Genomic DNA, 61297 nt, shown 5'->3' with positions numbered 1-61297 from the left:
ATCAGATAATCTTTCATTTTTCATACTTCATCACTAACATCACTAAAAGAACACAGCCTAACTTGATGTCTTATAGTAATACTATGAGCAACAGCACCCCTACACCAGTGATTCTAGAGCATTTGACTAGAGAACTCAGGGGCTGTTTGCTTGTTGCCCTCAGATTTGCGTCTGGCTCAGGCGTCGTTCTCAGGCGTTCGATTTCGGTCGCCTGCAGCCAGATCGACCTGCCTGAGCAACCGTTTCCAGGCGAGGGCAGCAACCAAACAGCCCCTCAATACCTTAAGAATCTTCCCACAGTGGGTGACCCTCATGCCATTGTGGCATTTCAAATCCAGCACAATCTCAATCCCTTGTGAGCACACTGATAAGATGGATATGTCCAAACCTGAGCTCTCAGCTACTGCTTACAGAGTTACAGTGTTACCGTATATGGAAACAAAAATACTGGCATACTATTGAATCGGACAAGTAGGCCTTAATTATCCCTATTGTTTGAACACGTTTCCTTGAAAATTTGTATTCACCTACAGAACGCAGCCTTAGGTACTGACAAGGAACAACAGAACTATTTTTGGTCAGCGAAAGGCACCATAAAATTTAAAAAAATGATTAAAAAGGGTCGCTAGAAGGACGACAGGAACAGCTTTTATACCTTTTAAGTCTGTATAAGTCCATCGGACACCAGCAGCTTTCTTAAGAGGCAACCGATAAGGCAGCGTTCATTTTGCAAATTTTTTTTTGCAAAAACATCACATCAAATTTTTAACACACATTTGAAGTATTAAATGTAGTCTAATTACAAAATAAATTTCAGATTCCGCCTGGAAACCGCGAGACAAATCTTTTGAGTCTAATTAATCCGTCATTAGCACATGTTGGTAACTGTAGCACTAATAGCTAATTACGTTCTCATTAGGCTCAAAAGATTCGTCTCGCGATTTTCCTGTAACTGTGTAATTAGTTTTAATGTTCATGTATATATAATGCTTCATTTAGGTGTTTAAAAATTCGATGTGATGTTTTTGGGAAAAAAATTAGGAACTAAACATGGCCTAACATAGAAAATGGACATTATGCTAAGAAAGTACCATCTAGTCAAACAAAAATCTGAAAGTTGCAAGTATCATTGTGAACTTTACTGGTGTTCACACCTTTTAGCAAACTCCTCTCGGATGAGGTAGAGCGATACATTTATACATGTTTTAACAATCATGAAGCAACTAAGATGGTCAAATTTGATTCTGCTGGTCTTTCTTGTGCAATAGGGGATGTTATTACTTGGGCCTTGGACAGAGTAAAATTTTGGTCAACCCTTAAAAAAAAATAAACCCAATTTTGTTTAATTGAATAATCGAAGGTGCTCTGTAGAGTTGACAGAAAGACACACCACCCTTAAATCAAAAACAGATCAAACAAGATCCATAAAGACCCATGTTAATTTGATTTAAGAGCTAACCCAGTAAATTTTGTATTACAAGAAAAGCTAGCATAATATACTTTTCCAGGGTGAATTAAGTAAGGTAATCATCATTTTCATCTTTCTGAGTTCCACTGAAAAAAAATTTGATAACATACTATCTTTTAAGATTTGCAAGTACCAAATAACTAGGGAACGCCATTTGGATCCCATTTCCCTTGGAATCATGCCAATGCAATATGCAGATAAAAGGAATATAAATTATATGCCCGTTAGCATTGCACAAGAAAAGCCTTCCGATCTGAACTGATGCTGACTGGACACACAACTGACAGGTGATCCCCTGCATTGAGTGGAATATTACATCACATGTTAAGAAGTCATTTAGTGAGTGCATCCTTTAATGCATTACAGGTTAAGGATTAGCATTTAGTTGTTGTAAGTCATTATCCTAATGAATGGGCGAAATATGTTACTCCTATACAGCATGTAATCTCTACAATTAGCATGAGAACGACAATATTCCTTTGAAAATTTGTCCAGTAAGCATGACCCACTAAAGGAAAAAAAAACACTAGCCTACTCCATAGTAGTATAGTACTACTATATCCAAAGTTCAAAACCAACATCTTCTAGGCATAATTGTATTCCCTTGCCAGTCAAGGATATACGCATAACAAATAGAAGAAAGCAACTTCTCTTCTAAGCATGTCAATCGGCATGAAAATTGCAAGGACAGACATAAATATGGACAGGGCACAAGTACCATTAACCGTTTTCACTTCTCATGCTTAACAAGCCGAAACGTGCAGAAACAAGAACATCAAAGCCCCAAGAGGCAAGTGATACCCAATCAAACACAAGGTGGGTGCATGCATCAAACTGTGACACTGCCCAGCAGCATGGGTCAGTAAAACTACTCTCAACCCAGGAAAAGTCGCTGGCAATTGCATATGGAGGTCAAGTCGGCCAATCCAGTTCCAACCAGCAAACCTCCATTCCAGTAACCTATCATTATCACCCCCCAACACGCTATTTATTCACCAACATCACCCAGCTAACCAGCCAATCTTCACAAAGAATGGAGCACAATTGCATTGCACCTGTCAAAACAAGCTATTCATCCCCTTTTCCCTCATTTTTTTTTATCTCCAAATTTGGATGGGGGCATCAACACCAAACACATCCCCCTAGTTTCAGAACAGTGCCAAGAATAAGAACCCGAATCCGACACCGTCCTTGGGCCACAAATCTTAGATTCATGCAGTTCCAAGAACTGCAATCTGATATACTGGGCATCCATAGAATAACATTCCTAGTTCCTAGTTCCTACACAAAAAGATGGTACGCAGGAGCCAGGATGAGATGATGCATGGGCATTTGCTGATGATTAAGAATGTGAAGAAGGAGGCGACAGCCAGCAGGATGCAGGAAACATCCAAGCCACCTTTCTTGATTCACCAAATTGGACAAAAAGGAAATATCTTTTCTTTTACACACATATAAATATAGAATAGGAAGTAGGTGTCCCGGCAACTTGGTGATGGCCGAAGACTAGTGATGCCGGTCAAGTCGCCTCACACACGCGCATCCACCCAAAAGAGTGGCCCAGGATGATGAGGCTGATACGGATTTGGAGAGGAGATCATCACCAAAACACACACACACAACCAAATCGCCGGCCGTCGCCATCATCAGACTAGCAGGGGCAAGCCGCCTGGAGCGCGAAACCCCATAAAAAAGACGCCATCTTTGCTATCGTCACATCACTAGCAAGGAGCAAGGGAGCGCCTAGCTAGGAAGAAGACGACGCACGCTGGGATGGGACGCTGGACACCGGAAGAGAGCGACACGAAGCTGAGGGAAGGGTCAGGGAAATTGGGGGGGAGAGGCGCGACGCGAGCTGACCTCGACGTCCTGATCCGTTTGCTGCCCGGCGCCGCCGCGCGCGCCACCAAGAAGAAGGGGGAAACCGCAGAAGAAGAGAAGAGGCGCTCGTCGCGCGGGCGTTGGGTCGATGTGGCGGGCACGGGACAAGAGGATCCCTCGGATCGAAGGAAAAGCAGCAGCAGCAGCAGCAGCCGCCACAAGGTGCACAGTGGAACTGGAAAGTGGAAACTGCAGAGGAGCAAGGCAACAGTGCAGTGCGAATCTCTGCAGCTGACACTCCTGTCCTGTGGAGTGTTGACTACTAACCCACCCAGACCTGATTAGAGCAAGTTGAATGGTATAACTAACTGGTACCTCTGATTTATCCGTAGTTAATTTAATAGCTAATTTATATAATAGTAACCTATAAAGCATTAATATATAGTCCCACATATCATACATATTGCGTCTTAGCATCCGTGCTGCAGTTAGCTATAAATTAGTAGCTCACTACACTTCTCTTCTATGCCATACTCAATAGCCATCTAAAAAGTTTAAAACTAAGATAAAACATTTCTTTCTTAATACATAGTTTCATCTATTATTGTTTACTAGTTACATGCAAGACATAAGCTTTCTAGGTAACAGTGCATAGAAAGTTTCATCTCCATAAAACTCATTTCATCTATCTCTTCATTAATACTTTACCACATTATTAAAAATATCTAAATGACATACTATTTATTACCTATAAAACTTGTTTACAGCTGACCTATAGTCTGCTATTATATATATGCTCTTAGCCGCCCCAAAGTTAGACTACTCGTACTTTGTGTGTGTGTGTTACAAATCAAATGGCTTCCAACTTTGTGGATGGTTAGTTTGGGCGGCTTAATTTACACAAACAGAAATTTTGACAATCTTCAAGGTCTCCTTGGGAGTACTGAATTGATAAAACACAAGAAGAGAAAAAAAACACATGATTTTTGGTATAAATGCGTATGCAAAAAAAATGTTACAAAGGAAAATTTCGTGAATAATTTTTTAAATATGATTTAGGAATAACAAAGAAATTATGAGAGAGAGACAGAGGAAAGTTGCCGAGATGGTTAGTTTGGGCATAAAAAAAAGGCTTAATTTACATCAACAGAAAATTTGTCAATATCCAAGGTCTCCTTTGGATCACTGAATTGATAAAAACACAAGAAGAGAAAAAACACATGATTTTGGTATAAATGCATATGCAAAAAAATGTAACAAAGGATAATTTCATGAATAAAATTTTAAATATGATTTAGGAATAACAACTAAATTAGATGAGAGAGAGAGAGAGATTTAAGGAAAGTTGCCGAGATGTTGAACCGGCATTATGCTCACTCCGAGATGTTGAACCGGCATTATGCTAACTTTATTGTAGAAATTTTATACTTAACAGTTGAATGCCCATGTTTTGCTACTTATAAAATGTTATATATATAATGTCATGGGCGAATCCACCTTTCGGGCATCAGGGGTCGCTGCCCGGGCTTTCTGGCGCCAAATCATTGGAGGATTAGTAATTATATGATGCAAAATAATGTTGCTCAAGTAATTAAGAGTATAAATTATATATTTGATTAAATGTATGAGGTGTTCGTCGTCCAGGATTTAAATAATTTCTGGCTCCACCACTGTATAATGTTATTTTGCTATAGGGAATATCTAATTTAATTTGATTTTATATGTGGTTATCATTTTAATGTGATTGTTTCTGGACACTACTAAACTCAAGGGGTAATTTATAAACTTTACAATAAAAGTAGATAAGGTGCTGAATTGATGGTCACCATCGTTACTTCCATTTAAAGGGGTAACATAGCATTCCGATGGAATTTAATTGTTTTACTTCATTTTCCAAGAACTACATATTTGTCTAAATAGGAGTATTCAATTAAGACTATTAATTACAAGGCTCCTTTCACTATGTGTAAACCGAACCATTAATTAATTCCATTTAGACTATTCCATGGCTCCTGTTCACTATGCGTAAACTAAACGAACTAGGATAAACACGAAGAATGAGAGTTGACAGCCCCAATCTTTGTTCCAAACAACAAAACAAGAAAATTTCCAATAGGATTCATCCTGTTGAGTAAGAGGACGTAACAAAGCAACAAGACAAGATTTCTACAAAACAATCATGAGTTGCTTCATATAATCTTATGCCAAATTCCTCTGCTTTGCTAGCTCTCTCATTGCCTCTATGCACAAAGAAAACATGAGGATGAACAAATACAAATGCATACCATCATATCTACATATTCAAACTGTGAAAATTTCCCAACTTTTTCCCAGGGGAGTAGGGCTACAAGGCTACCATAACATCATATAGACCATAATGGCTGTGTTAAAAAAAATAAAAACATGGTCAATTTCAACAATAGAAAAACAACAAAACAATCATTGTGTATTATTGGACTGCAAATTAATTAAGGACAACAAAAAAAAACTGCATGCCCAAATCAAGACCTGACCTGTATGCTTGCTTAGAGCGGGTACAATAGCAGACTATAAGTCAGCTATAAGTATATTTTAAGGTGATAAGAGAGAAGAGAAACAAACTACAGATTTGTAGCCAGCTACAATACGAACTCCAAGACAAATATGTGTATAACAAGTGAGATCGGATATTAATTATATAGTATATGACTATTATATGAATTGACTATTAAGTTAGCTATAAATAATTTATCGTCAGCAATTGGTTAAGTATTGAACTTGCTCTTATATGCTCCTGGTGGAACCGGCTACACTACAGGAACAGGGCAGCTGCCACACCACACTGCATCATATATAATAATTGTACTTGAATATAATTTGCTTAGCTTTTAATTCTCGGTTTCTCATCATGAAAGGTATAATGATAAAGGGGAGAAAGTGATGGCTCACTTGAAACGTCCTGCTCCTGCCCCTCTCATTCGGCTCCTCTTCTTCCTCCTCCTCCTCCTCTTGCTGTTGCACAAGCAGCATCACCCAAGACGACATAGACCACCAACCCCAACCCCCCTTTGCTATCTCATCGTCGTCTTCTTCTTCTTCTTCCTCTGAACCATAGCTTGTTCAGACTGTCCTCCTGTCCTCTTCTTGCTCAGAGTTAGTTCAGACTTCAGACTGTCCTCTTCTTTCTCAGCTTCTAATCCAGGGCATAGACAGAGATATCACCCTTTTTGTTGCTGTGTTGCTGGTGTAAACTGAGAGAGAAGAACAAACAGGTCTTGCTTTGCAGAGGTTGCATCTGCTGCCTTCTTCTTGGTGTTCTTGGAGGGAGAGAAGATTAAGGGTGTGTTTGATGGGTAATTGCTGGTTTAGAGGGAGCTTAAGTATTAACAGGGTCTCTTCCAATGCAAAGCCAGGTAAGTCTACAGTTCTTTCAGCCTTATCATGTATTCTATTCATTTGGACAGATGGATTCTCTCTTCGACCTCGAAGTGTGAAACGCTGATGCCAAGTTTGTTCAATCCAAATCAACAAAACATCCAAATTGCATATTTATTCCATATTTGGCCTCTCCAGAAGCAAGCAACCACCATGTCCTGAAATTTGATTTTCCAAATCAAATTTTGTCAAAAAAAAAACCATTATTCACCTCACCATATTCAAACTGATACGCCATTTTTATTTTACAGAATTGTTTACACCTCATCGTGCTCTGAAACTAATTTCCCAAATTTCGTCAAAAATCTGTTTATTCATCCCATCATGCTATGAAACTAATTTGCCAAATCTTGTGAAAATCTTGCCGAAACGGATTTCCCAAATTTTGTAAAAAAGAAAAAAAGACAACTGTTTTATTCACCTCGTGGTGTTCATTGACACGAAGCCTCTGTTTGATGGCAGAGACTCCCAAGATCCAGAGCCCGTCGGAGAGAGACCGGAGCGACGAGAGCAAGCTGCCCAAGAACGCCAAGGAGGTGGAGGAGCTGCGGCTGGACTCGTCGGCGCGCAACCCGCTGGTCGCCTTCCCCTTCGAGAAGCTCAGGAGCGTGACCAGCAACTTCGCGCAGGACTCGCTCATCGGCGGCGGCGGCTTCGGCCGCGTGTACAAGGGCTCCGTCGCCGCCGCCGAGGGCGCCGAGCTCCAGCGGGTCGCCGTCAAGGTCCACGACGGCGACAACAGCTTCCAGGGCCACCGCGAGTGGCTGGTACGTACGCACGCCTGCCTGCCTCGCCGCCGCTTGCTTGCTCGCTCGCTGTTTCGTCGGCCGGCGGCGAGTGGCTGACCGAGTCCGCCATTGTTTTTGCGCGTGCGTGCACTTGCAGGCGGAGGTGATCTTCCTCGGGCAGCTGTCCCACCCCAACCTGGTGCGGCTCGTCGGCTACTGCTGCGAGGGCGACCACCGGCTGCTCGTCTACGAGTACATGCCCCGCGGCAGCGTCGAGTCCCACCTCTTCTCCCGTAAGTCCGGCGTGTCTAGCTACCTCTTCTTCACCCACCCATGCGCCCCTGGACCACCGGTGATCGCCGTGCCCCGGAGCTAGTGTAACAGGGTTCGCCGGTGCAACGCTCTTTGCTTGCAGGGGTGATGGCGCCGCTGTCGTGGGCGACGAGGATGAAGATCGCGCTCGGCGCCGCGAGGGGCCTCGCCTTCCTCCACGAGGCCGAGAAGCCCGTCATCTACCGCGACTTCAAGACCTCCAACATCCTCCTCGACGAGGTGCACGACGCCTCCAAAATTTTAAAATTCACTCGACAGTTCGAAATCTTGTCGAATTTCGTCTGAACTTTTTTCTCACTTTTTGGCGGGAATTGGACGATCGAACTGAAGGAGTTCAACGCGAAGCTGTCGGACTTTGGGCTGGCGAAGGACGGGCCGGTGGGGGACAAGTCGCACGTGTCGACGAGGATCATGGGGACGTACGGCTACGCGGCGCCGGAGTACGTGATGACGGGCCACCTGACGGCGATGAGCGACGTGTACAGCTACGGCGTGGTGCTGCTGGAGCTCGTCACCGGCCGCAAGTCGCTCGACAAGTCCCGGCCGCCGCGGGAGCAGACGCTGGCGGACTGGGCGCTGCCGCTGCTCACGCACAAGAAGAAGGTGATGGCCATCGTCGACCCAAGGCTCGCCGCCGCCGCCGGCGGCGCCGACCTGCCGGCGAGGGCCGTGCACAAGGCGGCCATGCTGGCCTACCACTGCCTCAACCGCAACCCCAAGGCGCGGCCGCTGATGCGCGACATCGTCGCCTCCCTCGAGCCTCTCCAGGCCGACGACGACGACCCGCACGCCGCCGGCGCCTGAGAAGAAGAAACAAAAACCAAGCAGGCTGGTGGCCATCATCTGCTTGCTTGGGCATGGCATGCCGGGATTAAAAATGTATCATAATCAATCAAGATTTGGTAGCGCAGATTAGGTAGTGATTAGTAGTTTCGATCGAGCGCTGAGTGTACTACGTACGAACGGTGTTAATGTGCAGGGAAGATGATTAATAACTTTAATTTCGATCTCTTATTTGATTAAGCTCTACTCTCTCTCTCTCGCTAGACCTGTCACCGGTTATTCATTACCGCCCACCACCCCTGTACCTATACCTATCTCATTTGGATAAGTTATGGGTTAAAGGATAATTACACATTAAAATTTTGGGTATGGGGATGGTATTGCTAATTTTACCTGTTTTATTCGTACGGATATAGTATGTATAAAGTTGGCCTAAAATTTTCAAATTCACATTCACGCTATAAAAATTATCAAATTTGATTAAAATTTGGTGAGATGATTTATTACTATAGGAGCAACTATGTACAAATTTCGATCAAATTTTTGCATGTGTGACTCACACATGTCATTTTTTTACCCATTGGTTACCTATATACATTGGATAACACCCATTTAATTTAATTATATGTAATTTTATTAAAAACAGATACGGATAAATTTGGATATGGGTACAGGTTACCCAGTACACCCCCGAGTGGCATGTCTATCTCTGACGGTATCTTGAGCTAGCCTAGCAGGTAATCTTCAAGCCGTCCGCGCTGCAGATGGGCCGCGGGGAATTTAATTGGGCTGGACGAGAGCATGAGCTGATGAGGTTGGTAGGCGCTCGCGTTGGAGATGAGACGCGTGGACGGGCAGGTCATTTACTGCATTTGGCATTTCTGGTTATAGAAAAAAGCTATTGTTTTCACACTCATAATTTTTTTAAACTGCTAAATATTTTTACAACAAATTGATCGTTCATTTTTCCAACTTAATTTCTAGGGGCGGATCCAACGCAGTAAAGCAGGATGGTAATTGTCTTCTTTCTCCTCCAGCTCCCTACTCTTTTTATATTTTTATCTTTTTCTTTCATAATTTCATCTTATCTTCCATGGGATCCAGCGGGTAGGGGGACTTAAGCCTCTCAGCACGCCTGCTGGATCCGCATCTGCTAATTTCACCATATTAACTTCTACTATAGTTTACGGGCTATTTTTTCTCCCTATAAACCATCTTATTGTTATCTTACCTTTAACAAATCAGATTTAAAAGCATAACCAACACTCCCACTAAACTCATATAAATTCCAAAAGTAGGGGATTTTAGATAAAAATAACTTTCTAACAGATCTCTTAGCCATTCTTCTAAGAATTAGAGATTCCTTCTTCGATAAAGTCGGTCTCACTCCCAATTTCATGTCGCCACTCCTTTTCATGTGTAGAAAATGTTTCCGACTTATAAATAAACTAATTTCGGTTGGTAGATTCGAGTAGGGCCATTTTTTAATGTTTAGTGAATCAATTTTAGCCAACTTTTTAGATGGATAGTTTTTTTTCACACGTTAAATTTTGTTTATGATTCCAAAGAAATAAAATTTCAACAATAAAATTTAGGCACTCTATTGACGATGCTATAAGACGCCAGTATTAAAATCTTTTTCGAATATAATATGATTCGCCTCAGATATTATAGCTAGTGCCTTGAGGCCACCCGCTTGAGCGAAGGCGGCGATGTAAATGCTCCCAACCGATCCCAAACTTTGCGCCCATTTTTGCACTGTGGCACCGGACGTATGCATGGCGCCTACATAACGCCGACCTCACGCTGCATATATATCGATCGACCCGTGCGTTTGTTGGCTGCAACAGTGTTCCTTTGACCCTCGCGTTGAGGAAACGGTGACGCACGTACTGGCGTTTAGCTTTGGCCCCTCCCATGCAAGCTAGCTTTAGAGTAAGTAGTATAATAGCATGCTATAAACTGGTTATCTGTTTATGTGGAGGAGAGAGGGGACGAGAGAGTGTAGGCAGCCTGTAAGCTTGTAGCCAGCTTTGGCACAAGAACCAAAAAACTCTACGAGAGTAACATGTAGGTCTTGCATTAATAATGAAAAAATAACTAGTATATGGATGGGCCAAAAGAAGACTATAAAAAGTCTTATAACTAGCTTGTTGACTATATTTTTTAGCAGCTCGCTCGCTGTGCTCATCATCGTAGAAGCGGAGCAGTCTAACTTAGGTAGCCACATAACTTGCAGTGTAACCATCCAAATCCGCATGATATCGATATGCACGGCTCGCCTGCTTCTCTGAGCTAGCTAGCTCGCTCGCTGCATTGAGCTCGCTTTGGTTTGGTAATATTTCCTTCGCAGGCACCGGTAAAACCATAATAAAAATTATCGGAGGTTTAATACATATTAATTATTTAATTTTTTTTACTTATACACTAATTAATATGATAGAATTTAGTAAGAATTAGATAATTTATTCGGGGTCCGAGTAGCAACACATAGGTTCGCCACTCTTCGTTGCTGTTGCTGTTAGATTCATGCATATATTAAAGGATATTGTTTATATATGTCTAAATTCGTTGTCACCCGTATAAATCTAGGTAATGTGTTAGAAAGTTTATGACACCATAGTTTTTATATATGTTCTATTCTCTTTTTTTACAAAAATAGAGAAAATTGTATTTTGGGCCACCTTTTAATTTCACTTTGGACCGTCCTTAGATCGACATCTAATTATTTTGGACTGCAAAAATTACTATTTTTATGATTTGGACTATATAACTCTATTTTTAAAAACTTATCTAGCCTCTCCTATGGCAAATATACAAACTGAATATAGATATGGAGTTTGTTGGTGTATTGGGACAGATACATTTGAGTTCGTTGGTTTGTACCTAAAAAATATTTAGGAGGGTCAAAATCACAAAAATGGTAAACTTACCCGGTCCATAGTGAAAAAATAGGTTTACGAGTGATCCAAAATAAAACTTAGTTGATAAAAGATATATCAAATTACATTCAAAAAATTTAATGTAACTACCATTTATTTTACTATGTTTTGTTTTATCATTACATGTAATTTAACCATGACTTATATTTCTACATATATATATAATTTTTTAACTAAATAAATGGTCAAACGTATAATTAAAAGTTAACAATATTAAACATTAAGAACTATATATCTACCACTCCCTTTGTCTCAGAATATCATGCTAAACCATGTGTTCCAAAAACTCCGCTACTATCTCATGAGCACAGTTTCTATACTGGTAATTGTGGCATTTTAAAAACATTTAAAAATTGCTTCAAAACTTATATTGACAGTTTTTTAAGTTTACAACGGCTAATACTTAAATTATCATTCACTACTGAGATATCTTGTTTTGCAGATCTTCTTCCCCTCGTTCACTCACTCGCAAACCCACCCTAATAAGGTTTAGAGATGAGCATGACCATTAAAGGCTGGTAAATTTTAAGGGAATATTTTGATTGATTGAATAGATTAAAAAAACTTTAATGCTGAAAGTTTATCTTTGCTTAATAGGAGAGTGTATGTGTTAAATTTGTTATATATATGTTGGAACAAATTTTAAATACTAGAAGTTGATATATTTTTGAATGGAAAGAGTACATAAGATAGAACTAATATTAGCACGCACATGTAATTTGAAGTCATCTACTCCCTCCATCCTAAAATAAAACTATTTTTATCACCCATCTTTTGTCCAGAAATGAAGCTATTGCTCCACCTATCTTATATCATTTCAACTAATCACAACTATTCTTTATTTTCCTCACCTATATATTTTTTCAACCAATCACATTCTTTCTCTAATCATTCTCACATACCTTCTTAATTTCCATGATCAACTTTAGAAATGGTTACTAGTTTGGAACGAAGGGAATATATGATAAACATTAAGTGATCTGTACCTACCATCAATATATAGGTAAGCCTAGAATATTGTAGGATGCATTCCGAACTTTTTTTTACTAATGATATATAAATTGTGTACTGCAGTAATGCACTGGTTAATTTAATTTTCTAAGCATCCTTCGGGCCTTGTGGTGTTAAGCCAACTTGAATTAATTTGCAGTTGAACTGTTAATTTTGCTCATTAAATTATGTGCAAATGACCCCGAAAAAGATCCCAGCGCCTCTGCTGCCCATCTCCAAAGAGGAATTAATGGAGCCAGGACCAAATTGTGCACCTGTTACAATGGGATTTGGATCCCATGAAGTTTATAGGCACACTATAGCTGTTTGGTCCTAATCTAACGCCCAAAAAATTTTTATGGCACTGTTCATACGAAAAACAATGTAGATGATACTGTGGCACAGATATTGTAGTATCAGATTGCAGCCTTTAATTGACAAAATGGACGGTTAAGATCCGGTGCAGTCCTTAACATGCAGTTGGCATTCGGACTGCATCGGATCTCAATCCTTAGGCCCTATTTAGTTTCTAAAAATTTCCCCCCCAAAACATCACATCGAATCTTTAAATATTTAAATAGAGCATTAAACATAGAAGAAACGAAAAACTAATTGCGCAGTTATGTGAGAAATAGTGAGACAAATCTTTTAAGCTTAATTAGTCTATGATTAGCTATAAGTGCTACAATAACCTACATGCGCTAATGACGGATTAATTAGGCTCAAAAGATTCATCTCGCAGTTTCTAGGCAAGTCGTGAAATTCGTTTTTTCATTCGTGTCCGAAAACCCCTTCCGACATCCGGTTAAACGTTCGATGTGACTAGCAAAATTTTTTCTTTGCTATCTAGAAACGCAGCCTTACAATATGAGTCACAGTACTACAGTAGTCCATCCATATCTCGCTCTAGCCTCTAGGTATGGCATAGTAGCATGTCGCTCTCTGCCAGGCTGCAAACTGTTCACTCAATCTGCACCAGCTAGCTCAACACTGTTCAGTTTAAATTTCTCCTTTTTTTGTGTGTGTTTGTAGTGCAGCTCGATCTCAGGGTATATGTCGAACTGCTATAACGATTGTGAACTGATCTGCATGGTTTAGTTTTTTTATAGAAGCTAATCTGCAGATTAATCTGAAGTTTCAATGCTAGCTTCAACTGTTGCTGTGAGAAAATGTCAATATCAGGCTCTCCAATCTCCATGATAGATATAGCTGAATTATAGGCAAGTATGGCAATGAGACAATGAGTTGTGTGATGACTGATGAGCGTAGCTGAAGCCTCGACGTCCAGCGGAAATGATTCTGTCGTTGCTGGGCTGCAGGAAAGGAGAAGGGCCACTGCTCACTAAAGCTCCTTGTCAATGGCACATCGAAGCATACACACGTCTAGGATGCAAGATTACCGTTATACCCTTATCCAGATCTGTAGGTAATGTCCCATGGAATGAGATTCTCTTACGTCGGCACCGCTTCTTATATCGTGGCTGACATGTAAACCTTATAACCATAAGACACATATGTTAGCCATTAAGTTAGATGAAAGTTACGTAAGAGAAAAGTCTTCTAATGTCCCATACACATAGAAATGAAGATAGTTAAAAGCGAGCTTATATGCTTTTGCCTTAAAACGTATATGCTATCGTCCAATTTTGAATTTTAAACATAATTTTGAAATCATTTTTAGATTATATTCATCATAGTTTGTTTTTCACCATTAACGGTCAAGTTGTTGAGAACATAAATACAAAAGTTTTAACCATAATTTATTCATTTTTGGCCCAATAAGCTAATTAAACTACTTATATTTGACATCAAGTGTAGCATTTGCGATCATTTTGTGCAGGCACATAATCCTAGACACAATAGACATCCGGGGTGTTTGTTTGAATTTTTCATGAAAAAATCCAAATGATATATTTGTTAAAAAAATAATTTATAAATAAAATTTTTATACAAGTGTTCTTAGCGATATGAAAATCAAGATTGAAAAAATTTTATACCATGATAAAAAAACTCAAAATTAAGTCTAAATTTAAATTTTGACTTATAAACGTGAGCAGAAGGGAAAAAACGAGGGTGGTCATGGGCATGCTGCCACGTGTACAGGGGAAAAATCTCTCACAAGTGACAGCCCGCCTTCCAGATTTGTTCGCACCAACGCTCAGCACCCTTGATCTGACTCTGCAGGCTTGCCGATCGATAGCCTGTAAGCAGTATATTTTCAATTCGATTTGATCGATCGAATTCAGCAACGAACAATAAAACTGAACAAATTCAGAGGCCATGCATGAATTCACCAGTAGACACACCAACTGTCGAAGCTTTTGCAGCAGCATCCGATCGCCTCTTGCGGTTGCCATGTCGCCGTCCTCCTCCTAACCCCGGTGTAATTGCTCACAGCCTCGCCGTCTCCATGCATCATTTTGCTCTCTCTCTCTCTCTCTCACTCACTCACTCATGTTGCTTGCATGCACTGATTGGCGATTAGATCATTGTTCATGTTACAAATTAAAGGGCAGTTGAATATTAGTTTGTTTGGTGTTTTTGTTGTGGGTTTGATTGTCAATTAAGGGTATATATATCTATGCAAGGTTACTGGCCATTATAATGCTGGTTACGATGTACACTACATCATAATCATAAAAGCGCACGTAGCATATCGGTTGCAGTGACCTAAGTAGCACCCAAGACTGCATATATCCAACCGGATATAGATGTCGGGTAAAATACCCTTCTCTAAAAAAAAGATTTTTTAAGGTAGCATTAGATGATTGTGAGCCGTCTATTGTTTTGGATCCAACGGATCTAATTTTGTTATAGTGCACCGCTAATATGGGTAGTAGAAAATTCTATAAGTATAAAATTGAAACTAAAATATACTCCCTCCCATTTGTTATATAATGTTTCATGTATCATTTTAAAATAGATAAATATATCTTACCAAAGTTTGAAATAAAATATTTAATAGACTTGTAAGAATACATAGTTAGATATAAATTTTACTATACTACTACTTATAAAATGTACCATAACATTAGCCAAAAAAAGATGGGTGCATAATTCTATCTCAATTCTGGACTGCACTCCTAACTGTGTTCTGTTCAAAGAAAATTCTGTGAAATTTTTAGCTATATGGGAGGTACGTTGTCATCTTGCTGAAAACAAACTGATGGAGATGGAAAAGAGGACGTTGTTGTCCGACATAATTATTGTGCTTAATTTCCATTCCATAGTAAGGCCAAACACATAGGAATCTTAGAGGAAAATAATCATTAATTATCTCAATTCCTTGTATTTTATTGTTTCTACGACCAGGGACAGATCCAGCGTGGGGATTGTGGGAGATCCAACCCCTCTATATGCTGGATGTCCCATAGAAAATGAGGGGGAGGGGAGGGGAAGAAGAGGGGAGGAAGAACAAGAGGGTGTTGGAGGAACAAGAACGTAACCAGCCCCTAAATCTCAGATTTTGGATTCGCCCCTGTCTTCGACTTTGAACTTCTTTGGGAATTGGGATGTATGATTTTAAAAACACAAGCCACGGGAATTTCGGAGGATTCATGTCCTAGAGATTTCTTTTTCTGAAGTAGGTTTAGTTGGAACACATGTAGCAACGGGCAAGGGACACTTCATGGGTATATATTGACCTACTCTAAATCAACCAAATAAAATAGATGCAATATATAGTACAAAATATGCATTTCAATTCTTTTTGTTAAGAAACATTGTACCGTCTTTGAAAAATACAAAGAAACATTGTTCCATCTCCTTAAGGATCATCAAACCACTCTTTTGTCCAACTAGATTAGGATAGCAGAAAGACATGTAGTGTCTATTGCCAACAATACCATTGCTAAATCACATCGCAAGAGAAGACTTAGTTCTTCAAATGGAATAAGCACAATAACCATCAGACCAGAAGTATGATCATCTAGATTTATCAAATTACCAATACCAAAACAAAAGAAAGCCCCAAACCTAGCTAGTTGAAAGATTCATCATTCCTACTGAAAGAAATCACATGAAAGTTATACTTTTGTCACTTTTTCTCCAACATCTTTTGAAATTAATTTCAAGTTGGGACTTTGATTTTCTTTCTTGCTGGATCAATTAACCACTTTTAAACAGTAAAAGGAAAGTCCGGGAAAACCGATAGTGTAAAACTGATGCCAAGGAAGAGAGAAATATGAGGATGAGTTGACAAGGAGTCCCATCTTCAAAGAGTACCATAAAATTTTCTTCCCAACAATTTTGGATTGGATATCTTTTCTTTTGTAAACTTTTTTATTTTAAATTTTAAAGGTAAACTTTACCGAACTTTATTGTCACACCTAAACTTTTGTTGTCTGGCATGACCAAATAGCATTGCCACATCATGAGGAGTTGGCCTCACCGTATTGACTGTTGAGCCATGGGTGGCCAAAATTTTGATTTAAAAATAACTTTTGGTGAAGTTTAGTTTTAAAATTTAAAACATAAAAAGGTTCAAAAAATTTTAGGTTGGAACCATAAAATAATTTTGTATTGGAGCCATAGAAAAGATTAGGCCCAAAAATCATCCCCTTCAACATTACGCATGTTTTTGGGTTCACAAAGATTCGGAAGCATGTCACATCATCGGGTTCTATTTTTCCTAGGAGGTGATTGTTTGTTTTCTTAAAGAAAAAACCAAACGGCATTGTTACAAATAAAAAATAACTTCTGAATAAAAATATTATATATGTGTTTTTCACGATCTAAAAATCCTGGCTGAAAAATAAACTATGATAAATATACCCCAAAATCACTTTAAATTTAAAGTTGAAAATTTAAATTTGGTTATAACACGAAAAGATGAGTGCGTTAGATGTTTGACATTTATCCATGGGTTCATTGGATTGGTGTCGCGCGTCGGATAAAATTAGGGGCAGATTTGATACCTATTGGAGACCTTATTTTCGTTTTAGTCTTCCGAAATTAAAATTTAGGGAACATGTTTAGAGTACTCTTGCGGAGGCAAAGCTAATACTAGTGCTAGCAGCAATGTCGAACTTACACTTTCAAATGGAGAGCGACGTTGAAGAGATGTAGGGACAAAAGTTAATGATCAGATATAACCCACCATCATATACACTGTATTAGCACTCCTGCTCATCAAACTCTTGTGATCAAATTAAAAAAAACTCTTCAATCATTAATGATACCCTAAGTAAACTATCATGCGTATATTACAGTGAAGACATCCTATATCACCAAGCTAATTAATCTATGCACACAAATATATTTTTTAATTTAAAAAAAACAAAGTTATTAAAAAAAGGAAAAAAAACAAAAAGACGGCACAAGAGCGACACAAAGAACAACTGTTGGTTACACTTGAGACTTAACGCCCTTGATCCTTCTCTAATCCTTCTAGAAACTCGTTTCGCGCGCGCTCACGACGGCGGCCGCCGGCGTTCGATCGACGGCTACGCCTCCCTCTCCTTCGCGCCGCCGGCTTCTGGCACGATGGTGTCGGTGGCCGGGGCGGCCGGGCCGGTGGCGTTGAGGGCGAAGAGGAGGTCGGTGAAGGCGCCGAGGATGTCCGGGAGCGCGTCGCGGTCGTTGAGCGCGATGTAGGAGAGGAGCAGCTCGTGGAGGCGGGCGCGGTCGCCGCCGCGGCGGGCGGCGTCGAGGCCCATGGCGTCCACCATCTCCACCATCGACTTGAGGAACTCCTCGCGCGGGGCGGCCGTCGACACCGGGACCGGCCGCGCCGGCTCGTCCCCGCACACGCGCACGTGCGCGCCCTTGGCTGCCGCAGCCGCGCCTGCCTGCCTCCCGGCCGCAGGACGCCCCGACGACGACGAGCTGGCGCCGCCGTTGCCGCGCGGGACGACGACGGGGTGCTCGGCGGAATCCACGATGGAGTTAGACCGGCCGGGGGACTCAAAGAACAGCCGGCGCGAGGCGATGGCCGTGGACAGCCCACCGGCATCCGCCTCCGCCTCGCCGTCGTCGAGGTACAGAGGCGGATCAAGATCGTCCAGGAAAGCCGGCGACGAGGTCGACGCCGACGACGACGACGGCGGCGATCCCGTCCCCACGGACGTCGACGCCGCCGACGTCGACCCCTCCTCATACGCCCCCACCCCCGTCGACGCCGCCGGCAGCGTTAACGCCCGCCGCCTCCCGGCGGCCGGGAAGCACCCGGCCATTGCCGCGTTCCTTGGCATCCCCGCCTCCTGTAATTAGACCGCGAGCGAGCGAGCGAGACACGAGCTCGAAGAGAAGCAATGGCGATGGTGCAGGCTTCCCTAATTAGAGCGAGAGACACGAGAGAGACGGAGATGGACGGAGACAGCTGCGTCCGCGCCTTCTATATAGGAGGGCACATGAGCCGCCCTCTAATTACTAATTAGAGGCTAAGCACAATCTGTTAATGATGCATTAGTAATTACAATCACTTTTTTTGAAAGATAGTTACAATCACCTTGAAAACAATCTGGACCGTGCATGCCATCTGCCACGTTAAATGGTACAGGCGTACAGCTCTTGTGTAAATCGCAACCGTCCATACCACAAATTAACCAAGATTTATATTAACTGTGCAACCAGAAACAGACAGGAAGTCAATTAAATCATGCTCTACAGTTTCTTCCATCAAAATTATATATTTTTTCTCCTTTTATAAAAAAAAAGTCACAGAGATGATAACTATGTTTCTTTGTGCAGAAGTACATTTGCAGTATTCCACGAGCATTAAGTTTCTTCTGTATAATATGTCAAAAAAAAGTTTCTTCTATATAAGACAATCAACCTTTAATATGACCATTAAAAGAGCACCATAGAAATTTAAAGATTCAAGATATATTGTTCAAGATATAGATTTCACGATGATTTTAAATCTGAAAGATTTAGGTGGATTTATATTCAAAGATTCAAGATATGATGTTACTAGTATGAGTTAATTCACAAAATCCATCAGATTTCAAATAAAGACATAAATATGACTTAAGATCTAAAATATTCACATCATTAATATTTTAGATCATGTTTCATGAATAATTTTGGAAAATAAGTCAAACATATATGGTTATAGATCTGGCATTATCAAATGCAAGATCCATTTGAAAACTTGATGGTGATTACTAGTACTATTGTATTTGATGGAGATAATCATACAGAAGAAAAGCAGGAACAAATGATCCTGGAATTACTATATGTATCCATTATGTCTTTGCTGGAGAAAACATGATTTCACATCAACAAAAAAAGGGGAAGGAAACATATTGTTTTGAAAAAGATTGTTTTATTTCAAAACAAATAACAAAGACCTGATTCTTAGTTCGATCCACATCTTAGTAGAGATAGCCGGCAAGTCGATCCTTACTGCAATCAAAGAATCAAGGAAAGAAAACCAGTGGAAAAATAGGAGAGGAAGGAAATTTTGGCCCATTTAGTACCACCTCTTATATGTATATATAGTTGATAATGGCACTGTCTATAAAGGTTACCGTGAATATAGGTGTATCCTTATGATGAAAATGATTGGAACGAATCACTAATACTTTCTTAAACTCCCTTAAAAAAATATCAAACTATTAAAATTTTTCCCTCTACTTAAAAGTTACATCATAGCATATCCATTAGGCCATATCTCTTTATGGACACCACATTGGTAAAGAATAATTCTCATTGTTTTTACTATGAGCATTTTTCTCATTCTTAAGTAAGTATTATGAGATACTACTGTCTTTCATATAAAATTTAGTACATTCTAATATTTAAGGTATCAAGAGATACTAAATTTTATATAGAAAATATGGGGAATTTAACTATTTGCCATCATTAGAAATGTCACCTCTTCAAATGTCATCTTTATGATAGCTTTTACATGTTTACTATCGGAGAAATAAACTTTCTTAATAATTTGCTATTATTGCACACGTGGCGTGCCAACTCGTATTGCCAGCGTAGACGAGGGTGTGAACTGTCCGTTTTACCCTTTGTGGGCCCGACGAGGCAGTGGCTCCCTCGTCTCATTTTCTCTTTCTCCGTCTCCGCCTCCACGAACGCGACGCAATTGCGACCGCCGCCCTCCCCGTCGGTGGACACCACCATGGACACCGACCGCTCCTCCGACGAGTAAACAAGCCGGAGACGCGGTGGTGCAGCCCAGAACGACGCGCCGTCAGGGGTACAGACACGGCCACGGTGGAGCCATGGAAGCTACGGGTCGGTGACGACTTCATCGTCCCGGAGCGCTTCCACCGCAATCCCCCCTTCCTCTCCAGGATCTTCCCCGCCGGCCCCACGGTGGCCTCAACTCTCCTTCCTCTCCTGCTGTTTACTTTCCCATCAATTCCTCTTTCGTGTTGTCTTGCTAGATGATTTCGCACTTGATTTACTCTCCAGATGAATTCTAGTAGTGCTAGATTTCACACGCATGTACTCATCCAGTGGTTCTATGTCTCATCAATCCGTAACAATTACTACTAGTCTTCTGTTTTTTTTGTAAAAGAAAAGAAAAAGGGAAAGTCGCTACTGCTCTGATCATGTTTCTTCTTCTCCAGATACGCGTCGATACCCTGCTATGCCCGCGCCGCACCTCCGCCCGGTCCGGCCACCGTCCCCCCCAAGCCGACGCCGCCGGCTTCTCCCTGTGTTGCTGTCGTTTTCCCCTGGCGCGCGCGCTTCTGCTGCCGCCCTGCCGCAGCCCAGGTTGCCGGCGGCGCCCGCCCCTCGCCTGTGAGAAAGAGAGATATGAGGGAGCCACTGCCCTGTGGGGCCTACAAAGATTAAAATGGGTATTACGTGCCCTCATCCACGCTGGCAATGCTAATTGGCACGTCACGTGTGTAATAGTGACAAATTATTAAGAAAATTTATCTCTTCAATAGCAAATGTTTAAGAACTACCATAAAGATGGCATTTGGAGAGGTGACATTTTTAACGGTGACAAATAGTTAAATTTCTTAGAAAACAGTGGTACCTCTTAATACCTTCTTAAGTATACCTTCTTAAGTATGATAAAATTCCTAATACCTTTTCAAACAATCGCTCTTATACTATAGATATAAAACTCAAGGTGGTATTACAAAGTGGGAAACAAATACTATAACATACTAAGTGACTAATATATCAGTGACCCACTAAAGATGGCATTATAGAGAGCCAGGAGCTTCCTTATGTAAAAGGGGCAGCTCTATATATGCCTTTGATGCCAAACAATGCATGTTACATCTAAACTGTTGACCCCTTGCATGATTTTTCTTTCCACTTAATTTTGGCATTCTCTTTGTTTTCCTCTTTTCATCTCTCCTCATCTTATTTTATTTAGTTTATATTAGCAAAAGTAGTGTTATGGTTTCAGTTTGTTAGGAGTCACTCTGAGTTTGACTCTTGTTAGCAAAACTGGCTAGTGTAAGCCTATGATAGACCTTTTTATAAGTTTATTAGTGTTTTAAAATAACAGCTGGTTTCTAGTACAAGCCTATGATAGATTTTCTTTTAACAAAGTTTATGTAAAACATACTAAATCCATGTTTACTAACGAGATTGAACAAAAGGGCATGTGTATTATACTGAAGTCCACTTAGATCATATGCACCTCAAGAAAATCATTTGTTTTGCTCTGAGATAGCCGACCTTCATTACTTATATTATATAAGCATTTATACATTTATACATTGTTTAGCGCAGAAATTAAGATTAAAAAAATACTATTTGACTCTTAATAAATGAGAAATAGAAATACTCGATGAGAGATAAGTTGTATTAAAAATTCTCATATTTGGTATAAAATTAAATAATAGAAATATTTACAGGTGGATAGCTGTATAGCATTTTAAGGCTGCGTTCGGTCAAGGGGGCTTAGTTAACTTATGTGTGGCACAAAAAACATAGTAATAGATTAATATATAATTAATTAATTATAAATTATTAAAAAAATATAAAATAGATTAATATGATTTTTAAAAACAATTTTTCTATAAATTTTTTTGTAAAAATGTACCGTTTAACGAATCGTTAAACGTGCGCACGAAAAATGGGACGGATAAGTTAACTTACATAGGGCAAGAACGCCGCCTAAATGTACTTATTTGCGAGCCAATCCATCATTTTATTTTTGCATATAGTACTACTTCAAATGTCTCACGGTGGTGATGAATCTAATGCCCCATTACTTTTGTATGGTATTTTTTATTATTAGTCCCTGATTTTTCTAATATTATAAAATAATCTAGATTTGGTTAAAAATGATATTAGTATAAATCTATAATATATTGTAATACTTCTGTTATCCATGCGTATTTTGCTAGTCTTTTACAAACACAAATACAAAGTCACGGGAATGGACACATTATACAGTATACAGGCACAAAGGCGCAGAGAAATGGTATGCCAGGCGCCGCTCGGCCGTGGGTTTCTACGTGCTACGGCCGCCCACGGTTGAGCCGCGCCGCCGCGGCGATGGACGCCGCCACCCCGCCCGGCCGCGCCATCGCGTCGGGCTTGCTGCGCACCTCCACTCCGACCACCCGCGCCGCGTCCTCCCTCTCCACCTCCTTGTCCGCGCCCTGCAGCTTCACCGTCGCGTCCTGCACGCGGAGACAACGCCACGCCGGCCGCGGCCCCGGCGCGCGCCAAGGTTAATCAAACCGACGACGACGACGAGCGCGCGTCGATCTGAAATGGCGATGGAACGTACGTACCGCGAGGACGTCGCCGAGCGTGGTCTTGTCCTCGTCGCGCGCCGCCAGGGCGTTGGCGTCGGCGGCAGCGCGGGCCCTCGCGGCGAGGCATCCCATCTGCGCCGGCGCGCCGTCGTCGCCGTCGTCCTGCAGCGGCCGACCGGCCGCGCGTGCCTCGGCCGCCTCGATCGCCGAGGCGTCGCTCGGCTCCACCGGCCGGTCGCCGGCCGAGAGCGCCGTCGCCTCCAGCGCCTCGCCGATCGTTATCTTCGTGCCGTCCATCACCACCACTCACGCCGCCGGCAACTGATCATTTCTTGCTTGGAAAGTCGAGATGGCTTGTCTGGTGATTTGTAGGGTACACCGGTGAGCAGTGGTAGTGGTAGGGACGGAGAGACGCGGGAGGAGACGTGGAGGCGCGCATGGCGAGGCACGTCGGCGGCGGCGTCACGGCGAGGTGGCGCGCGCACAGCGGCTTGGAGGTATGCACCATACCGGGTCACCGGGACGAAGGTTTATCCCCCAGATGGACGGAAAGAAAATGTGTCGATTATGTATTGGAAAAGGACGAAATTATCGTTTTTTAGACGTTACTAGTAATTGAATAGCTCCCATAAAATATGTAGATAATATATTTTAATTCTCCAGGTGTTATCAAAATCACAAGGGTGGAGAGGAGAAATGAAAACTTAGGGGGTGTTTAGTTGGTGAAATGAAAATTTTTGCATATCATATCAGACGTGTGATCGGATGTCGGAAGGGGTTTTTGGACAAGAATGAAAAAACGAATTTCACGGCTGACATGGAGACCACGAGATGAATCTTTTGAACCTAATTAATCTGTCATTAACGCATGTGGGTTACTGCAATACTTATGATTAATCATATGTTAATTAGGCTTAAAAGATTCGTCTTACGATTTCTCATATAACTGTGCAATTAGTTTTTTAATTTATCTATGCTTAATACTCTATTTAGGTGTTTAAAGATTTGATACTGAAAATTTTTATGAACTAAACAGGGCCTCAATCAAAGGGGCCGGCCACCTTCCAGTGCTATTATGAATTGTGTTTTATGACTACGGCGAAAAATATTTCAATATACTAAATTATTGGAACGCGATGGTATTATGATTGGACATTTAGCTTTCACAGACGAAACATCGATATCCAATGTTTTATCTCTTAACAAAAAAATGTTTCATGACAGTACCAAAAGGTGCTTCAATAATTAAAATATTAAACTACAATTGAATTACGTAGGCAAACATTTAACTTTCACGTACGAAACAACGATTCTTTACTGATTGAAACATCAGTCAATTCGGAAAAAGTCAAATATAAAAAATATGAAACAATGTAAAAAATTAACTCAGCGCAAATTTTTCTGCAGTACTAAGTTACAGCAAATTATGAATAATTTTAGAAAAAGGTAAAATTGCTAATGCATATATACATATGTGTGGACGCACATATTTAAGAAACGAAAATTACATGAAAAGTTACACAAGAAAAATTCTCGAATGTATCATTTGGGCGCGTATAAGTCAGAATTCTCGTAAGCAGATGCTTCTTGTGTCTGTAAATATGTCTCTAAATATTCCTTACTGTTGACTTTTAATGTAGTTTAACTGTTTATTTTATTTTTTAAAAAAATATGTTATATGGATACATAAAAGTATATTTAACAATAAATAAAAAAATAAAAAATAATTAATAATTATGTAAATTTTTTGAATAAAATAATTAATTAAATATGTATAAAAAATCAACGCTTTAAATACTTAGGAATGGTAAAATAGAAATATAGCAAAGGCCATATGCTTATTGTATAGCCATCCTCTTGTTCGAACGATCTGATCATAGGAAAAAAAGAAAAAAAACAGCAGATTAATTTAAGTTAATTCTCAGGGCGAAAATGTACAACACCGACAAAGCACCGCCGGCGACGACACACAGATAAGCTGCTGCTTCCACTACTCGTCGCCGGACAAAAGATCGAGGAGTATGCCAGCCGCAGGCAGGGAGGACAGCGGCGTCTCACCGGCGCTTGTGGCCGCCGCCGCCGCCGCCGCGCTCTCTAGAGCGACGCGAGTGCCGCGGCTCGTCGTCTTGCGCCTCCTGCTCCCGCTCCCGCCTGGAGGACGACGAGGGGCGCCGCTTGAAGTGCTGCTCCTCCTCGCTCTCCTCCTCCTCCTCCTCGCCGTAGTAGTCTCCGGCCGCGGGCCTCCGCCTCTCCTCCTCCACCGCGGCGGCCGCCTCCCGCTGGTGGTGGTGGCGCCGGTGGTGACGGCTGTCGTCCTCGGCGGCCGCTTTCTTGGAGGAGGAAGACGACGACGCCGGGGGCTTGTCGGAGGAGGACCTGCGGCTGCGCTTGGCGTCGGAAGGGTTGCCGTCGCCGGGGAAGCTGATGCGGGAGAAGACGCTGCCCTTGGCCTTTGCCCGCGCGTCGGCCGCCGCCGCCGCCTTCGCGTGGGCGTGCTCCGCCGCCTCGTGGCGCGACGGGGGCGGAGGCGGTGGCGGCGGGAGGGGCAGGTCGTCGTAGCGGTCTGAGGAAGAGCGCTTCTTGCCGGAGCCCGAGGAGCGGCGGGAGTGGCGGTCGGGGCTGGCCGCCGGTGGCGGAGGCGGCGCCGCTCGCTCCGACCTGTCCGGCTGCGACCTTGACCTCTGCAACAGAGAGAGAGAGAGAAAAATAATCATGGGCCCACAAGTCAGTGTCACATTTACTTCTACTACAGCAGGTCTACATCCTATCCAATGGATGAACATCGTACGGCGGAGAAACTGCCACCAGGCATGTGCACCCACCCACCAACGAACAGACGTACAGAAAATTTACGTAGGAATATACAGATCATCCGCGGAAGGTTTTGGTATTGCAAATTTAGTTGTTTGACATCCAGTTGTGTTGCGATTTACGCTCTACGAGAATAAAAGGTTATGCAGTAATCAAAGCCAGAAATAAGATAATATAAATGCGTTTATATTTTTTTTTAGAAAAATGAGAAAGGAGAAGAAAAGGCAAATTTAGCCAGCATAACACATGGAAAAGAACAACATAAACATATGAACTAGTAACTACCACTAACTTGTGCATACCAGACATGCTATCTACCAAAGGCATACCGAGTACAGGAAAAGAAAACGACGACAAGATGAAACAAAAACATAGAGAAGATGTGGATGAACACACAACAGCAAGCAAGCGAACATGGCAAAATAGCGTAGCGATTGCTGCTTGCAATCCAGCAATACTGGTGGGGTCGGCCAAGAACACTGCCCAACTGCAGTAAACGAACGCGTGCCGCACACAACAGAACAGAGGGGGGCGTAAACGGAGTGCCTTTGTTGTTCGGGTAAAAAGAACTGAATCGGCCGTGCAAAAAGGCATATGGCTCCATCTATGCTCTCCTTGCTGTCTAGTGCTAGTGCAGTGGCCTTCCTCACAACTGCTGCTGCCGCTGCCCATATGTTCACCATGGAACTGGAACTGATAATAGTACAGAACTTTGCGAGATAATAAATTGACAGGAAAACACATACAGCCTTCGGCCTCATCGAGGTACTATCGTTATTGGCTGCTGATGACTCCCTCGCTTCTCTCCGAGGTTCTCTGTCCCTGTCGCGCTCCCGATCCCGATCCCGGTCTCGCTCCCTCTCCCTCTCCCTCTCCCTCTCCCTCTCTCGTTCCCTCTCGCGGGAATGTTCACGCTCCCTCTCCCTGCAAAAGAGATAACTGGTTAACATTGAAAGAAAAGCACAGCAGGAAAAATTACTGTGATAACTGCTATATGGCAACTGAAATTCAGTTTAGTAGTAGGACTCCAGCTCCTGATTGTGCAAACACAAATAAACGTACTCAGCGGTAGAAATGAAATGAGCATATCAATAGCAGAAATGATATTTTATACATTTAGTGTGGCAAATGCAAAACCTCCACTTTGATAATAGATAGGAAGTACTTCCAGCAGCAACCCATGTGCCAACGCTCAAAGATTTGTTCCACCTATCAGGCTATCACAGCCAGTTGACCACTCCTATGATGACTTGGGACTTGAAAATGTGCCCTAAACCTTTTACCCCTCCTGTGAGGAGTGAAGACACTTCCACTGAAGAAATAAAAGTGATGCGTCATCAAGTTCCAGGTGGGGATGGGCGAAGTACATGCGATAGGGCAAAACAAAACAAGTGTGGATCCTACCAGGGCACTTTCAAGCTTGGGGGAATTTGAAAGTGACATTATTAGTTATCATAACTCAAAATTTCAAAAGGCCATTTAGCAAAGTAATGGAATGACAACAAACAGAAAAGTTTAATTCCTAGCAAATGGTAAGATAAGACAGAAAAATCACCAGGTACTCAGTCAAATTGAGTAATTTTTCATTGTTTGGACAATATATCAGGGGAAGATTTGAAAATGATCTCAAGTGAACAGTCACCTTTCATTGAACCGCTCCATTTCTCGTCTCCTCCTATTATCAGGTTTCCGGAGATCAAATTCATCCCTGCTAACAACTGGTGGGCCCATATTCATTCCCATGCTATTAACTGCTAATTCAGAAAGATTCCTGAAAATAAAGTATCCAAGATAATTCAGCACTGGCGTTAGCACAAGATGATCTGAAGACAGGACAGTTGCTTAGCCAAGTAAAACATGGACATAATCCACATCTCCCACCACATTGAAGAAAAACAGCAATAAGGTTTGTAGTTTATACACGGTTAAACTTCCAGAGGCAGACTTAAGATATACATCTATAAACAGTCATTCCGAGGAAAAAGTGTATCAAATGTTCCTAAATGATATACCTAGGAACTCCAGGCATCATGTATCCTGGGGGCATAAATGGATCTTGTGGGAGGACTGCCCCACCAAAAGGGTCAAAAGGACCCGGTGGATAACCCATATAAGGCATGGGACCAGGAAATGGTGTACCCATGTAATCCATTGGCAATGGCATCCCACCTCCCCAGTAAGGATTGAAGCCTCCTGCCGGACCCAAAGGCATCCCAGCAAAATTTTCAGCTCCAAAGTCCTGATATGGTTTCCAGTCCTCAGCTGTAGATGGAAAAATCCATGTTTGAATAACTAGCAAATAAAATAAAGATACAGAAACAGATGTTAAGTGTGCTCTAACAGAAATTCAAAGATCATTTGGTTTATTTAAGCTGCCTCTTGTAACTTCAGCTTATTATAATATTGTTACAAGTAACCCAAACTTACCATTTCCTGATGCACGTGTCTTCTTCTTCTTCTTTTTCTTTACTGCTGAAAATACAATAAAAGAATATTATTATTTCAAGGAACTGAAAATGTAACAGAATACATATGCATGCACTTTAGCAAAGGGATTGAGGAACTACTAGTGCCACAGCCAACTCTTTCATACTGTTTCAGCTTTTATTGCTTGTGGCCTTGCGCTTACATCTATTCTTAAATCTTGATTTGGCAAAAAAAGAGAGGACATTGTAATTCTCTACAAAATTGAGTTGGCAGGGAAGATGCATCACACGCAGTGGCTAGCTGAAAGAAACATGAACAAAAAATTTCACCTTGTTCACCTGCAGGCATTTTTTCCTGCGACTCCTTTGCAACAATAGGCGCTGCTTCTGGTGTTTTTTCTTTTAAAATTTTAGATTCCATTGTTCCTTCAACAACATCTGGTACAGCTGGTGCTGTGGGGGCCTTCTTATCTGAAGAACTCAAATCAACAGTTGTAGCTTTCACTCCGCTATGGCTCTCAGCATCTGGAGACTCTTCTACAGTCGCAGGTGCTCGTTTTGGCTCATCCTTTGAAGCAGCAGAAACAGCAGGAGACCTAACCTTGGGCTGTACAGGTAGAGCCGATTCCATGTCTACGCAAGGTACTAGCATCAATTAAAAACTGTAAGAATTGAGCAGCTAATACACATGATAGATCTATGTGCATACCCTGTACTTGCACCATGCTTCCAACATTTTCCGTACTGCTAGTTGGTGGTGCCTCTAATATCCGGCTGATTGTCTCCCTTAGAGTTTTATTTGGAAGAAGATCATCTGCCAATATGCTCGTGGCACCACAAACACACATCGACCTGTTTATAATGTAGTCCCTAATGCCTGCCAAAGAAACATTATGCCAGCTCATTAAAAAACGTGTTTATTTGAGGCTTGAAAATTTAAGATCACGAAAATGAAATGGAAAAAAAAAACAATATGGTAGTCCATACAAAAAAGAGAACTCTACAATATGACAGCAGCACCACTGGCTAAAAATAAGTTTAAAAAAGTATGTGTTTCATAAGCACAACTTACATTTATCACAGAAACTCCTAAAGCAGCATTTACTAGTTAGAACAGCATCCTTCATTACTTCTTTACATAATGGGCAATGTAACTCTGGTGGAAGATCACCAAGTGAGCGGGTTGTGGGTAATCCCTCTATCTCCTTCTCAAAAGCAGCTCTATCACAAAACAAAAGTAAGAAGTTTGTTCTCTGCACTAAGCAGATGTAACATTATTTTTTCATATTACAGAAGTAATTCGATTAAAACTTTGCAGTTTGCACTCACTCATTTGGCTTCAAAACAGCACCAGACCCACTTGGCAGTGCATACGAGCCATCTGGAGTTGCCATCAACATAGATTTTGGAATGCCAGTTGGGGGTTTCATCCTTTTCATGTCAAATCTAGCATCACCATTTGTTGGGCAATGTTGAATGAAATGACCTGAAAACAAAAGTTTTGAGTCATAATAAAGCACAAATGTGTAATATTCCATCACCGAAGATTTGACAGAAGTCATCATCATACCAGGTACTTTACATCGATGACAAACATAGCCTGCAGGAGGTGTCCTACGTTCCAGACCACGTCCTTGAGAATAAGGAGGAGAAATCATAAGGGAATGGGAAAATCATAAGGGGAAAAGAAGGGCAAACAAGCATATGGCATATCACAAAGCATGGTACTGCACCAATAGGTATGCATGTTGTAAATGTTAGATATGGCACTTTATGTACAAAAGATCAGTGATACTACTGCTACTTATAAGGTCAATTTAAACATTGCAAAGCTCTATTTAAATATTGCACAAGAAATAACAATAGAAAAGGTAGAAAGATTACCAAAACCTCGACCAGCCATCATTCTTCCACCCATCCCTCTTCCATAGCCTCTTCCAGCACCATAGCCATCAGGAATTTGACTGAAAGCATGACCATCGGTTTAATGGTTATAATAGCAGAATAAAAATAATTAATTAGCAATACCCTATTAGAGGTAGAAGTAATGGTAGTTTAAGCAGTCAATGTGGTGAATTTCTAATACATCACTCACCTATAGTCAAGTGCAGAAGTATCAATAAGAGCTTTTATTTTACTATCTTCATCGACTTTATTTTCAGAATCATCAACTGCCTGGCTAGCAGTCTGTGAAGGGACTGAATCAGAAACATATAAAGCGTTGCCAAACTCATCATCCCACTCAGATTCTTCAGGCTGCAATTTCAATATTTTGAATATCAGCTCCATATGTTCAGTGGCAGATGCTGTGGAGGTAAATAGTATTGAAGACCAGAAGGCCTTATTCTTACATATTTCATCGATGCATCACCAAGAAAAGTGCTACCAGAAGGCATGATTTCTTCTACCCTATCTTCTGCCACTTTTATCCTGCAGAGATGAATGAGCATCTCAAAAAGTGCTCACTAGAAAGTTTAAGGAAACTAACTCCAAACGTATTCAGTGGCATGATTCAGTCATGTATAAATATTTGGAAGCAAGTTCCCTCAGACCACTAATGTGGTTTGACTCCAAATATATGTGAATTATGAGATATGTGCACATTATGGAATCAAGGATCAAGAATTCAAGTCAGTACTCTTCTGGTTCTGTCACAATAGGCTTCCTTGGTCGTCCCGGAATCCGGCGAATCAACACTGATGTGTTCTTTGGTATCATAGTAGCTTCATCAGCATATTCTGAAAGTGCAAATGTCACAGGGAAATATTTTAACCTCAGCTACATAGCTCCATCCCAAATCTCACCAAGAAAAAGATATTCAAAACGTAGTTCACTAATCTAACAGGTAAATAAAATCTAGTGCTCAGCCAGAGAATCATTTCACTTTCAGTGCCCTACGTTTGACACAATTTCTTGCTAAGGTAAACAAGTACTACCCTATTTGCAAACAAAAGAACAAATCTTGAGGGCAATACTTGGTGCATTCGCTCAACAACCAAAAAACACAATCAGATTGCTCGACTTTGCCAAAATCTTTTAGGAATCCAAATATTTGTTTCCCATTGAGATTCAAATCCAGCTTATAGTTAAGTCATCCACAACAAATGTCCTAGCAAACTTATAACATAACGAAAAATTCAACTCCTCCCTAAGGTTATAAATGATAATAGCTAGGTAGAGCACCAACTTTCGTGTTATACAACTGAACCAATGCAGAACTCTTGACTGCACAAATCAGAAAGTCCCAGGTTTAACGTACAGAGGAAACAAAAATAAAACCTAGGTCTATCACAAATTCACAATGCTATTTGGCCTTATCATCTTGCTTACATTCACCCATACAAGAAATCAGACAAAGGCCCACCGCTGAGAAGAACCAACCTTCGTCAGTCTGCGCATTCGAAATCATGAGGTCAAAATCCGTGCCTCTCCCGAGATGCTTGGACTCAAAAATCCGCTCCTTCAGGTTGGCAACCGAGATGAACTGCCCCTCGATTGGTATCGAGTCATAATCTCTGGCACTCTTGAACTTGTAATATACAGCCATTTACCCACTCTATTTTTTTTTCTTTTCTTCTGATTTTATCTTTTTATCCTTTTTGTTTTTTTTCTCTTTTTTTTGATTGCTTTCCCCCCTCTTTTTCTTCTGTAATAGAGCAGATAATTCGATAGAGAACAGAAGTAACTAGCAAAGAAATTGTCTTCGCCCTTAAATTGAGCGGCAAAACTGATGCTTTAAACCGGAACAAATTGGGCAAACAAATAAACACATGAACATGTACAAGCAAGCAAGCAATTTTGTGCCTCAACCGCCCTGCCGGGCGCCTGCTCTCCTAAAACGCTGCCGAAGAAGCCACCACCGGAGGAGGATCCCGATCAGACGCCACGGGCGAGACCCGCACGGAGAGAACCCCCACGAAACCTCCGGCACTCTCCCTCCCCCCACCGGGGAAGGCCTCCGAATTGGGGCGCTACCACGCCAGGATCGCCACCGCCATCGCCGGAGCCGTCCCCTCCCGGATCGCTGCAGATCCGGGCGCGGGGCGCCGAGGAAGCGCCAGGTGGGAGCCTTCCAGATCGAGAGCCCGCCCGAAAGAGGAGGCGCCCCTCCCTCCCTCTCTCTCCCTCCCGCGCCGCAACCGCCGCCGCTTCAACAGCGGGGGGCGCCCTTGGACTTGGAGGGCGCAGCGGATCGAGGAGGAAACCGTCGGGCTGGATTGCGGAGGCGCGCGGCGCTAGGGTTTGGAGCTCGCGTCGGGGGATTCTATCCCTTCCTCGCTTCGTCGAGAGGGGAGGAGGAGTGGGGAAAGGGATTGGGATTTGGGGAAGAGAGGGGAATGGGGGGATGAACCTAAATCTGGCACGTTGGGCCCAGTTGGGCTTGGGTCGGGAGATGAGGCAGAAAGCAAGCAACCCAATGGGCTCATGTTCGGATTTCCTCCCTATGTCGTAAACTCTGAATTAGGGTTGGCAAATTTCACGCGTCCCCCCAAATCTAAGAGCATCTCCAAGAGTTTGTTATTCCTGCTTTCTATCTTTCTTTTTTTTGGTAAATTGAAAAAAAATTCTCTAATGGTTTGTCATTTCACTTTCCCAAATTTAGCCATTTGGTATATCTCCTCATTTGCGCATATATTTGGGAGTCGAAGTTTCATGCGCATCCACAGAAAAGTACGACAACGTCTATCTCTCCCGCACGCTGTCATCCTCAAGCCGTCTCACTCTCTCGCTCACTTATCCTTCTCCTTCCTCCTCGTCGTTCTCCATTTGCCTTACACCATTGGCGCCACCATATGTGGGATCCTTGTTGTTGGAGCGTGAGCTCCTTAAGCGAGGATCCATGGGACCCCCTTTGTGAGTTCGGCCCAAGGGTGCAGAGTTAGGGCCCAAAAGCCTCAATACGAATGTGGAAATAAATGCAAGAATCGGCTCTTCGTTGACGGGCGTCTAGAAGATAGAGGGAATTATACAAGTTCAGGTCGTCGTGAGGCGTAACACTCTACTCTTGTTGTTTGAGCACTATGTGAGTGAATGTGTTACAAGCTTCTATTTTTTCCCGGTCGGAGTCCTCGTCTAAGTTAGCTAAAGTCTCCTTTTATATGGGCAAGGGGACACCATAACGGCTATAACCCCTATCCACAGCTGCTACGTAGATAATCATTTGGTCGGCAAGGAGTAGATCTCATTCTCCCCAAAATATGTGGCAGGGCCTTGCTAACGTCGTCCTACCCTCCGTCTGGTCCCGTCTGTCAGGGAGTGGGTGAGGCATGGTAGCCACATCCTCTACCTCATGTCTCGTCTATCAGCGAGTATGCGGCTATAACCCCTATCCACAGCTGCTACGTAGATAATCATTTGGTCGGCAAGGAGTAGATCTCATTCTCCCCAAAATATGTGGCAGGGCCTTGCTAACGTCGTCCTACCCTCCGTCTGGTCCCGTCTGTCAGGGAGTGGGTGAGGCATGGTAGCCACATCCTCTACCTCATGTCTCGTCTATCAGCGAGTATGTGTGAGAGGAGAGAGTGAGGTGCTCCTCGGAACTCACCAACTTGAGCCGAGTAGCCCCCTACCTCCTTGCAGTCGTCCGTCGTACTTAATGCAACGACTATGGTGGGAGGAATGGCCACCCTCAAAGTGACAGGGATGTCACTGTGCTGTCAGGATGGCCTGTCCCAGCCCGCCTTTTTATCCGGGGGAGAATAGGAAAGAGGCGCATGTCTGCGCCGCATTTAATGCAGCGCTGGCGTGCCCGTGCCCATCATGAGCGCGGCACGAAGTGCCAGGCACCCCTTTTGTCGCAATAAATGCGGTCATCAGGCGCCGAGGCCACGCCCAATGCGTGGTGGGCCCATAGGCCGCAACCCATGCACCCAAGAGGGTCGGGGTGCCCCGACCCTCCATGCTCTTGCTTGCGGCCTTCCTTTCGGGCCCGACCCCGGGACGCGCGGCCTTGATGGGGCCGAACCTTTTGCCCCCTTCTTTTCGGGGGCTCGGGTGGGGCCCACGGTTGCTGCATGCCAACCACGTGCAGGGGATATCCCCAAGCCCACATCTTCAACACTTGCCGTGCTCGGCGCCACCAACTAGTCACAGGCGAAGAGGGCTCGCGTCCTCTCCTAATCCCGTAAGCAAGCACTTGCCGACACATGCATGCACAGCATATATCTATCTAATGTTGATGTGCTGTCCATTTTCGTCGTGCGCGTGATTGATCCCGAGGGGTGCTGGGCGATGAACGTGCGTAACGAGGCAATGCAGGTTTTTCTCTGCCTATGCACCTCCAACTACCGGGGTGAAAATAACAGATTGTGGGCCTAATTTTAATTTTGACAAGTGAATTATCCCAAACTATTGGAGATTGAGCTTATCTTTTTTCCTATATTATTTAGAAACTTTTCAAAACATAAGATTTGGGAAACAAAATTTACAAAACTCTTGGAGATGCTCTAATAGCTCAGTTATTGTAGCATCATATATAAACCCTCACTCCATAGTTTCCCCTCCTCCTCAACTCACTCACTATTGCCACCACTCAGGTTCACGTGCGTACTCGTCGTCGCTCTCACACGGCCGCTATATTGTGCCCTTGCACGGCCGCTGCCCCTCGGCTTTGCCTTGCACGCCCGCCCCTAGCTCGCCCACATGCGGTTGCTGCCTCCGTGCCCTCGGCTCTACCTCCATGTCAAGTATCATCCACCTATGAGGCCTCGGTCAGGAACGGGGGTCATCGGGATCGGGGACGTTCTTGGCCAACACGGCTCTGACCCACCCCCATTGCCAACCCTAATCGGAACCGCCCTCAAAATATCAAAACCAAATCAATTTAATGGTGGTCTCATCCTTTACGGTGTGTACATGGAACTTATATACCCGCTTGTCAGGATACACCTCAACATACCCTCCACCTCTCACAGCCCCTTCCTAATGATCTACATGATGACCTAGTGGAGGTTGTAGTGTTCTAATTTTGTGGAGAGGTCACATCGATCCGGCAGATCCAATGACCTCTGCGATGATGGTGGTGGAGACCGAGGGTGAGGGCCAAGCAGGAGATGGTGGCAGCGGACCTAGAGGGAGTATCTTGTTACAGGTGGGGAGGAAGCCAAGGTCATGAGCCTCCTCGAGCCAGTGTTGCTAACTTTTAGCAATCTCAAGCCGATGACTAGATTAAGGGACATGACCTTGTGTAGAAAAAGCAGATGAACCTTGAGGCCTCTATAGTTTTTGGCACATCCACATGTACCAAACTCGATGCCTATCACCGTTGCCTCTATCTCAATGGTGTCGATGCTATCAAGTCTGACTACGTGGGAACTATAGCCGCAACAATCGCCTCACCGAGGGTGGTGGATGTGGAGCTTAAGTTCAGGGGCAGCTCAGGGACCTCCATCTGGACCTTCGCAAGCGTCGTGGTGGTGTACTGTTGCTGCATACAACGCGAGAAGTATATGGTCAACAAGTGAGGATGACACCTTAGTTTTCATGATGAGAGCAATGATGCCACCTTTGCAACTCTACACGTGTTGAAGAATGGACGACGACAAGAATCTCAACCACCAGTATGTTGGAAGTGCACGGTGAGAATGGGTAAGTGCGGGAGGAGCGTGGACTCACGAAGAGAGAGTGTCAAATAGAGAGCATGTGTTCAGGTTGGGTAGGGAGAAGGCAAAAGGGATATTGACGTGGTAGGATAGCACAATGATTGGTTGGTTTATTTGCTAATTTGCGCTGTGGCCAATGTTGTCGCTTTGATCGCTTCTTTCATTCATTGTCTCGCTTGACCATTGTCGTGGCTTGTGGGTTGCCTTCTTGGGCTAGGCTGCAAGGGGATGTGAGGTGGGGAGACATGGGTCGGTCGCCCCACCCTGCCCAGTAGGTAGTTCCACCCCTTCTCCTATATTGGTTACAAAAAAAAAGACACAAGTATTTGCTTGGACGGATGAAACACAAGGAAGCAATTTAAATCATATCGGTCTTGGGTTTCTTACCATAGAGCCTTAGACATTGTATATCTAACCTGTATTTTTCAAGTTTTAGAGAATTTCAAAGCCTTAAAAGACCTACATTATAACAGTAACAATAAAAGTATGAATAGGACATAATTCTACTAGCACGGAATTTGTCCATATCAACTTTGTGCTTAATTGATTATGATAATTATTATAATTTGGGCCAGAGCCAAAGTTCACATGGAGCTGGTTGTCTAGGCTCTAGTGCTATGGAATGTGCAATTACACATAGGGTGATCGTTTGGCTTTTTGATGGAAAAAGCCAAACGACATATTTAGAAATGAAAAATAATTTATGAATAAAACTTTTATATATGTATTCTTAGAGATTTAGAAGCCAAGACTGAAAAAAGAATTCGATGAAAAAAAAACTCAAAGTTAACTCTAAATATAAGGTTGAATATTCAAATTTTGGCTTATAAACATAAGTAGAAATGAAAAGATGGGATGACAACTTTTCAGGTAGTTGGCATGTATGAAATTTACCCTTGTAGGAAAGAAGAGCAAGCTTAGAAAGTTATACATCCATAGACCCATACACAAAAAAGATGTAATAAATCAATTCCATTTGGTTGTATTAAGCACAATTATATAAGATGACATTACAGTTACTCCCCTCCCCCCTCTTTCCTAGGACCTTTTCAATCTATTTTCATGATTATCCAAATGAAAGTTTTCTTCTTGTATACAGTTTGTTGTAAATATTTCTGTACAGAACATGGAGCAACATATAATGAGCATGCTGAAAGACAAAGAGCATCAAAGTTGGTGCTAAGATAAAAATCACATGCCTTTTGCACAAGATATTGTCTAGTGGCTATTGTTCATATTAGAATATTGTGGACAAGATATTATTATCTTATCACATATTTGGTTGGTCCCCATATCAATTTGAGCATGAATCCCATATTTAGCGATAACTAGCAAAATATTTGAAGGCTCAATCTTGTCTACTTTGATTTTCAATGAAGTAAAAATCAACATCACAGATAAATCACACTCAAAGTTGCATACTTATTTTTTTTTATTACACATTCCTTGTCCACAGTACCAACTGACTATTACAATCACACCAATAGAACCAAGCATGGATCTCTGACCCAACCTTGATTGAACTAAATTGATAGAACCAAACCAAAACAAACACAAAAAGCTTCTATCCATCTTTAAACCCAAAAAAACAAAGATGGTGGTCGGTGCTACTTAGAGTTTGGGCATCAAGATGGGTTAAACCTTAATGGAAAAACTCTTAGTATAGTACTATAATAGTTGCATTGTTACCCCCAACACTGTTGCTACTTGGTTGGAATGTGGCTTGCACCACCACAAGGCCCGCGTTTGTCTCCATCTCCTCCTCCTATTTTATTGATGTTGGGCCATGTTGGGATCTCTTCCTTTCCACCATCACCTCTTACATCCATCCTAGGCACAACCACAACAAGCTGACCATTCACATACCCTGCCATGATCATTGATAGAATGGATGTCTCAGCTAGGGGGAAGCGCCACTTGTCATACACAAGATCATTCTTTAGGTCTGGCTCCCCAGTCCCAATGTGCACCACCACCCTAGTGATATCCCACCGCTCGAGTTTCACAATGTGCACCTGAACAACATCAGGTTCACCACCAACACCATGTGGCACAAAAAAATAGTCGGCGTTGGAGGTGAAGTGCTTTCCAACATTGGTATTTCTTGGGAATGGAAGCTCCAACACACGGCTAAACACTCGTGGCAAACGTTGGAGCTTCCTCACTGGCTCTGATTCCACCGACTGCGGTTGCACCTTTGTCATGGCTACAGAAGCTAATTCCTGTCCTACTTCTTGCACACAACAAACTACAAGGAGTAGATACTTTCTTTGATCAATACCCAATGCCTTTCGAGGACTACGGAGAGGGATTTTATAGGAGGTCAAGGTCATGTGATCACAAGGTTCGTGGCTTGTTGGAAGGGAAGGATAAGATCAACAAGCCCAAGATGAGACATTCATTGTTGGATGTGATGAGATTAGCATCGTGACGTGGCAAAGTTTTCAAGAAGATAGCTTTTGGAGGATTATAAAGATGTGAGAGGTATAAGGGGGACACTTTCGGCGCTTGTAACTATTTAGTTTTCTGCTTAAAGTCTATCTAAACAAGTAACTGTAAAGATTTTAAAGATATAAGGGAAGGCTCTTTTGGTGTTTTTAACTATGTGGTTGCTAAAAGGACAATCTACGCAAGAAAATAAAAAGATGTGTGAGGTATCAGGAAGGGATCTTTCGGCGCTTGTAACTATGTAATTTTGTGCTAAAAGTCCATCTACACATGTCATATTTGCAAGGATCTATTCTATATTATTGTTTTCTCTACTCACAAGTCATCCTTTTGTGCGCACACTAGTTTTGTATTTGTCCTATTATCACTAATCAGTTTGGGGAGTATATTGCTGAAAAGTGTACTAGAAGATCAAAAGTTAGGTTTGTCCTTTGTGCGCCACGTCAAGTGTTGTGTCACACCCGGTCATACTTCATTTAAGTGACTAATAAAGATGGTTTTGTTGATTTTAGATGTTAATTTGTCTGCACGCAAAGCTAGATGTGCTTTATTATTTTGTAGTGATTGTTTGTCCTAATTTTAAGGATAAGGATTGATAGTGCCTATAAGAAACATACACAAGATACTTGAGGGACCTAGTTGATGATTCTTTTTCTAACAAGCAATCGTACCAGTCTTCATGAACAGGTGTAATGAACTAAACAATAGTATCACCTTACACATGGTCATTTTTTAAAAGATGGGATAAGACTTGCCTCTGTGTCCACTAGATATACACAATGTACACAACCAATGGTGGGACACTAAGATTTTTATAATCACTTAGGATTGAACCCATGTGGGCTATGTGCATGACATCTATGTCAGCCAACTGAGCATCACTTGGTTCCCAAACACATAATCATTTAGTTTTAGACGAGAAGTTTCTTCCATATATAGTACAAAATCTTAATTTCAACTTTATGTTGAGATTATTGTAAACTATAGTGATTGAATGAAGTTGATCTAAACAATCAATGGGAACTAATCTAATACAAATTTTCCATACCAGTAGTATCGCCAATTTCCAATCTTGAAACATGATGGTCTCAAAACGCTCAAAACACCACATGGGTTCCTTCATTCAAAGAAAATAGCGATTCTGTTGTCAAAATTGTACATATGCAACACTATCAAAGGAACATGAGATGGTATGTGAGATAGTAGAAGTCATGGAATAAATGATACCGATGTCTTAGCAGAAGCAGAAACTATTCTGGAACCAATGATGGAGGAAGGAAAAATAATTTCACAAAGCCCAAGTAGAGCTTCCTTAGACTATAAGGGGAGGCACCGTCAATGGAAAGCTCTCCACGGAGTGGTGAGAAGATATTGTGGAAGAGAGAAGAAGAGGGCAAGTGTAGATCTAGAAGTGGTAGATGATTTGGGTGTGCAATGGAGCTAGGGATGGGAGGAGGAATGTGCGGACAACAAGAGGTGGGGTTATTATAGACACGGGAGAAAAGTGGAATATTCGTGAAAAGGAAGAGAGATGTGATCACGAGGATTTGGCAAGGCTGCTTACGGAGGAAGGCATGTTCAATTGTGTGAATAAATCAAAGGTTGTGATTAATCATGGTATGTTTGTTTGTGATGCAAGGTAAACGGATGATTAAAAGATATGATGTCAATAAATAGAAGATATATAAGTACATTTTACTGCTATCTTGACAACACCATTACTTATTAATAATTGGTGTGAAAATCCCTCCGAAAACATATTCATTCCTTATATCTTATTTCACAATTCTTATTATTTTATCCTGATGTTTCCTTAGTTGATTTCCAACATTTGTGCGCACAATAAAATCATGTTTTATATCTATGAACATGATGAAATCTTGTTCTTCAATTACATTTGCATCCATAAAATATGACTAGGAATCCGTTCCACCGATTAATTATGGCCTCTTTAAAATGTTAGGATTTTATAGGATACATGAAACCATTTAGTTCCTCCAAATTGAAGAGGCCCTTAGTACACTCCGTGAGAATATGCCAATATATGAATACTCCTAGGTGAAAGTATGTTGTATCTATCTTGCCCTTTTACAGCGGGAGTAACACGGTTTGGTAACCGGAACACAAGATGAAGAGAAGGTACATTAGTCATTTTCACGTGCTACTTAAAAATACATTGATGGGAAGCACCAAACAAGTGCGTACAAAAGAACCCAACTCTTGAGGGACAAATAAGGAAACTAGTTAACTTCCGTAGCAAATAAAGAATTTCCTTATTAAAAATATTATGTACCATTTGCATTAGTGAAGTCTATTACTAGTCATTATTCAATGAATATGTATGATTCATATATCGCATAATTACTGGCTTTTCTTATTCTCATTAATATTTAGCTAAAATTTTAACCGATGAGCGCCAACAAACAAGCAAAAGAAAAACATATCCCAGTGATGCATTGTATCAACACTATCATTAGATGATGATATTATTTGTGTCGCCATCAGACCACTACAAGTCACACCTAAGAACCTTGTGTGTGATCCACAACTACAGGGGGTATATGTCGTTGAATGTTCACCTAGGAGGGACCCCGTTAGGGTGACTACATGTTGTTTTGTCCTAGGCTCATCAAGCTTGTTAGGACACCCTCTAATGCCGCAAAGATGAAAGACAACGAGTAGTGGTTGAGAGGTGAACAACAAATATAAGATACATGAAGCAAGAAGTAGTAAGATCTGTGATATAGATGGTCGGGATAGAAGATTGATTTTGTCTATTGATTGGTGGTTGTTTCAGTTAGCCTTGAACTCACATATATTTATAGAGATACTCTAAAAAAATCCATGGACAAACGTCTAAGTCTAAGAAATGTTATTGTCGAATGCGAGTTTTAAGAAATACCATCGTACAAACGAATTTGTCTAAGAAATGACATCGTCGTGAGAGTTTCATTCATTTCTGCCATTAAATACACTGTTCATATTATAGCACTTAACGGAAAAAGTTGACGGAACCCTAAGGACGATGGTATTTCTTAGACAAATTCGTTTGTACGATGACATTTTGTAGAACTTACACTCATCGATGGCATTTCTTAGAATTAAGTGTTTGTCAATGGCATTTGTTAGATTTTCTCATATTTATAGGAGACATAGTCTTGACTTTGTAGTACCTTCTCTATGTATTATTTGACTTAGATATCAATTATGACTCAGCAAACCTCGTGCCCATGCAAGGAAACACGAGATCTGTCTTAATTGCACTTAGACTCAGGGTAGTTTGTCAGACCGACTGAACTTTCTTTTGTCCATGGTGCACCATCTGGTGGTCTAAGATGCCACACAATGGTGTATAAACTAGTTTTCCTTGGGGAAACTTTGGCTTTTTTCAAATTTAGCTTGCACTTTCTTTAAATCCAATATAGCCCAATTTGGATATCAATAGTTTGTTATCATCAAAATGTAGCCACGCTTCATTTATCACCATTACCCTACTAATATAAATGGTCTATATAATTTTGGAAGTTACATGAGTCAACAAACTGGTGAAAGTCATGTTTCACTAAAATCAATGACCATGTTTCACTAAAATCTAATATGAAGTATGACAAGATGACGATTATCATTGAGAAAGGACATACTACCTTCCATTCCTCACTGGATCAATGCTATCCTCTCTCATGTCAATGGCCTGCTCAGTGTTCTCTTTCACGTCGATGGCCTACTCGGTTTGGAACTAGTGAGGGACCGCTAACTAGGGAAGTATAATCCATATTTGGTGGTGCATCCATATTCCCACTCTACCCTATATATATCACTCATGTAAAACCATTGCCTGGCGAATAACAATGTGTGTTTTGGTAGCTCGGGTTGTACATTATATTCGCTAGCAACCAAGTTAGCAGCCATAGAAATTTTATTTGTTAATTATGTCGTCTCAAACTGTTTAGCACTCTAATCCTCGACATCTTTTTCTTAAACCCCTCCATTTCTCTGTCTTCTCCATTTCTGCCCCATTTCACTTCTCGATCACATCATCGAACAAGAGAGGAAGATTTTGAAACATGAAGCCTAGGGCTCCGCCATCGGTTGTTCGTAGACGAGGACGAGGACGATCTCCTTTATGAACAAGTGGTTGCACTAGTTGCATGAGCCCACGGCGCTGTTGAATCTAGCTACATCCATGACCTCATCGTTGTCGCCACCATTCCTGGCGGAAGAGGTGTCATCGTTTGTGACTGTGTCGGAAGCAAAGACAGGAGGGTATGACTTCATCATGTAGGAGGTGTACCAGATGCAGCTGGCGATGGAGTTGTTGATGTCTAGACATTGGGCAACAGGGGCTCGGGGGACTCAGAGGGGGAGCAAATCAGAAAGACAACACTGATGAGCCTTGAGAACGGTGTGACGGCCGATCGGACCATTGTAGACACTCTGGAGGCACTTTTCCATCGATACCGAGCGGGCCCAATGAATCCTGCTAATTTACTGCATAAATGTTTGGAAGAGTTTACCTTATAAAGAAGTTAATAGTATAGAATATTGTGCATATTGCGTGCTTGATTGGTTTCTGGCGGCCATGTTTGAGAAATAGACAGTGCTTACATCTTATTAACACACTCGGTATCTAACTCGTAGGTTACAATTTTAGCTAATATTCTTTGGTAGAACTGATATGGTGTTCTCTACTTGCATCATCATATTACCAATAGAATAGATTTGGACCATTGGTTTATAAGGATATATTAGCAATTAGGGGTAATGCTGCTATTTAGGATTTTATCAAATCTTCAAAAGATAAAGATGTTTTCGTCCATTTATCATATCGTATCATATCGCTTTCTAGAAAATACTTGACGATACATCCTTTAAAGAAGAAATGTATCGTTTTACCCCTCAATCCTATATTTTTGGGGGATAATTATGCACCTCCATGTTTCTAGTACCGTAAAGTAAGGTGGTAGTAGAGATAAATCTGAACCCTTAGATCAATCGCTTAGATTCATTTCTACCGCATGTTACAAAGTAGAGAGCGCCATAGATGGGCTCGTTGAGAGCCGTCTAAAAGCGCTGGCATTTTATCGCTTTCGCAGAGTGCGTCGTCATGTTGCACGCACAAGTTTCAGGTGTTCAAGATGCGATCAATCATCTCGTGCACTTCTATAAATTAACACTCTGCTCTCACGGTGACGAGAGACAATAGCTTGAAGAGTCTTATGTTGATCTATACATCATGATGCATTTTTCAACCAGGAAACGAAAAGGCAACAAATGTTTCAGTTGAAGCAGAAGCCTCAGATTTTTTGAGCTCATGAATCACCTCATGTAAAACCACACAACCTCCCAAAATAAATTTTCTAGGTATAAAAGCAATTTGAGTGGGGAAAATGATTCTATCAGCCACCTTAGTTAGCCTATTAGTAATTACTTTGCTAATAACTTTAAAACACTCATTAAGAACACAATTGGCATATATTGCTTATAATACTAGCTGCATCTACAATCTTAGGTACAAGGGTTAATGTTTCAAAGTTAAGCTTCTTCAAATATAGCTCCCCATTATGGAAAAGAATTAGCATTTCTAAGGAACCCTCTCTCAGCTCATTCCAAAAATCTTTGTAGAATTGAATTGGGAAACCACGAAACCAGGGGTAGTGTTATTTTTAGTACCTTTAATAACTTTATTCAATTCTTCCCTAGTACAAGGTCTAGAAATCTTCACTAAGTCCCCCTCTCCAATCGTGCATTTATCTGTCCAAATTTGTTGACTCAGATAGATTTAAGGATGATCATCTTCTCTAGACAGCTCTTTATAGAAATCAACTATGTGTTTAGTCAGGTCTTTCTAGTCACTAATCATCTCTCCATCCTTTTCTAAGGTAATAGTATTCTCTTCTAAGGAGCTTTTGCACCCCACTTCTTTTTTGCCAAATTAACTCTTCCATGGAAGACAGAACTCAAAACTCAAAGAAGTGTTTCTATCTTCCCTAAGGAGCCATTGCACCCCACTTCCTTTCTGCCAAATTAACTCTTCCATTCCATCTCATACTTCTACTGTAACTCATTTTTAATTTCATATCTCTCCTTCCACTCATCTGAGGAAAGATCTCTTGTGTCAGCTTGGTTATCAAAAAAAAAACTCTAAATCTATCTTCCAACACATTCTTTGCTTCATTTTGGGAATTCTTGTTGTTTGTACTCCAACCTTTAAGAAACTTCCTAGCTGCTACTAACTTTTTATTCCAAAACAAGAATATAACCGTCATCTATGGGAACAAACTCACTAACAACCAGCTCTCTAAAATATCTAGCCCCAGCAGCTGCAGTTGCGTACTTGCGTGCGCACCGCGCCTTGCAGCTCGCCGCCGACGATGAATGCTCGAACGGCAGAAGCTCCTTGTTCGCAGCCATGATCTACATGTTAGGAAGTCGCCGTCCGGCCGCGCGTCGTGGCGTTCTCGATCGAGCTAGGGTCCCAACTACTGCGCGTCGGAAATCCTCAAGCTAGACACCATCGCTCCCGGTGTCCACATCCTCGCGGCCTGGACTACGCACTCCTCAGCGGCCCGTAGCGCAGCATCAGGGGAGTGGCGGAGGTATGTGCCGACGGCGACATTTGAGAAGAAAAGAGGAGAAGATGAGGGAGGCTGACATGTGGGCTCCATATATATTTTTAACTTTATTTTTGCTGAGTAGGATGCCACATCAGCAAAACCAAGAATATATGCTGTTATGGGGCTAAAATTGCATGGTTTTTGTATAGTTGAGGGGTGAAGATTTCTGGTATTGATGTCTAGGGATGTTTCGTAGACTCGATGTAAAGTTGAGGGACAGAATGTGAACTTATTCGTTCTTTTTTTTTGCAAGAGGCCCATGAAAGGCCCATCATCATCAGATGCCAAGACAAGCCCAGTCCTGCATCTTCCTCTATCTTCCCAACGCCGACGCCGCCGCCGCCGCCGCCGCCGCCGCCGCTTCATCGTCCCGCCCCGTCGTCTCCGCCCTCTCCTCACCTGCTCTCCCCCCAGTCCCCACCCACCTCGCGCTGAACCCTACGGGAGCATCGGCCATTTCCACCGCTGCCGCTGCCTGCCGCGGCGTTCTGTCGGGGTCGGTCTCCTCCATAGTAGCCGACACGGCGGCCGGGTACCACCTCCTCAGGATCGACGGTTACTCCCTCACCAAGGACATCCCCACCGGCACGGCTCTCACTTCCAACCAGTTCACCGCCGCTGGCCACCGCTGGCGCATCGATTTCTACCCCAACGGGAAGTCCGCCAAATCCGCCGATCACATATCGCTTTTCCTCTTGCTGGACGAAAAGACCAACGCCACCAAGAGTGTGAAGGCGCGATTCCATTTTCGTTTTGCCGACAGGGTGAGGAAGCAATCATCGCAGGCATTGACCGAAGTAAGGACTTTTGGCGGTGAGGGTTCTTGGTCTTGGGGTTATAGGAAGTTCATCAGAAGGGAATATTTTGAGAAGTCCAAGGATCTCAGGGATGACTCGTTCACCGTCCGGTGCGACATTGTTGTCGTCCGCGAGGTCCGCGCCGAGAAGACGACCGAGATCCTGCCCGCCAACGCATTCGTGTCCGTGCCCGCGTCCGACATGGGCCAGCAGCTTGGCGACCTGCTGGCGAGCGAGAAGGGCGCCGACGTGGTGTTCCAGGTCGGCGCCGAGACGTTCGCCGCGCACCGTTGCGTGCTCGCCGCGCGGTCGCCGGTGTTCGCGGCGGAGCTCTACGGCCCCATGAAGGAGGGCGACGCCGCCCGCGGCGTCGTGCGCGTCAAGGGCGTGGAGGCGCAGGTGTTCGAGCTGTTACTCCGCTTCGTGTACACCGACTCGTTGCCGGAGGAGGAGGAGGACGACGCCACGTGCCAGCATCTGCTCGTCGCGGCGGATCGGTACGACCTGCATAGGCTCAAGCTGATCTGCGAGGAGAGGCTGTGCAGATCCATTGGCGTCGACACGGTGGGGAACATCCTGGCACTCGCCGATCAGCACCACTGCGACGGGCCGAAGAAGGCGTGCCTCCATTTCCTCAGCTCGCCGGTGAATCTGAGCGCAGTCGTCGCCGCCGACGGCTTCGAGCATCTGAGCAGGAGCTGCCCCTCTCTTATGAAAGAACTGCTTGCTGTGGTAGCATTTTCACGGGGTGATGCTTAGCCTTAGCGTCTTAGTGCTCGTGTGTTCTAAGTTCTAACAACCCGGTCTGGTTCTAAGTTCTAACAATAGTGTGGCTTCTGGTTGCTGAATCTGAACCTTTGCCATCAGGTAATTCTTCTGAACCTGAACTGAACCTTTGTCACGCAGGCAAGCAGCTGAATTCCCTGTGTATATCAGTATGAGATCTATATGAAATTATGACTACATTATCGTAAGCAGAAGCTAGAAAGTATGTCCATTTCATGTTTGCATTTTTTTAATTATATTCATATTTATATATGAGTGGATTTATATCTCAGTGGATTGTCACTTGTTAGTTGTTACCTAGCGTTAACCTTCGATTTGGCATTCTTGATTTGAATCACACATGAAGAGTAATAGCATTTGTCCTTTCTATCAATCCTAAGGCAAAAGTAGTTTTTATGTCTGTCTTGATGTTAGTTTATGTTATCTCTATGATATTTTGATGTAATCACTAAAGAAACCGAAGTTTGAATCACATGAATAAGAAAAACGGAGAAATAGGAAAACATAGGATTCTAATAGGAAAATTAAAAATGCAGAAAAACATAGGAACGGCCGTTTGATTAGACCACAGGAAAAACATAGAAATTTAAGTAGAGATAAAGACTCAAAAGAATTTTTTCCATGAGGTTCCAACTCTTGTTAAATTTTCTCCAAAACTTGGATGTGAAGATGCATTCCATGGGATTTCATAGGGTTTTTTCTTTGATTCAAAGGGCTTTGTAGGAAAAATTTCTATAGAAATGAAATTCTCTAAAATTTCTATGAATTTCTTTTGAATCAAAGTGAGCCTAAAACTAGGTTTTGTTAAGGGAATTTCATAAAAAAGAGTCTAGCAGATTCGCTGCATCTGTGTCTTCTGTGGTTCTGAAGACCGTATATATATCATTCATTCTCCAGGTGCTCTGTAGCAGTGTATATGATGGAGAGGATAGTTTGCGATGCTTTCAATTTTAGCCAACTTTCTGAAGTGCGGTGACTTGCCAGAACACCCTCTTTCACTAAACAACAAATACTAGTTAGTTCTGGCTTTACAAAAATAATAATAATAATCTTTGTTGTTTTCATGCTAACTACTCCTACTCCCTTTGTCCCAAGAGTGTGTTCATCTTCTAGTTAGACCAACTTATTTTAAAATGGAGGGATTATTTTTAGGGAGATCAATCTGAGATCACGTTGAATCTTCCCTCTCTCCAGAGAGGAGGGTTCAGCAACCTTTGGATACTTATATATAATCTTCACTTTATTAATCGTGTTATATGTTGCCTATTATACTCCCTCCGGTTAATGCAGTCCATCTCCCAAAGCGTTTACTACTCCGTTTTATTTTCATCAAAGTCTAAAACTTGGGTGGAAAAAAACCTAAAATTAACTCTAAATTTAAAATTTAAAATTTGACTTAGAAGCAAGAAGTATGCTGGTGTACATGGACCGGCGCTGGCTCACCCATCCAGTGGTTGGTCCTCTGATTCGAAGCCCATGCGTGGGAATAATATTATATTCTACAAGCAGCCAAGAAAATTTAATTCAAAAAAATTACTACTAACAACTCTACTATCTTTTGTACCCAGAAACAAGGGGGGATGCAACTTAGATCATAACACATGCGGTCTTGTAAATTTACTCTTTTAATAAACACCCTGCACTCACAGTAATCAGAGACACAACAAGTTTTAAGTTGATCCATTCAGCATGAAGCATTTTCAACCAGGAAAAGAAAAAGGATCAAATGTTTCAGTTGGAGTACAAGGCTGCAATCCGCAGGTGCACAGGCGCAGCACTGCAGCTGGGCACAATAGGTTTCAGGCAATTTGTAACGATCAAATTGTAAGCCAAAAACATATGTTTCAGTTGAAGTTCAAGGCTGCAATGCGCCAAACAGAAACTCTAGACATTGCAGAAACATCAAACATCCGTATGGGGTTCATTCTGGTCGTGGACGAGAATAATCATCCCAGGAATCCACTCCTATTGGTTGTCTCACTGAAAGTTCGAATGATAATCCTAGCATTAACAACCCTCAATCTCTGATATAGATATCACAAGTCATACTACAGAAGCTTTGTGAGCATGTCGACGATGATGCCGGTAACTTCTTCTGTGGGCTTGGACCTCCCTTCTCGTCACGATTGTACCTCTGTCCTCAGCGAACTTGCTGCTTTCTGTGTTGCCGTCTGGAGATCCAAGTATACAAGCCAGTGGGTCCTCCATGAGGTCTCCAAATGATCCCTGCAAACATAGATATGACCAAAGTTTAATCATCTTGCAGGGAATTATTCCAAAAACATAGACATGACAAACACAACTCACAATGTTTGTGGTTCTTTGTCCAGAAATTGATCCAGATCCCTCATCTGAGCTGTTAACTTCAATCTCCTTGACCCTTTCCATAAAAGAATGGTCGACATAGGTATGGCGGAGACGCCACCTGAAAAGAGGCCTATCTTGATACTGGTCACTAAATAGATGCTCAGCAAAGAAATGCTCTTTTACAGCTTCAACCAGTGTTCTTTCATCACTATGCTTATTAAGTATTCTGTTAATGAAACAAGTAGTTAGCTGGAGCACCTGATGCACCAGAAAATCATATTAATTGATTTATTTCACAGAACATACATGTTAGCTAGCTCCATCTTCATGCGTTCTTCTCCACCTTTCAAAATGTATTCAGAACTTGCTTGCAAGGCTGTATAATACATCAACTTTCCACATAACCATGCACTGCCTGAAACATGACTCCAGTCAATTGGCATTATCAATGGAGAAGATAAAATTGAAAATAATAAGAATAAATAAAAGTCAATCCATAAAACATCTTTGTAGGTTTATTCCCCCAAAGCACTTTCATGTCCCAGACCATGATGAAAACTGCTAGCAAGTTTCATCCAATGCTGAGTGTAGCTAGAGAACTATGGGGCTGTTTGGATGATATACTCAATTTGTCTAAGGTTACCATAATATTTTAGCTAACTTGCCTAAGGTTTGACTAACAAAAATAGAGCCACACTTTAGTTAGCATGTGACAAGTGTGTCACACTTTCTTGTGTCATTGACATGTGAGCCATGTATATTGAAAATGAAATCTTATCACAAGTGTGGCATAAACCAAACACACACCTAACTTGGTCAAATTTGGCTAACTTGAGGTGTGACAAACTTAGGCAAGTTGTGTTAATCAACCAAATAGCCCATATATACTTCAAGAACTGTGCCAAGTTGATTTTACAATATATGCAAGTGTAAATGCATATCTGGTGGCAAAAGTAATAATGCACACCCAAATGGGTATAGCTCTTCCTAAGAGTAGTCAGTGAGGAACCTTCAAATTTGAATCCCCCCAAACTTTTACATATTCCCTCCGTTCCATATTATAAAACATCCTAGTCTTGCCTAGATTCATATGTGCGCTAATGAATCTAGACACATATACAAAACATATACATTGATACATAGATGAATCTAAACAAACCTAGAAAATTTTATAATATGAAACAGAGGGAATACATATTAATGATTTCCACATATTGCTAGAGAATACCCAGCAGTCTAGCCTAATAGGTTTTCAGTTCAATTATGAAATGTGAATCTCAATGAGTAATCTACCTGTCTTTCTCCCTCATTCCCCCCGAATTGCCCAAAAAAAGGTACTGGCCTGGTTATGGTATGCTCTTGGTCCAGGAACAGAGTAATCATATAAGTACATATAAAACTTGACTGCAACTCCGCATGCCATCATTGATGTACAAGAATCACTACAAGATCCAATAAGCCTAGAGATTTACCAGCAGCCATGCAGATTCTTGGTACTCGGGGAAGAGGTGGGTTGCCAAATAATTTAGGTCCTGCATAACAAAATATAGGTAAGAGACTATGCCTTTTGTACCTAAAGCAAGGTTACTCAACAGTGGTACTTTACTTTATATGGAAGGCCCGCACATACTGATATGAATATTATGTACTCCGTATATATGTGCTCTTATCTTGACATTAAATTATTTTTATAATTTTTAAATTGAATTTCATATTTTTCTAAATTGTATTTCTACTTGGAACCTCAGTTTACTTTTCTTCATTTTTTAATTCCTAGTTTGTATTTATACTTGTATTCTAAATTATACTTACACATAGACTCCTTTCTGCATAATATTTATTTTTTAATAAATTTTAGATACCTTCTAAATTGTAATTATACATTGATTGTTCCTCTTAATATTACTTATTTTTAACTGGGAATTTAGATGTTTCCAAATTGTACCTATAGATGGGCTGGGCTCTTTACTCAATATTAACTATTTTAAATTTTAAATTCGAAATTTGGATTTTTTTTCCTAAACTGTAGTTACTGGAGATACCCATATAAATCCCAAATACCCCATATGTCCAGGTTTGATCATCACATTCCATATTAACACTAAGACCAAGGAGAGATTAACTCCCCGTGATAATCTCCATATTAACGTCTGCGCTACATGCAGCTCGGCTACATAGTTTACTTTCCTTTCTTTTAGTTCATAATTAGTCGGCGATGCATTACTCACGATACGCATGGCGCACTGGAGGAGTAACTCCTGTGTGGGAACTGAGCAGCGATGTGTAATGCGGCGACCATTATTGGGACTGTTTTTCGGTAGGCGCTAATCAATTTTAGTAGGGAGGGAGTATCATCTAGCAAAAGCTAAAATAGACTCTCGGTCTAGCGAAATTCTACCATCTCCAATGTGTCAATTGGTGTCTCCTACTAACACCACCTGGCATATCTATTTTCTCACTTATCTATCAAACAGCTGCTCATTCACAACCACCACAAAAAAACCAAAAACAATGGCATCACATATGCACAGATAGAGAAGCGCGCGAGAGAGAAGCTCACCAACGCCGAGACTATAGTACACCACGATAGAGCTCGTCGCGGTGGTGAAGGCCTTGGACACGGTCACGATCGCCTTAGAGACCGATATCTTGAGCTCCTCGTCGCGGGTCATGTCGCCCTGCAGCAGCAGAATCAGAAACGCGAAATCCAGAGTTGTCAAATCAAGAAAGAGCCGCCGCCCGCCGCCGCCACCAGCGTGGGGGGTGCGGGTGCTGCTGCTGCTGCTGCTCCCGCGAACCTTGGCCCGCAGCGACTCCTCCAGCTCCAGAATCACCGGGGTCTCCTGCAAATAGCACGGGAAGGGGAGAAATCCCCATCGATCCCATCAGTCCCGGTGCCTCCACCGAACCAGAAGGAGGAGACGCGGCCAGACCTTGCCTCGCATGAGGCCGCCGGCGGCCTCCCTCAGCACCTGCAGACCCGGCAGCGGCATCACCCCCTCCCCCCTCCCTCCTCCACCTCCACCTCCACCTCCCCTTGGAGAGCGTGCGGAATGGGGGAGAAGCGGCGGAGAGCGCACACGAGGATGAAGGGCATCACGGGCCATGCGGGAAAATGGGCCGTCCAGAGATGGGCCAAAAAGCATTGCGGCCCAATGGGATGTCGGAATGGGTCGACGATGTCGAGTGCATTGCGGCCCATTCATAGACCCGCATGTCTTATATATGGATAAAACCTCACTACGAGTCTAAGATGTTTCGTAAAGTAAATCTATATGTGGTGAGAAAAATCATCTATAAAATTTATATAATATTTTGCCCCTATTGACTATGTCACGCACAACCCAAGATGATGGTTAATATCCCCATGCCTACTTAGAAAAAGAAAATTCTACATGTGCATATGCTAATCGCTTGGGATGAGGCGGCTAACCAACTCCTACAGAAGGACTTCGGTTTATTTGGTGTTTTCGGTTTGCAGCAAATATAAACCGATATCTAAATCGATTTTCGGTGTAGATCAAAATAAAAACCGAACATCCAACTTATAACAAAAAAACCATTACTAAGGTTCGGTGTAGTTCGGTGGCCGGTTTATTTTTGCCCACCCCTACCTATGGGTTAATTCTGGTCGTGGACGAGAATAATCATCCCAGAAATCCACTCCTATTGGTTGTCTGTGACTGAAAGTTCGAAGGATAATACTAGCATTAACAACCCTCAATCTCTGATATAGATATCACACATCATAGTGCAGAAGCTTTGTCAGCATGTCGACGATGATGCCGGTAACTTCTTCTTCTGTGGGCTTGGACCTCCCTCCTCGTCACGATTGTACCTCTGTGCTCAGCTAACTTGCTGCTTTCTGTATTGCCGTCTGGAGAACCAAGAATACAAGCCAGTGGGTCCTCCATGAGGTCTCCAAATGATCCCTGCAAACATAGACATGACAACAGTTTAATCATCTTGCAGGGAACTATTCCAAAAATTTGGGTTCTAGACACAACTCACAATGTTTGTGGTTCTTTGTCCAGAAATTGATCCAGATCCCTCATTTGAGATCTTAACTTCAATCTCCTTGACCCTTTCCATAAAAGAATGGTCGACATAGGTATGGCGTAGACGCCACCTGAAAAGAGGCCTATCTTGATACTGGTCACTAAATAGATGCTCAGCAAAGAAATGCTCTTTTACAGCTTCAACCAGTGTTCTTTCATCACTATGCTTATTAAGTATTCTGTTAATGAAACAAGTAGTTAGCTGGAGCACCTGATGCACCAGAAAATCATATTAATTGATTTATTTCACAGAACATACATGTTAGCTAGCTCCATCTTCATGCGTTCTTCTCCACCTTTCATAATGACTTTAGCACTTGCTTGCAAGGCTGCATAATACATCAACTTTCCACACAACCATCCACTGCCTGAAACAAGACGCCAGTCAATTGGCATTATCAATGCAGAAGATAAACTTGAAAATAATAAGAATAAATAAAAGTCAATCCATGAAACATCTTTGCAGGTTCATTCCCCCAAAGCACTTTCATGTCCCAGACCATGATGAAAACTGCTAGCAAGTTCCATCCACTGCTGAGTGTAGCTAGAGAACTATATACTTCAAGAACTGTGCCAAGTTGATTTTACAATATATGCAAGTTTAAATGCATATCTGGTGGCAAAAGTCATAATGCACACCAAAATGGGTATAGCTCTTCCTAAGAGTAGCCAGTCAGGAACCTTCAAATTCCGCTTGGTCTTGGAAAATCAAAAACACACCGAGAAACTCAAATAATATGTACATATAATGTTAATGATAGGTAGTCATATATTGTTAGAGAATCCCCAGCAGTGATAGCCTAATAGGATTTCTGCTGAATTGTGATGTGTAAATATAAATGAGCAAGCCACCTATCGTCCCCCTCATTTCCTGCTGTATTGTCCAAAAACTAGTACTGGCCTGGCTATGTTTTGCTGTTTGTGCAGTAATAGAGTAATAAAAAACTTATATGTGACTCTGCATGCCATCATTGATATACAAGAGTCACTACAAGATCCAAAAAGCCTTGAGATTTACCAGCAAGCACGCCAAATCTTGGTACCCGACCAACACGTGGATCGCCACATAACATAGTTGCTGCACCACAAAATATAGGTAAGAAATCATGTGTTTTGTACCTAAAGCGAGGTTACCTGACAAGGATGGTTTTTCAACTTTACTTTATTCTGTTAAAGCTTAATTGTTTCCTTTCTTTTAAATAAACTAGCATTCTGCCCGTGCGTTGCAACGGAATTTTATTTAAAAAATATCATTAACATGTTATCAACATTATTTTTCGCAATGTGTTGCTTCAGAATCTGTATTCAGCACTAGTGGAAGAGTACTTAGTGAGCACCGCAGCAGGCTCACTTCTCAGATGCTAGAGGCTCTAATGTGTTCATAGGATTGGATAAGAAACAAATACAAAGGCCTGTCGAGCAATTTATAGTTTCTTTCTTGTATAATTCAATATTTTATAGTCAAACAATGAAAACAAATTATCTATTATGTAGGAGTACTTACCGATGAAGGAAAACCTGTTAGCTTCTGGTCATGTCTCAATGAAGTCCAAGAAGGGCTTCAGGTAACAGTTCTAAACTGTAATAGTTTCATTTATGCATTACATATAATTCATTGTTTCATGTTTGACTACTCAACTACTTATCATTATGCTTCTGCAGGAGCTAAAACTCTAATCCATCACTCCAACCTTCACTGGATGGTTCCCTTTGGAAGGATCAACAATCAAGCTGGCGTGCAATTGCAAGTACATTTTGTAGTGTGCTCACACAATCCAAACACTAACTATTTATGTAATAGTTTGGTTTGTAATGTGTGATAACACTTCTCTTGGTGTTGCTTGGAACTTGATGGCATATGCAGATATGCCCAAACTACTAGCTATTGCTATGACTGACTTGTGATCAGCTGAGACATGGGTTACTACGCCTGTATTTTGATGTTAAATTGTTGATGCCTTGAACCTTGATGGGATCAAAGTTGGTCAGTAGATCTGTAATCTGTTTTTTTTTGACCCGGGAAGGATTTATAATATGTTAGGCTTGACAGCCATTGAACCTTGTAGTTGTCAAATCATTTAACTCCTTGCTAGAGACATGTTCTTCCTGTGTCGCTGTTTTCCTATTTTCTGTTTGTTTTTTCATTTAAAATGCACAGTTTGTTATATTTATTATCATACAATAATTATTTTACATGAGTGTGTACTTGGGTATGAGTACCCGACGGGTATGAAAACCCCGATCGGGGACGGGGACGGGGAAAAACCTATCCCCGCGAGCGGGGACGGGGATGAGAACGGGACATATTTAAACTCATGGGGATGAGAACGTTCCGCCGATACCCGTCGGGTACGTCCCCGTTGCCATCCCTAGTCACCAGCCAGCACCTTCTTCAAATTCGCCGGAGCTTTCATGGACTCCAGGCACGCCTCCTTCAGCTCCGGGCAATGGTGCCTTTCGGCTAGCTCCAGAGTGGTGGTCACCGTGCTCGCACCGATGCCCTTGCAGAGCTTCTTCTCGCATATCGCCTTCAGCCTTGGGACGGCGTACCGATCTGCCGCTGCGAGCAATGGAGGCCACATCGCACCGCCACTGTCACCTTCTTCGCCGCCGTCGTCATCTCCATCTCCATTGTCACCTTCTCCGCCATCGTCGTCATCTGCTTCTTCGTCCTCCAGCTCAGGCAACGAGTCAGTGTAAATGAAAGTAAGCAAGGATTTGAACACATGTGGCTCCATGTCTTGGCCTAATACCAGCGAAGATTGCTTCGTCACCCTGCCGGCAAAACGAAACCGGAACTGGGCCTGCACCTTGACACGCTTGGTGGTGTTGGTCTTTTCGTCCAGCAAGAGGTGGAGCGACATGTGATGAGCGGATTCGGCAGAGTCCCCATTGGGGTAGTAGCTGATTCGCCAGAGGTGGCCGGCGGCGGTGAACTGGCTGGAAGTGAGAGCCGTGCCGGTGGGGATGCCCTTGGTGAGGGAGTAACCGTCGATCCTGAGGAGGTGGTACCCGGCCGCCGTGTCGGCTACTATGGAGGAGACCGACCCCGACAGACCGCCGCGGCAGGCGGCGGCGGCGGTGGACATGGCCGATGCTCCCGTAGGGTTCAGCGCGAGGTGGGTGGGGACTGGGGGGAGAGCAGGTGAGGGGAGGGCGGAGACGACGGGGCGGGATGATGAAGCGGCGGCGGTAGGGGCGGCGGCGTTGGGAAGATAGAGGAAGATGCAGGACTGGGCTTGTCTTGGCATCTGATGATGATGGGCCTTTCATGGGCCTCTTGCAAAAAAAGGAAAGGAATAAGTTCACATTTTGTCCCTCAACTTTACATTGAGTCTACGAAACATCCCTAGACCTCAATACCAGAAATCTTCACCCCTCAACTATACAAAACCATGCAATTTTAGCCCCATGGCAGTATGTATTCTTGGTTTCGCTGATGTGTCATCCTACCCAGCAAAAATAATTTTAAAAATATATATGGAGCCCATATGTCAGCCTCCCTCGTCTTCTCTTTTCTTCTCAAATGTCGCCGTCAGCACATACCTCCGCCACTCCCCTGATGCTGCGCTACGGGCCGCTGAGGAGTGCGGGGTCCAGGCCGCGAGGATGTGGACGCTGGGAGCGATGACGTCTGGCTTGAGGATTTCTGACGCGCGGTAGTTGGGACCCTGGCTCGATCGAGAACGCCACGACGCGCGGCCGGACGGCGACTTCCCGATGACCGTGCCGCGGAACACGATTGTCGCCGTTGGCGTGCGATGGATCGGTCAGGACATAGGCCATGTTCGTTGCTGGGTATAAGTTAACATATGCGCTGACACGGAAAATATAGTGATAGATTAGTACATGATTAATTAATTATTAATTATTAAAAAATATAAAATAGATTAATATGATTTTTAAAAACAACTTTTTTATAGAATTTTTTTGCAAAAATTATACCGTTTAACAGGTTAGGAAGCGTGGGCGCGAAAAACGAGAAAGATAAGTTAACTAATGTGGGGCTGCCGAACGGGGCCGTAGTACCTGATCTTGTCGCCTAATTTCTGCCCCACCATTGTCACCGGGACTGTTGGCGCAGGTAATCACTTCCACACACAACTCTCTCTCACTCGATGGAACACACCGATGGAGGAAGAAGAGGCAATAAGCAAGAGAACAATGAGACACTAGATAATTTCTTGTCACTGCACACCAGTGAACCATTAAACAGTACTTTTTTTCTATTCTCCTCTTAATCACTCGCTTAAACACAAGCTAATCACACAGCTCAAATAGCTTCTTCCGTTCGGGCTTTCATCGTCGGCGGCGAACTGCAAGGCGCGGTGCGCACGCAAGTACGCAACTGCAGCTGCTGGGGCTCCGCCCGCGTACAACGACGACACGGGGCACTGCTGCCTCATGGACTACCCGGCCGGCGCAGATGGTGGTTGCCGGTGCCTGTCGATCGCTGCTCTCTGGACTACCCGACGGGAGATTAGACTCCGTCGCTGGTGCCAACCGTTGCTCTACCCGCCGCGGCGCTCGCCCACCGCTGCTCTGCCCGTCACCGCGCTCACCCGCCGACTGCTACCCCGCTCGCTTGCCGCCAGCTTCCTAGGCCCGCCGGCTCTCAGGCCCACCGCCGGCCTCCCTCCCTGAATAAGAGAAGAGAAAAGAGGAGAGAAGGAAAAAAAAGTGCAGCTGACATGTGGCTCCACATATTTTTTAATTTTTTCTTTTTTTGCTGATTAGGATGCCACATCAGCGAAAATCACCCATCTATACCAGGACCTTGAGTGCATGGTTTGTGTAAATTTAGGGGTATATATTTTTTGTTATGGTTAAGGGACCTAAAAAAATCTCGCTATTAAGTTAAGTGACTTCAAGTGAACTTATTCCAAAAGGAAACTGGGTAGCCCACTATTACTGATGTCACGCGCAGGAGAGTATTCCCAACAGCTATATGGATAGTCATTTAAAATAGTTATATGTTATTTTAACAGAATATTCATCTATATGTATTTTATTAATATTTTACAATCAACTTCTCTCGTTATTCTTGCTAGAGACTCCAAATACTTGTTTTCCAATATGGAGATAGTATATTTTTGGAGGTTAGGATAGAGTATCTATTAGGGCAATAATTTTTCTTTATATACTATGTTTTCAACATGAGGTGTGGAATAGAGTGTCTGCTATAAATACTCTAGGTGATCTAACCTACAGGCCTGCCTATAGATCAATTAAGTGGGTAATCCACTAGGCTAAGAGCATCTAAGAGAATGACTAAGGGGGTGTTGTTTCTAGGGGATCGGATGTTTGGACACTTATTATAAATATTAAACGTAGTCTATCAATAAAACCCATCCATAATCTTAGACTAATTCACGAGACGAATCTAATGAGCCTAATTAATCCATGATTAGCCTATGTGATGCTACAGTAAACATTTGCTAATTATGGATTAATTAGACTCAAAAAATTCATCTCGTGGATTAACTCTCATTTATGAAATTATTTTTTGATTAGTCTATGTTTAATACTTCAAATCAGTGTCTAAACATCCGATGTGACATGGGGCTAAAAAGTTTAGCCCCATCTAAACAAACCCCAAATTTTGACTCTCTAAATTTTAATTTAGACATTCATGTTAAGTTGCAAAGTTGTTGTTTTCTCGTTTTTAGAAGGGTTTTGTTTGGTTCGTCAGCTGAACCTCCCCCAGCATCTAGTTTTATTCAAGGTTAGCAAATCTTCTTGTGCTACCAATCTCCTGCGGGGATATCTACAAGTCTAGTTAATCAAGACTTTTTTGTTATAAAAAAAACCGAGAATGGGTTCGTTATTACTCATCATTATAGCTGGGAATAAGTCACTAGAGTTCCCTCAACTTGTCGCTTAATTTGATTTTCATCCCTGCGTCGCAAAACCAGATATAACATTCCCTTAACTAGTAAAACCAGTACAAACAAGGTCTCTCGGTAGTATTGTCGCTAGTTTTGAGTGACGTGGTGTATATGTGGCCTCTTTGACTATGTCTTCGTTCCACGTGACATTGGCATGGCGCTTTCCCGACGAGCGGAGGAGCAGGAGAGCAGTGGACCTCCTCACGCTTGCGTCCCGGCAATGCCAGCGAGCTTCGTTGGCAGACGTCGTGAAGCACGAGGTGAAGGCGAGAGTGTTGGCGCAGATCCAAGACGTGGAGAAGGAGATCATTTCAGAGAAGGAGAGGCTCGAGAGCATCCTCAAGGAGGTGGGCATCAACGACTCGGAGTTTTGCAGCGACGAGATCGAGACCTTGCAACGGGAAATCGACGACTGTGTGGTGGAGAGGTGGACGTCGGACATGATTGCTCTCCTCAGGCTCCTCTGGTACACTATGTGTGTCCTCTTCACTGTAGCCACGCCGCGTCCGTCCATTCGTACCGCCACTGGCTGGGCCGGAACCAACGCGTCGTCGAGAGGGTTGTGCTCCTCGTGCGCACCGGCCCCTCTAGCACCAAGAAGGATGTGCTCGCCGCGCTTCTGTGCCTGTCCAACGAGAGGGAGAGCGTCGCTAAGCTCGTGGAAGTGGGAGCCCTGGAGGCGGCACTGTCAACGATCAGCGAGGAGACCACCCCATTCCTATGAACCCTCTCCGACCACCGCCCTTGCCGGAGCTCGCCGAGCTAGCATCTCCATGGCTGCCGCCACTGGTCTAGAGGAGCAGACGTCGCGGGCCCTCTCACTGTGGTCCTGGTCGCCACAATCGAGGGGAATGAGACCCCCTCAGGTCCGCGGTCCCGGAGCTGGCCTCCCCTCACCAGTCCGCCGCCCTCCTAGCCACCGGCGCCCTCGCCTGTCGGCTGCACACTGAGAGAATAAAGGAAGAAGAAGAAAGAAAGGAGGAAACAGAAAGAAGGAGAAAAAATAGAGGAGAGAGTTTTATTTATTTTTCTTTATTTAACTAACAAGTGGTCCCCACAAGCTTACTAGGATGCCATGTAAGCAAAATCATCCCTCCATACTGCCTAGGGGCCTCTATTAGACGTGATTCACGAGTTTAAGATCTAATATTTCTGGTATTAGGGTTTATGGACGATTTTAAAACTCGGTGTTAATAAAGGGAACTAGAGTGAATTTATTCTTTAGAGCTGCATTAACAGAACGGCCCAACGAACTCTTTGGGGCCTGGCCACGGATGGCCGAATTGGATCTCTCCCAATTAAATTAGCTCTGGATTCCCGGTATGCTTGGACATATACTACCAAGTATGACGAAAACAAACCGCACACTAATTGTTTTTATATATACTTCACCTGTTTTATTTTATAAGAATTTCTAAATTTATCTAAATTTATCATGTATTAAAGTATATGTTTTCCATATATGTCCAGAAAGTCTTAAACCGGATAAAAAAAAACAATGTGAATTATTTGGAATGAGAATAAGGATTGGATACGTATATAGAAACAACTGTGAATTTGATCCGATGTGAGGACTGTGCTGGCCCCTGGTGCACTGTGCTGGCCCTTGGTGCGCGAGTACCCGTCGACCATGATGGCGGAGTGGTTAATTAATATTCCCTCCGTTTCATAATACAGGAAGTTTGACTTTTTTGATTCTAATATCTGAACATTCGTATTATTTAAAAATTATAGAAATATTATTTATTTCTCTTGTGACTTAATTTATTATCAAAAGAACTTTAAGCACGACTTATCATTTTTTATATTTATGCCAACTAAAAAGGTCAAACATCTTACATTATGAAATAGAAACAGTAAGTCTGAAAACACAAATCACCAGTGTGATCGCACACAGCAACCGGTTGGCACACGAGAACTAAAATTATTACTACCCGTTTCATACCGTAAGATGTTTGATTTTTTTTATTGCAACGTTTGACCATTCGTCTTATTCAAAAATTTAGTACAAATATAAAAAATAACAAGTTGTGCTTAAAGTTCTTTTGGTAATAAAGTAGTAAGTCACAAGCAAAATAAATGATATTTCTATAATTTTTTAATAAGACAAACGATCAAGCATTGTAACTAAAAAAGTCAAACATCTTATATTATGAAACGGAGAGAGTAGTATTTAATTATTCAGGAGATTTAAAATTTAAAATTGAATTTGGGTAATAACAAAAGATGTGTCATGTGTCCAACATGCCCACACTACAAGCTACTTCGTATGAAGCAAGACAAGTTTCTCAGAGAATAAACCAAACCAGAAGCAGAACAATCAAACAATGTCAAGCTAACTTTGATGTACTATCAATATCGATCAGTATCACGGAAGACTTTTTTTAGAAAAAAAAACAAATACAAAGACCTAAAATTTTATTAACCGAAACAAAGTTTTGAAAA

General features: G+C 42.4%; 9 protein-coding genes and 1 long non-coding RNA gene across 13 annotated transcripts; 3 read left to right on the top strand and 7 right to left on the bottom strand.

Moving 5' to 3' along the window:
- The first annotated feature begins 6231 nt into the window (after nt 1–6231).
- Nucleotides 6232–8787, top strand: LOC102722526 (probable serine/threonine-protein kinase PBL16). The gene is made up of 5 exons (XM_015841655.2): nt 6232–6681; nt 7166–7470; nt 7589–7724; nt 7847–7983; nt 8095–8787. The coding sequence occupies exons 1-5, from the start codon at nt 6618–6620 to the stop codon at nt 8566–8568; spliced, it is 1116 nt and encodes a 371-aa protein (XP_015697141.2). The 5' UTR covers nt 6232–6617; the 3' UTR covers nt 8569–8787.
- An 8764-nt stretch (nt 8788–17551) lies between these two features.
- On the bottom strand, nt 17552–18747 carry LOC121055599 (transcription repressor OFP12-like). Its single transcript, XM_040528461.1, has one exon. It carries the CDS (start codon nt 18668–18670, stop codon nt 17924–17926), a length of 747 nt encoding a protein of 248 aa, XP_040384395.1. The 5' UTR covers nt 18671–18747; the 3' UTR covers nt 17552–17923.
- A 1781-nt stretch (nt 18748–20528) lies between these two features.
- On the top strand, nt 20529–21336 carry LOC107305155. Its single transcript, XR_001551261.2, has 2 exons — nt 20529–20753; nt 21011–21336. It is a non-coding gene; the product is annotated as an uncharacterized LOC107305155 (long non-coding RNA).
- A 1496-nt stretch (nt 21337–22832) lies between these two features.
- LOC121055493 (late embryogenesis abundant protein 31-like) lies at nt 22833–23413 on the bottom strand. The gene is made up of 2 exons (XM_040527998.1): nt 23153–23413; nt 22833–23038 (listed from the first exon to the last, which is right to left on the bottom strand). The coding sequence occupies exons 1-2, from the start codon at nt 23411–23413 to the stop codon at nt 22874–22876; spliced, it is 426 nt and encodes a 141-aa protein (XP_040383932.1). The 3' UTR covers nt 22833–22873.
- A 1518-nt stretch (nt 23414–24931) lies between these two features.
- On the bottom strand, nt 24932–32660 carry LOC102717283 (E3 ubiquitin ligase PARAQUAT TOLERANCE 3-like). Of its 2 annotated transcripts, none has more exons than XM_015841514.2 (15): nt 31735–32660; nt 30992–31091; nt 30705–30783; nt 30449–30609; nt 30238–30317; nt 29924–29986; nt 29683–29839; nt 29426–29574; nt 29063–29230; nt 28684–28986; nt 28355–28399; nt 27940–28189; nt 27570–27698; nt 26674–26851; nt 24932–25797 (listed from the first exon to the last, which is right to left on the bottom strand). In XM_015841514.2, exons 1-15 carry the CDS (start codon nt 31898–31900, stop codon nt 25171–25173), a joined length of 2655 nt encoding a protein of 884 aa, XP_015697000.2. In that variant the 5' UTR covers nt 31901–32660; the 3' UTR covers nt 24932–25170. The 2 variants fall into 2 exon arrangements, with proteins under 2 accessions (XP_015697000.2, XP_040384022.1); XM_040528088.1 differs by having other exon boundaries at nt 28355–28396.
- Nucleotides 32661–37657: 4997 nt separating this feature from the next.
- On the bottom strand, nt 37658–38173 carry LOC102717005. The gene has a single exon (XM_006662308.1). The coding sequence runs from the start codon at nt 38156–38158 to the stop codon at nt 37658–37660; it is 501 nt and encodes a 166-aa protein (XP_006662371.1). The 5' UTR covers nt 38159–38173.
- Nucleotides 38174–45297: 7124 nt separating this feature from the next.
- LOC102716724 (BTB/POZ and MATH domain-containing protein 1-like) lies at nt 45298–46842 on the top strand. Its single transcript, XM_015841796.2, has one exon. It carries the CDS (start codon nt 45298–45300, stop codon nt 46570–46572), a length of 1275 nt encoding a protein of 424 aa, XP_015697282.2. The 3' UTR covers nt 46573–46842.
- Nucleotides 46843–48239: 1397 nt separating this feature from the next.
- Nucleotides 48240–51948, bottom strand: LOC102716447. 3 transcript variants are annotated; one of them, XM_006662306.3, is made up of 7 exons: nt 51840–51948; nt 51705–51749; nt 51467–51584; nt 50379–50438; nt 49213–49321; nt 48907–49132; nt 48240–48825 (listed from the first exon to the last, which is right to left on the bottom strand). In XM_006662306.3, exons 1-7 carry the CDS (start codon nt 51897–51899, stop codon nt 48643–48645), a joined length of 801 nt encoding a protein of 266 aa, XP_006662369.1. In that variant the 5' UTR covers nt 51900–51948; the 3' UTR covers nt 48240–48642. The 3 variants fall into 3 exon arrangements, with proteins under 3 accessions (XP_006662369.1, XP_040384112.1, XP_040384113.1); XM_040528178.1 differs by having other exon boundaries at nt 48907–49036; XM_040528179.1 differs by having other exon boundaries at nt 48907–49024.
- A 534-nt stretch (nt 51949–52482) lies between these two features.
- LOC102716163 lies at nt 52483–53492 on the bottom strand. Its single transcript, XM_040527997.1, has 4 exons — nt 53450–53492; nt 53224–53332; nt 52918–53143; nt 52483–52838 (listed from the first exon to the last, which is right to left on the bottom strand). The coding sequence occupies exons 1-4, from the start codon at nt 53490–53492 to the stop codon at nt 52653–52655; spliced, it is 564 nt and encodes a 187-aa protein (XP_040383931.1). The 3' UTR covers nt 52483–52652.
- Nucleotides 53493–55096: 1604 nt separating this feature from the next.
- Nucleotides 55097–56053, bottom strand: LOC121055492 (BTB/POZ and MATH domain-containing protein 1-like). Its single transcript, XM_040527996.1, has one exon. The coding sequence runs from the start codon at nt 56051–56053 to the stop codon at nt 55334–55336; it is 720 nt and encodes a 239-aa protein (XP_040383930.1). The 3' UTR covers nt 55097–55333.
- Nucleotides 56054–61297: the final 5244 nt, after the last annotated feature.

Source organism: Oryza brachyantha, chromosome 10 (genome assembly GCF_000231095.2).
Source record: "Oryza brachyantha chromosome 10, ObraRS2, whole genome shotgun sequence".
NCBI lineage: Eukaryota > Viridiplantae > Streptophyta > Magnoliopsida > Poales > Poaceae > Oryza > Oryza brachyantha.
Note: the sequence above shows the minus strand (reverse complement) of the source record. Positions and strands in the feature narration are given on the sequence as shown.

What these genes read in the sequence shown, in the direction of transcription:
- LOC102722526 (XM_015841655.2), top strand. Translation starts at nt 6,618, where the DNA reads ATGGGTAATTGCTGGTTTAGAGGGAGCTTAAGTATTAACAGGGTCTCT. An exon ending in CTCTTCCAATGCAAAGCCAG is followed by an intron (nt 6,682 to 7,165) that starts GTAAGTCTACAG and finishes GTTTGATGGCAG; the next exon opens with AGACTCCCAAGATCCAGAGC. An exon ending in CCAACATCCTCCTCGACGAG is followed by an intron (nt 7,984 to 8,094) that starts GTGCACGACGCC and finishes ATCGAACTGAAG; the next exon opens with GAGTTCAACGCGAAGCTGTC.
- LOC121055599 (XM_040528461.1), bottom strand. Translation starts at nt 18,670, where the DNA reads ATGCCAAGGAACGCGGCAATGGCCGGGTGCTTCCCGGCCGCCGGGAGG.
- LOC121055493 (XM_040527998.1), bottom strand. Translation starts at nt 23,413, where the DNA reads ATGGACGGCACGAAGATAACGATCGGCGAGGCGCTGGAGGCGACGGCG. An exon ending in CGCTCGGCGACGTCCTCGCG is followed by an intron (nt 23,039 to 23,152) that starts GTACGTACGTTC and finishes CTCCGCGTGCAG; the next exon opens with GACGCGACGGTGAAGCTGCA.
- LOC102717283 (XM_015841514.2), bottom strand. Translation starts at nt 31,900, where the DNA reads ATGGCTGTATATTACAAGTTCAAGAGTGCCAGAGATTATGACTCGATA. An exon ending in ACTTCTGCACTTGACTATAG is followed by an intron (nt 30,318 to 30,448) that starts GTGAGTGATGTA and finishes TCATGCTTTCAG; the next exon opens with TCAAATTCCTGATGGCTATG. An exon ending in ATGGAGCGGTTCAATGAAAG is followed by an intron (nt 26,852 to 27,569) that starts GTGACTGTTCAC and finishes TCTCTTTTGCAG; the next exon opens with GGAGAGGGAGCGTGAACATT.
- LOC102717005 (XM_006662308.1), bottom strand. Translation starts at nt 38,158, where the DNA reads ATGACAAAGGTGCAACCGCAGTCGGTGGAATCAGAGCCAGTGAGGAAG.
- LOC102716724 (XM_015841796.2), top strand. Translation starts at nt 45,298, where the DNA reads ATGCCAAGACAAGCCCAGTCCTGCATCTTCCTCTATCTTCCCAACGCC.
- LOC102716447 (XM_006662306.3), bottom strand. Translation starts at nt 51,899, where the DNA reads ATGCCGCTGCCGGGTCTGCAGGTGCTGAGGGAGGCCGCCGGCGGCCTC. An exon ending in GTACTATAGTCTCGGCGTTG is followed by an intron (nt 50,439 to 51,466) that starts GTGAGCTTCTCT and finishes TTTGTTATGCAG; the next exon opens with GACCTAAATTATTTGGCAAC. An exon ending in GACAAAGAACCACAAACATT is followed by an intron (nt 48,826 to 48,906) that starts GTGAGTTGTGTT and finishes CTATGTTTGCAG; the next exon opens with GGATCATTTGGAGACCTCAT.
- LOC102716163 (XM_040527997.1), bottom strand. Translation starts at nt 53,492, where the DNA reads ATGGAACTTGCTAGCAGTTTTCATCATGGTCTGGGACATGAAA. An exon ending in TCATGGTCTGGGACATGAAA is followed by an intron (nt 53,333 to 53,449) that starts GTGCTTTGGGGG and finishes GTCTTGTTTCAG; the next exon opens with GCAGTGGATGGTTGTGTGGA. An exon ending in AAGATGGAGCTAGCTAACAT is followed by an intron (nt 53,144 to 53,223) that starts GTATGTTCTGTG and finishes TTTCATTAACAG; the next exon opens with AATACTTAATAAGCATAGTG.
- LOC121055492 (XM_040527996.1), bottom strand. Translation starts at nt 56,053, where the DNA reads ATGTCCACCGCCGCCGCCGCCTGCCGCGGCGGTCTGTCGGGGTCGGTC.